The 72,089-nt window shown below is 42.0% G+C and overlaps 1 protein-coding gene across 3 annotated transcripts; it reads right to left on the reverse strand.

The window, feature by feature from the left end:
- Positions 1 to 14,832: 14,832 nt before the first annotated feature.
- On the reverse strand, positions 14,833 to 28,147 carry vgll2a (vestigial-like family member 2a). Of its 3 annotated transcripts, none has more exons than XM_073057407.1 (4): positions 27,850 to 28,147; positions 26,923 to 27,211; positions 23,669 to 24,142; positions 14,833 to 15,987 (listed from the first exon to the last, which is right to left on the reverse strand). In XM_073057407.1, the coding sequence occupies exons 1-4, from the start codon at positions 27,928 to 27,930 to the stop codon at positions 15,947 to 15,949; spliced, it is 885 nt and encodes a 294-aa protein (XP_072913508.1). In that variant the 5' UTR covers positions 27,931 to 28,147; the 3' UTR covers positions 14,833 to 15,946. The 3 variants fall into 3 exon arrangements, with proteins under 3 accessions (XP_072913508.1, XP_072913507.1, XP_072913509.1); XM_073057406.1 differs by having other exon boundaries at positions 14,833 to 16,132; XM_073057408.1 differs by having other exon boundaries at positions 14,833 to 15,700; positions 27,850 to 28,118.
- Positions 28,148 to 72,089: the final 43,942 nt, after the last annotated feature.

Below are 72,089 nucleotides of genomic sequence, written 5' to 3' on the forward strand. Positions count from 1 at the left end.
ACCTTATAGACTGGAGCCCTTAGAGTGGGAGATTTGAGTTACAACTCTGAGGACCAAGCTTATGAGAAACTGGTAAGTTGAAGGTAAATTCCTGAGCAGACTGAGGTCCTTTAACATTTGTCGGACGATGCTGAGGATGTCCTACGAGGCTGTGGTGGCCAGTGCTATCATGTTTACTGTTGTATGCTGGGGCAGCAGGCTGAGGGTAGCAGACACCAACAGAATCAACAAACTCATTCGTAAAGCCAGTGATGTTGTGGGGGTGGAACTGGACTCTCTAACGGTGGTGTCTGAAAAGAGGATGCTGTCCAAGTTGCATGCCATCTTGGACAATGACTCCCATCCACTCCATAATGTACTGGTTAGGCACAGGAGTATGTTCAGCCAGAGACTCATTCCACTGAGATGTAACACTGAGCATCATAGGAAATCATTCCTACCTGTGGCCATCAAACTTTACAGCTCCTTCCTCGGAGTGTCAGACACCCTGAGCCAATAGGCTGGTCCTGGACTTATTTCCACTTGGCATGATTAACTTATTATTATTTAATTATTTATGGTTTTATATTGTTATATTTCTACACTATTCTTGGTTGGTGCAGCTGTAACGAAACCCAATTTCCCTCGGGATCAATAAAGTCTGTCTGTCTGTCTGTCTGTATACCTGCTGCCATCAGATAGAAGGTACAAGCACGTCAGGACTCACACCATCAAGTTCATGAACAGTGACTATCCCTCAACCATCAGGCTCTTCAACAAAAAAGGATAAATATTCCTATCTATTGAGATGCTGTCACAGCTGATGATCTCTTTTGGATTCTTAAGGACTCTGTATCTGGGGAATGGGGCTGAGGAGGGGCAAAAAGGATCAGCCATGATTAAATGGTGGGGCAGACTCGACGGGCCAAATGGCCTAATTCTCTTCCTGTTTCTTATGGTCTATGATTTGCTGAGTATGCCCGCAGGAAAATGTATCTCAGCGTTGCATATCATGACGTATATGTGCTCTGATAATAAACTTTGACTAGGATGAAGTGGGTCAAGCGTTTTTCTATTTCCCTGCATCGATGCTGCCTGACCGGCTGAGTTCATCCAGCATTCTGTTTTGGGTTTCTCACAGAGTGAGTGTGGGATTTTGAAACTCAGAGTGCCGGAATCATGCAGAAGAGGGTGGCCTGGATTTTGGGAAGGAGGAATATCAGCTTGCTGCAAATGAGGTGTAGATTCAGAGGTTCTAGCTGTGAGCAGGGGAGCAGATCAAAGTTTATATGAGTTTGGAATTTCCTGACACTCTTTTCAGGATCCTGAGGTGGTGCTGCTCTTTCTGGCTGATAAGCATTGATTTATAAAGCATGTTATATAAATGGCTCACTAAATCATTTATGGTTAAAACCAGACTGATCAATAAGATACAGACCAACAGCTTCAAGAGGACCACAATCTTGGCATGGTTTAGAAGTCTGCGTGCCTCAGTGATCCAGAGTGCCAAGTTGGCTGAGAACTAGTTTTGCTTTGGTTCTTGGTAGGGTTACCCATGCCAAACTGTTCAAAGGTTAGAGGCCAGACTGTGAGTGGTTCACTCGTCCTCCATATTCGAGGCCTCAGCTCAGGGCTAACCACCCAGACTAGTGAAACAAAATTGTCATGGAAACAGCAATAGAGAATCCTTCTACATCTGAGTGTGATGGTCTCCACCTGGAACTGGCATGGCTGACAGGAGTGAGAACCGAGTTACTCCACTGGTGAAGGAAGCCCTGAACTCTGCCAGAGCTGGAGGGCCTTCACTGCTGCCCTAAACACCAGTGGCATAATGGGCAGGGGAGAGAGATTTATTAAAGTGTATGAACAAGAATCCACCTCCCATGAAGACAAGGTCAAGAAAATCTACAGGTATTAGAAATCCAAAGCAACAAACACAAAATGCTGGAGGAACTCAGCAGGTCAGGCAGCATCTATGGAAATGGATAAACAGCCGATGTTTCAGACCAATACCCTTCATCAAGGCTAGAAAAACAAGTCAGAACAAGAAGGTGAGGAGAGGGGGGGAAGAAGCATAAGGGGTCAGGTGATAGATAAAAGCTTGAGTGTGGGAGGGGGTGAAGTAAAGAGCTGGGAAATTGGTGAAAGAGATAAAGGACTAGAGGAGGGGGAATCTGATAGGAGAGGGTAGAAGATCATGGAAGAAAGGGACGGAGGAGGAGCAGCAGAGGGAGGGGATGGGTAGATAAGGAGATAAAGTGAGAGAGGGAATGGGGAATGGTGAAAGGGTAGAAGGTAATTATTGAAGTTTGAGAAATTGATGTTCATGCCATCAGGTTGGAGGCAACCTGGATGGAATATAAGGTGTTGATCCGCCACCCTGAATGTGGCCTCAACATGGCAGTAGAGGAGGCCATAGATTGACACGTCGGAATAGGAAAGGGAAGTGGAATTGAAATGGGCGGCTACCTGTAGATCCGCTTTTTCTGGCGTAGGGAGCATAGGTGTTCAGCGAAGTGGTCTCCCAATCTATGTCGGGTCTCACTGATATTCAGGGAGCCACAAAGCAACATCCGATACAGTAGATGACCCCAACAGACTCACAGGTAAAGTGTCACTTCCTCCCCGGAAACACTGTTTGGGGCTCTGATTGGTAGTGAGGGAAGAGGTGTAGGGGCAGGTGTAGCACTTGTTCTGCTTGTAAGTGCCAGGAGGGAGATCAGTGGGGAGGAATGAGTTGCGTAGGGAGTGATACCCGCGGAAAGGGGAAAGGAGAGGGGGAGGGAAAAATGTGCTTGATGATGGGATCCCATTGAAGATAGTGGAAGTTACAGAGAATTATGTCCAACAGGATCCCACCGCTCGCCACCTCTGTCTCCTGGAATCCTCTCAGACACAGCAGGGCACTGTCCAAACTGCAAATCACAGCTCCAACAGTTCCAGAGTCACATCCAAGATGAAAAAAGAATGTAAAAGGCATAAAGGAAGTGAAATATATGGTTTATTGATCTATCCAGGTTGACTAAAGGAGCATTATGCACAGGCACCATCTTGAATGGATGATCAATAATGAAGAAGGTGGAGAAACTGATGACAGCAGAGCCAGTGAGGAGAGGTGAGGAGTGGTGAGGAGAGGTGAGGAGTAGTGAGGAGAGGTGAGCAGTAGGTGTGATCTAAAAGAAAAAGATCAGCTTTATTTCTCACATGTATATTGAAAGATTGAAGAATACAGTGAAATGTGTCATTTGCATCAACTACACCGTCCGAATATGTACTGGGACAACCTGCATATGTTGCCATGTTTCTGGCGGCATCATAGCGTGCCCATACGAACCCTGACCCATACATCTTTGGAATGTGGTAGGAAACTGGAGCACCTGGAGGAAACCCACACAGCCACAGGAAGTCCACTGAAACTCCTTACAGACAGTGGCGGGAATTAGCACCTTGATCACTGATCATGGCGTTGTGATAGCATTACGCTAACCACTACACAACTGCACCACCTGCTTGTGGGCTGCAATGACTGATGGGAGGTAACTGATGCTCAATGTTCTCTCCACCTCAGTCCTCTCCTTAGATCGCAGGAACACAGGAGATTCTGCAGATGCTGGAAATCCAGAGCAATACACACACACACACACAATGCTGGAGCAACCTAGCAAGTCCAGTAGTATCTATGGGAATGAATAAACTGTTCAGGCCGAGAGCCTTCTTCATTTGTAATGTGCTGTGTTGTATGATGTAGGGGATCACGGTCTTTCCTTGATCATGATTGTTCTTAGCAAATTTTTCTAAGGAAGTGGGCTGCCATTATCTTCTTCTGGGCAGTGTCTTTACAAGATGGGTGACCTCAGCCATTATCAATGCTCTTCAGAGATTGTCTGCCTGGTGTCAGTGGTCGCATAACCAGGACTTGTGATATGCACCAGCTGGTCACACGACCATCCACCACCTGCTCCCATGGCTTCACGTGACCCTGACTGGGGGACTCAGGTGCTGCACTTTGCCCAAGGGTGACCTGCAGGCTAGTGGAGGATGGAGCGCCTTGCACCTCCTTTGGTAGAGACACACCTCCACCCCGCCACTCAACCCTTCCTCAGGACTGTATATTTACTACCTTCTACATAAAATGGAACAAGAGGAGAGAAAATACAATAAAAGCACAGAAATTAAAGACAACAGAGTAACAAAAGAAAATGAAAGTAGAAAGAGCAGTAGAAGAAGAGAAATAAGGAAAGTGTTACAGAAACATTAGGGAAACTCTCTCCTACATGCTACAACTTAATGTGCGCATCCATTTTCATTTTCTTTAGACATCTCCATTACAATGAATTTTGGAAAACAGTGATAAATATTTTGAAATAAAGGATTTAGCCAGAAATCCACACATTAGTTTTGATATTTGCATACGTACTATTACTTTTGTTTGAGGCCTAGTGTTCAGTGATTGGCGGACCCTGGATTCAATGGTGAGGATTGAGGCCTGACAGTTGAATGGGAAGTCTGAAAGTTGAGGCCTTTTGACTGGAGCCCCAGGTCTGCAGATTTCTACAAATCCACTGGGGAAGTCGTAGCCCGATGTCCATGAGCCCAAATCTGAACCAGAGTCCGATGGTCTCTGGAGGCCGAAGAAGATGGCCTGCCCTGAGGTTAGAGGAGCGGGGCTTGTCCCTCTGTTGCTGTTTTTTGTTGTTTCATTCTGTTCTTGTGTTGTTCTGATCAGCACTGTGGGTCTGCTATATTGTCACTGGAATGTATGGCCACACTTGCAGGCTGCCACCAGCACACCCTCGTGTGTGATGGTTGTTAACACAAATGACGCATTTCATTGCACAGTATGTTTTGATGTACGTGTGATAAGTAAGTGTGATTCTTCAATCTTTACTACTGATATTTGATATAACCATAGCTTATTATAGAATCTATGGGGCACTATCACGATCACAGATTAACGTGTGATGCTCAGCATGTGTGGAATCTGAACTGTTTGCTCCCGGGTCCCATAGATACCAACATGGCTGCTTAGGGGGGGCTGCTGACTGCATGCTGAATAAGCAGATCTATTCTGTTAAAAAAAATATATAACATTTCCTTTACTTGCTCAAGGTTTATTTAATAATCTGAGGCTTTATTAGGCACTGGTGAGTCCTGAGCAGTTTTGGGCCCCTTATCTAAGAAACGATGTGCTGACATTGGAGAGGGTTCAAAGGTGGTTCAAGAAAACAATGCCAGGATTGAAAGAAAGGTTTATCATATGAGGAGTGTTTCATGGCTCTGGGTCTGTACTCACTGGAATTCAGAAAAATGAAGGGGATCTCATTGAAACAGATTGAATATTGAAAGTCCTCAGTAGAGCAGATGTAGATTGGATGTTTCCTATGGTAGGGGAGTCTAAGACCAGAGGACACAGCCTCAGAATAGAGGAACATCAATTTAAAGCAGAGATGAAGAGGAATTTTTTACCATCAGAGTGGTGAATCTGTGGAATTTGTTGCCACAGGCACTGGGTATATTTAAGGCAGAGGTTGGTAGATTCTTGAGTAGTCAGGGCATGAAGAAATACAGGGAGAAGACAGGAGGTTGGGGCTGAGAGGGAAATGGATCAGTCACAGGACAGACTTGATGGACCAAATGGCCTAATTCTGCTCCTACATCTTATGGTCTTCGCTATATTTAATTATTTTTCTTTTTGAAAGGAGCACCTGATGTCAATCACTCGTAGAGGGAAATTAAATAGTGACAAGTCTCTGTAAAAATCAATTGTTATTAAAATGATGTCAAACTGGTGAAATGCAAGCACTATAAGAATTCCTGCAAATGCTGGTTATCTGAAACAGAAGCTGAAGATGTAGGTCGGCCAATGCTTTTGAAGTGAAATTGCGATACTTATAAGATCTGCGCTTTACTAGCTAGAAGAATTCTTTGCTCAACCATTGCGGATTTGGAATGGCAACAATACAACTGAGTCAGTTGTAAAGCTATTTGCAAAGGTGCTTATGAATGAATCACATTACTATGGGGCATCATAAACAGGTTAGCTGCCACAGAAGAGATGAATGAAACTGCTGGATTTAGCAGGGAAGCTTATATCTTTGTAATTACTTTTTACAGGTGCAAGCATTTATTTTTATCCATAGACTTTTAAGGATGAATTCAACAATCTCTTAAGTGTCATGGTAGGATTTGAGCCTAAGCTCACAGGTTTATTGGCCAAATCATCAGCATTATTACTGAGATTACCTAATCACTTACAACTGTATCACTTTTCAGGGACAGGATGAAAGAAAAGTAGACATTGCAGAAAATTAAAAAACAAAGAGAGAAGATTTCAAAAAGGGAGAGGAAACCAACAAAACATCAATTGTAGAATAGAGTGGGAGAAGGTGGAAGTGTGTTAATGAGTTAATTGGTTTGCAAGAACTTAAATGAAAACAGTTTCTACAAAATATTAACAATGGTTCAGCAGTAAGGTGTGATTATTTTAACTATTTATAATTGTTTAACTCTTCATCTTATGTTCTTAATATTTATTGATTATTTATTTATGTTATTGTTTCTGCTTTTTTGCATTTGCACAGTTTGTTGTCTTCTGCACTCTGGTTGAAAGCCCTAGTCTGTGGCCATTCATTGATTCTGTTATAGTTACTATTCCATGGGCTTGTTGAGTGTGCCCACAAGAAAATAAATCTCAGTATTGTAGATGGTGACGTAGATGTACTTCGATAATAAATCTACTTTGCACTTTGACATGGTACTTTATTTTTCAACTTGTTTTACAAGTTGTGCGTAAAAGCTAGGGGGATAAATTATGATAAACCTTCATAAAATTAGAGTTCTATGTTCAATTCATATCACTGCACTTGAGCAAACATGCTAAGGCATTTGAATAATTTACACGAATAATTCCAAAGGATTCTCTAGCTTGGTTTGGAAAGGCTGGTTAGTCCGTGATTGTATGCAGTAGGACAGAGATTTCTAAGAAGAAGTGAGGTGGAGGTGCCTAAAATAGAGAGAATTTGAAAGACGAGAAACTGCACCCCAACAGTGTGGGATTTGGTACTGGGTGCTTACGGCTGAATGGATTCTGTGTGATTCTATAATAAGATGTGATAGGTGAAAGCACAAAAGCACAAGTAATTGATCTATGTACATAAACACAGCAGTAAAGGAAACAGCAGGTTGCAGCAAATATGAAATAAACAAGGAAAATATGAACAAAATATGGGACATTCTTCAATGATCAAATCAAATCAAGTTTAATCATCATTCAAACCATACATCGATACAGCTGAACAAGAAAGGACAGACAATCATAAGACCAGAAGACATTAAGCCATGTGGCCCATTGAATCTGTTCCATCATTCCACCGTGGCTGATTTACTATCCCTCTCAATCCAACTATCCTGCTGTTAGATTTGTACCTGAGAAAGAGGGAACTGATAATACCAGCTTGTAAGCCATGAGAGAAATCTAGGTGGTCACCATTTTAGTGTGATTAGGGTCAAGTGGGAGGCTGGGTGGAGATACATTTCTACAAAATGAAGTGTAAGGTGCTCCTTTCCTCCTCCAGTCTGTAGATCACCCTTGGGCAAGGTGTAGCTCCTGCTTAGCCCTTCTGATCAGGGTCATGTGAAGCCATGGGAGCAGATGGTGGATGGCCGTATGAGCAGCTGGCGCATATTACAAGCCCTGGTTATGCAATCATTGACATTAGGCAGACAATCTCTGAAGAATATGGATAATGACTGAGGTCACTTGTCTTGTAAAGACACTGCCCAGAAGAAGGCAACGTCAAACCAGTTCTGTAGAAAAATTTGTCAAGAATAATCATGGTGTTGAGACGAAGATCACCTATGCCATACGACACAGCACGTAATGATGATGATGATGAGGGTCAAACGGACAGGGAAAAGATTGAAGATAGTATTTTCTCTAGTCCTAATCTCAATTCTGAGGAAATCCACCATTTTTTTTTTTAGCTTTTTAAACTATAAAACAAACTTCATAAAAACATATAACAAAAATCTGCATGGTCTTTATGTCAATGCTTTCAAATATTCCTGGTGTTATCCAGTCTATAAATTCGTAGCATCATTAAGTTATGTATGCAACACCAATGCCTCTCTTTGAGCCATACACCCTCTATTATCTGTAGTGTTGCTACACTGAATCCAGCTCCTCAGTACCTCGTCATGGCATAACCTTACATTAACCTTACTGGTTTAAGGTGCTGGCGAGTATGAACAGAGGAGATGTCAGAGGTAAGTTTTTTACCCAGAGAGTGATGAGTGTATGGAATGGGCTGCAGGCAACGATGGTGGAGGCGGATACGATAGGGTCTTTTAAGAGACTTTTGGATAGGAGCTTAGAAAAACTGAGCGCTATAGGTAAGCCTAGTAATTTCTAAGGTTGGGACATGTTTGGCACAACTTTGTGGGCTGAAGGGCCTGTATTGTGCTGTAGGTTTTCCATGTTTCTATGTTTCTATTACTGTCCTTCTCTTCAAGGCCTTATGGTTGCTTCAGCATGTATCCTGTCGTCTAGAATACTCTAGTTGTTCACATTCAGTTACAGATAGTCTGTTGTACTGGAAGACCACAATGTTTCAAAGAAGTTTGTAAAATTCTGAGAGGAGTGGATAGGTTAGATGGTCAGAGTTTTTTTCCTAGTATAGGAATGTCAAATATTAGAGGGTATGGCTTTAGGTTGAGGGGAGGATGTTTAAAGATGTATGGGGTAAGTTTTTTTTTAATGCAGAGTGTGGTTGTTGCTGGAAACATGGTACCAGGGATGTGGATACCATAGTGGTGTTTAAGAGACACTTAGGCAGGCATATGGAATGGACGGATGGGGATCACATGCACACGGATAGGTCCAGTGTAATTTGGCATCATTGGCACAGACATCTTGGGCTAAAGCTCCTGTTCCTGTGCTTTACTGTTTTATCCTCTAGACCAAAGTGCCTCTTTTATGGAGTAGATGATTTCCCAGCAACACCAGGTATCTGCCTCAGTATCCATCCCTGAGAGCAACCTGTAGACCAGGGAATCCTCTATAATGCAGCTACTTGGGCTGAACCTTGACAAAAGATCCTTTTATCCTCTTCCGGACGTTTGTGCAAACTCATGATCCATAAAGAGCATGATTACCTTATCCTCATCGTAGCCATCTCAAGGGCCCCCATTATTCTTTTGCATTTGATACATAGAACATTCTTTTCTTGTTTTTCTCATCTCAAGTTCTCTCCTACTCTCTTTAGTCTTGGCAATATTCTGCTTCATACTCATCACCCTTAAAATTTATCTCATATTGTGACATTGCTGATTGGAAAGCTCCAAAACCCGGGTCTCTGTATATCCTGCGGCAACTGGATCCTTGACCTCCTCACTGAAAGATCACAATCTGTGCGGATTGGAAACAACATCTCCACCTCGTTGAAAATCAACATAGGCACACCTCAGGGATGTGTGCTTAGCCCACTGCTCTACTCTCTCTACACAATTTCAGATGGTGACAAAAGGGGGCGTACAGGAGTGAGATACAGTATATCAGCTAGTTGAGTGGTGTCACAACAAAAACCTTGTACTCAATGTCAGTCAGACCCAGGAACCGATTGCGGACTTCAGAAATGGTAAGGCCAGGGATAATAGAGGGATCAGAAGTGGAAACAGTGAACAATTTCCTGGGTGTCAATATCTCTCCTAGGCTCAACATATCACTGAATTTACAAAGAAGACGGCAGCCGTTATATCTCAGGAGTTTGAAGAGATTTGGTATGTCACCAAAGACACTCGCAAATTTCTACAGATGTACTGTGGACAGCATTCTCACTGGACGCATCACCATCTGGTATGGGGGTGGGGGCCTACTGCACAGGATCGAAATAAGCTGCAGAGATTTGTAAACTTAGTCAGCTCCATCATGGGCAGTAGTGTCTGTATATCCAGGACATCTTCAAGGACTGATGTCTCAAAAAGTCGGCATCCATCATTAAGGACTCCAATCACCCACAACATGCTCTGTCCGCGTTGCTACAATCAGGAAGGTGGTACAGGAGCCTGAAGGCACACAGTCAACAACCAACAATTCTGGAACAGTTTATTACCATCAGCCATCCAATTTCTGAATGGACAGTGAACCCATGAACACTACCTCACTAATTTTGCTTAATTTTATTTTTGCACTACTTATTTAATTTAACTAATTTATATATATATAATATATAGTAATTTGTTTTTTTCCTGTTATTATGTATTGCAATATACCGCTGCCACAAAGACAACAAATTTCATGACATATGCTGATGATATTAAACCTGATTATGATTTTGTGAAGTAATGCTATTATGTTATAACACTGTGAACTTTCAAGGAGGAAAGGAACAGGAAATATACACTTTGAAAATATGCCCTTAGTTGGTTGGGGTTATTTTATGTTACTGACCATTGGCTCCAATTCTACAATCAGTGGCAGTATAATAGGGTTACCACTGACTTTAAGAAAAAGATGTCCACAAATATTTAACAAACTCTGTGATGTGAACTTTTACTTTCCAATGCTGGTTGCTGACAGCTATTGGCCATAGATAATTTAAGTAAAATCATAAACTTGAATGTATTGTCACTTCAAAGTACTTCTTTGTACTTAAGATCATATAACCATTCCAATATGAGGTCAATCTGGAATAAAATATACCTATTGCATACAATGAACTCCACCACAGATGGTCCGAAGCCTGGCGGTGAAAGGCTGTGAAACCCCAATCCATAAAAACCCAGAGCTACAGAAACTCCAGTGGAAACTCTAAAAACCTCAGCCCTGGAAGAGACGTATGAAGCGGGGTGTGAAAGTAGAAACTGCACGGCTGATCAAACCTCCCACCCATCTACTTCCCAAGAGATCCAAGAAACACTGGGCCAAACCGTGTCTTGAAACGGTATAAGTGAAAAGGGGGACACGAAAATGTATAAATTGGCTTATTATTGTCACATGTACTGAGGTACCGTGAAAACCATTTGCATCCTGGCCAATCAGATCAATTGATTAAACAGTGCCTTGAGGTAGTAGCAGACAGAGCAATAACAGGGTTCATGTAACGTGTTACAGTACAGAGAAAGTGCATCGCAGGTAGACAGTAAGGTGAAAGGTCACAAAATGGTAGATTGTGAGGTCAAGAGTTCTTCATAGTAGGGAAGTAATAGTCTTGCAACAGCAGAGAAGGCCTGGCCTTGAGCCTGGTGGTATGTACTTTCAGATATTTGCATCTTCTGCTGGATGGGAGAGTAGAAAGAATGTCCAGCGTGGGTGGGGTCTTTAATTACGCTGCATGTTTATGGGAGTTCATGGGCTGCAGGCCACTTTCCATGATGCACTGAGCTGTGTCCCCAGCTCTCTGCGGGTACCGGTGATCACAGGCAGAGCATTTGCCATACCAAGCCAAGATACCTATGGACTGGATGTTATCTATGGTACATTGATAAAAATTAGTGAGGACCGAGACATCGTTGTGGTTGGCCACAACAGGCTATTGTGATGTTCACCCCTAGGAACTTGAAGCTCCCTAGTCTCTCAACCTCAGCACCATTGATGTAAGTGGAATCATGAGCATCATCCCCCTTCCTGCTCTCTTTTTCCTGAAATCTGAGCGTTGAAATCAAAAGTCAATGTTCCAGCCAATGAGGAAAAACATATTAAAGAATATTGAAGGTGGAACAACCCATTGAATTGGATGGAAATTCAGTCCAAAGATGAATTTTAGTCCAAAGACATTATAAAATTGTCAGGATGTGACTATACATTGAATTGACTGTCATTCTACCTTTTGGTTGCTGCCTAATATTGGTGACACTGTGCTCGACTGAATTAGACAGTGAAGGTCTAGACTGTGAGCCTGCATTTAATTAACCCGTGCTGGCTTCTTGTTGCTGCCATTGGGAAGGAGGTACAGGAGCCTTAGGTCCCACACCACCAGGTTCAGGAATAGTTACTACTCTTCAACCATCAGGCTCCTGAACCAGTATGGATAACTTCACTCACCTCAACACTAAACCGATTCCACAACCTATGGACTCACTTTCAAGGATGCTACCGCTCACTTTCTCCGTATTATGCATTTACTTACTTATTACATCATTTATTACTCGTTTATTTTTTGTATTTGTATAGTTTGTCAGTTTTTGGGTGTAGTTTTTCACTTTGTACTTCTGTTTTCACAGTGAATGCCCACAAGAAAACGAAATGGTAGTATTTGGTGATATATAAGGTCTTGGATAATAAATTTACTTTGAGCTTTGAATTTTGAAATGATTTTTAATCCACGTGATGAGAAGTAGTTCATCGGACTGATTGGAGTGCAGGAAGTGATGTGATCCAGAGGTAGCAATAACTATCTGAATGCTCCTTGTCACTAACTCGCATTTGTATGACCACTCAGCAGGTGACTAATAAGCAATGATTTCCTTGATTCACAGCACCTCTTCGGCGAATATACCAAAATATCTACACTGGCGAAAAGTAGCTCCTTAAACGTACGGGTGGAAATTGAGCGAGTTAATGAGCAGTGGAAGCATATGTTAGAATCTATCATATTTAGAATTTCAAAATGATTTTTATAATTTGCTGCATAGTAATTCGGAGCTTTCTACAGTTTCTGCAGGTGTACCGCGGGGAGCAGGCTGACTGCAGCACCATCTCGCGTGGAAGGACCTCCGTACAGGATCGGAGAAGCTGCTGGGGGCTGTAAACTCAGCCAGCCTCCCTCGTGGGCACCGCCCCCCCCTCCCAGCATCGAGGACATCTTCAAAAAGTGATGACCCAAAAGGCAGCATCCATCATTAAGGACCCCCCACAACCAGGATATTTCCCTTTTGGTACGGTGTGTGTTTGAAGTGACTCACCGTTTTAGGAAGAGCAAAGCTTCTTCCCCTCTGCCATCGGGTTTCTGGACGGTGCATGACCCCATGAACACATCCTCACGTGTATATATCTATTATATTGTAATTTATAGTATATTTTATGCACTAAAACGACAGATTTCACAACGTATGTCAGTGATAATTAAACTGATTCTGACTCTGTTTTGTTTCCCCGTGTTTCACCAGTGCTGGAGTGAGTCTTCAGCTCACCCGATGAATGTGCAGTATTCCTATGCGGGTAGTTCACTGTTATGAAAATAACTGAGCATCTTCACGGTCGGCGATATATGAAACCACAAAAGTTAACGAGGAATCTGTCTCAAAACTTCAGCCTAAACCAACTTTACTGATCGGTTCTATTTCAACTGGAAACTACACCCTGTGTCCCGTTGTCTCCGAATCACGTCAGCCACTACTATAATCGGGAGCTCTTTTTTTTAATATAGATTTCGCGGGAGCTCATCATGCGATGCGATCTATTCGGACTAGGTTGCCTGCACTGTTTGAAATGATCACATGCCGTTGAAAGCGGGATCTGAGGGCCCCGTGGCTTTACAAGAGGTCATTTCTTGAGGTAACTGTGCTGTTTCGGTCCCAAGCCCTTTTCCCTTTTTTGGTTACGAGGGTTGTGTGGTGGAATTGACTCCGAGTGACGGTCACACTCAGGCCCCAATTAGCACCCAATAATTTATTGGCGTCCACTTTCAGATTATGCGTTAACTTTACAAATATTCCAACCATGGAAACATAAGCTTGCGAGCGTTCCCTCTCGAATATCAGGCACCTTGGAACCGATTCATCTGACAGGCTGTACGTCAACCCCGAGCAGGGCTGTGTTATCTCAACAGTCAGATCGGATTCAAATCGATTCAGAAAATGCTGCATTTACACTGATTTGTCGGCATGTTGTCCGCCGCAAACGCTGATTTAGGATTTGCACAATTAACTAGTCCGGCGTCCGCTATTATTGTCAAGTGAGCTATTAACACAACATACCGTTCATTCCATCTTTACGCTCTCCAAGATGATGCGTTCTCTCAGGAAGTCATTAGCTTATTAGTTTGAAAATGCGACTGGATTAATGTGGCCAATGTTGTCACTGTTGGGTTCCAAGTTGTTGGATTTACACGACACGAAATTTAAAGCTAAATGTGGAAAATAACTGTTGGGGAGATTTTTATTTGTTCTACTGTCCCAGTAAGATTTTATTTTACTCTGCCAGATACTTGGGACAAGGAAATATGATAAAACGAGTAATAGGAAAACGATATATTGTGACTGTTCTCTGCGGTTCGTGATTTTCCGGACATGAAATTGGCGGAAAATCGCAGGCAGCTGCAAATAGGAAATACCACATTTCACCCCACTCCTCTTACTGCGGACTGTCGGCCCTTTCAGACCAAGTACGTTGGCCTTGTCTTTCAGGTTTCAGTCTTCCCCTTTCCCTTGCGTTGCACACCAGATCGGGAAGTATGATGTAGCCACTGATCCGTGAGGTGGGAAGAGCATTTGCAGAAGATCTCACTTACCTGTTATATTGACTGCAGCTACTGTGTTAATAACTATGAGAAGGGATTGGCGTGTCGGGGTGAGGGGAGGGGGTTTGGATGCCAGGCCGCTCTCGACATTGTAGAAATCCGTGCCGAGCCTGGCGGGGCGGTGGGAAGCCCCATTCCAAATATAATCGTAATTGTGTACGGTTTCGGGAAGAGCGAGGTTGGGAAATGATCACCATCGAGTACCCCACCCCCTTCAGAGAGCGTTTTGTATAAAAATTCTACACTCATCTCCCAAGCAAACAGTTATTGCGGTTAAGAGGAAACATCCACAATACAGGAGTTGCCAGTTGTGTAAAAGGCAAAAACATACATTATATCGTGCACGATATTGGATGCTGAACACTATCAATTTGAATTTAGGTGGACAATCCAGCTCTCAATTTCACCTTCACAAGTTTAATGGATGAATAAACGGAAATAAAGTTAACAAATATTCACACTTATTAACTCGCGTTGCCTTGCTAAAATAGTAAAATTTTATACAATCTATTTTTACAGAGTTTTTTAAAACTACTTTATTTCGCGAATGACTAGACATATTCACTCACTGTTATAGTTACAAATCAATCTCGGAAATGGTTAAAATAGCAACGATAACAAAGAAAAAGAACCTTTACCGACTCATAGAATTAAAACGTTTCAATTAACCGGACTTCATCGGTCGGACAATTATGCTTGCGTAACCTGAAAATTGCTCCCCCCCATTCCCTCTCACTTTTCACCGCGTGATGTGGAGTCCATCCATTTCCATTGCTTCATTCAGCCTCGGAGATCGGGTCGTCAGAAGCTCCCACTCGTCAGTTTTTAGGCGCAAAAAACGCCGCCCAGCACCCGGCCAGCGCGGCGGCCTCTCTGAGAGCCCGATAGTTTTCACAGTTGTCCCAACAGCTGTTGCATTGTAGAGCTGGTGGCTGCGGCAAAGGCCACGCTATATTCGACCTCATTATGACTCTCCAGTTTTGGGGAGTTTTAATCGTTAGGCAGATTCGCGAGAGAAACAATTGGAATGCTTATCCGGACTATCCGCATTCTGTTTCTCCCCCCCCATTTAATGATTCGTTTTCCTTTTGTGGTCCTGTTACCATCTCAGCTCGTTGTTCTTTTTTTTAAAAAAACCGAGCTTGTTGGGTCTATTCGAAGTAATCTGTTATGAAATACCCAACTGCGGATTCTTTGAAATCCCAATCGGCCCATTCAACACACCCTCGATTCGAGTAGAATTTGATTCAGATACCTCGGTGTTCCTTTAAAAGAATGAGCACATTTCCGAAAATGTGTTAAAATCCAAGACATTTCAAACCAACTTCCTCTCGTAAAGTCCTCCCGCAGGGGAGCGTGCAATCTAGCAAAGGATACAGTCACATTTTTTTTTTTAGCTTCTATGGGCTGGCTGATCAACTGCGGAGTTTGAAACATTACTTTATTTTTCCAAAAACAGTTTTTTTTTGTGTGTTATGTTTGATTGAAGCGTTTTGTTGTGTAATAAACACTCAGTTTAACAGGGATCCACCACAAAGGGAGTAGCGGCGAGCTGAAACCGAGATCAAAATCTGTTACACACTGTACACAGAGGAAGAGAAATGTTTCAGGTAGAAATTACAGGGCAGCCAAACGAGGTAGCTGATGAGTGCTCTAAAACCAGTAAAGATCCTTGTTTTTTTCCTGGTGCGGCAGACCTGAGAAAGTAAAAAAAAACAAAGGCGAAAAAAAAGATAGGACATGTAAGCAGAACAGGGATAGAAAGCGGAGCTCTGAAAGTCAGGACAAATAAGAGATAGAAGATCCAGCTAAAAGCACAGAGAAATATAGGAAAACCAGGCCAGTTCACAAATGATCGAGAAAAACAGCAACACCACCTCGGCGCTGTCTCTTGTACTAACATTCCTTTGGTACTTCAAAAAAATATATAGACCTCAAGACAAAGGAGCGGAATTAGGCTATTCGGCCCATCGAGTCCACTCCACCATTCGATCACGGTTGACTTATTTTCCATCTCAACCCTACCTTCTCTTCCTAACCCACGGTAGCGCAGCGGCTAGCGCGATGCTATTACATGCTCGGGGCGTTCTGGAGTTCGGAGTTCAATTCCGGCGCCGCCTGTAAGGAGTTTGTACGTTTTCCCCGCCAACCGCTTGGGTTTCCTGCGGGTGCTCCGGTATCCCCCCCACGGTCCTGACCTACCGATTAGCAATTGGTCGTTGTGATGAGGCTAGGAGTTCTTGGGTCTGAAGCCCCTGTTCTGCGCTGAACCTTTAAATCGGGAGTTCCCAACCTTTCAATGCCACGCACCCCCACCGTTAACCGAGGGATCCCCTGCTCGAAATAAACAAGAATAACCTTTGACGCCCTTAGTAATCATGCCTTTGATTATACTTGTATGCTCTGTCTCATGCGTCCTGTATTTACTTTGTCCATTCACCGTTTTCCTGTCTGTAGCCACTGTTTTAATTTGAACAGATTTCCCAATGTTTAGCTTGCGATTTCCTTATCCCCGTGCCCAGCCCAGCCGCCGTTTTCGTTTTATACAGCTACTGTTTCACTTGTACTTTAGCGGTTAAATTATATATACCGGAATATACCAGAAAAGCTGAGAACTAGCTCCGAATTCATCTGCTGCCGTTCACTGTTAAACGTCACTCAGTTATCCAAATCTTTTCAAATTTAAATGTTATATAACAGCCAATCACATTAAAATAGTTCTGAAGTAAAGAGCAGACATAAGTTCCAATATTGCCAAACTCATTCCTACTGTTCATATTAATGTAACACACATTACGAACAATCTCTACACAATTATGTCTGGGCATTTCATTCATCTGTTTTTCAGACAATGCACTATCTTTCTACAACATATTTCTTGCTGTAAACCTCGCTTAAAAATCCTAACGCGACTACATTCGACTGATAACCTTCACTTCCTGAATAATTTTTCTTAATACATGAATGAAAAACCTAATGTTCAGCTGTGGTTAGTGACCGTCGGCAATAAATGTTCCTAAATAAGTTATGTGTGAAAAGGTGAACATATTCTGATTGATATAAATCGGCGCTGCTGAAATGACCCGACTTATCACTAACGTCGATGCATGTAAATCCGGTCATTGACTGCATCTGAGTTCTCATTCAATCTCTACATTCCTTTAATGCCGCGAACTGAAACATTTTGTTCAGCATTTGGATCTGATGTTGGTGGATTTGATATGTCTGAGATGAAAATCATTTACTGATTCCTGATATTGTCACCATGAATACGTATTATTAAAGGGATTGCACGGTTCACGCCACTAAATAAAATCTTTCGCAAGTTTAGAATTATTTAGCCGCTTTCAATAAACGATCGATTTCCCCGTTGCTACCAATGTGAACAGGCTACGTAGGTTCCAAAACGCCGAATTTTAAACGGTGTTTCGCCGCAAATGCATTATACACACCCCTATATATTCTGTTTTATTTTAAAAACAAATCTTTGTCTCTTAAACGATTCGATGTCAGTAATAAGTAGGATAATTTCAGCAGCACCGACTGATATTAATGGAATATTTCCACCCTTGCTTTGCACGTAACTCAATTAGGAACATTCATTGCGAGACAATAGCTAGTTATATCTGGATTGCTCACTCCGAAAACTGCATATTATGTATAAATAATTGATGTACAGAAGATGTTATTTATTGGACTCCATTTGTAACTCTATTGTGCTTCACATTTTTATGATGAAATAAGTCTAAAGCTTCAGGATAATCGTTTCCCCACTCTAAGTACCGAAAATGCTGAGGCGCGTTAACAAAGGAAAGTAGCGGGACATATGAAAATATATTTGTAACAGCCCTACATAACTTTCGAATCCAATTAGTGCAGAGAGTTGATATATTGTTTATTTGAATCCTGTCCAAACCAATAGGATAAAAATCTCCTTGCTATGTCAACTGTAAAGTCCTACATGAAATAACTCTAATAAGAGCTCATACCACAATTCCCACACAGCTCAATGGCACACAGCTGTTCATAATGTGGCACAAAATCACACGCAGAGGCCAGAGGGGCAGTCAGAGACACTCTTATGAATGTGTCATCAGGAAGTACTGAGAAAGTGGGGCGTCTAACCTCGCCTTCTGCTAATTCGGGAGTGCTTAAAACCGAGCATGCCTCCTATCAGCAACATCGCTCACAGACAGAAGGAATTTTTAACAAAACTGAAAATCACTATAAAATAAACCCATTTCAAAACAATAGTGTGCCCATGAAGTTTAGGCCTACATTTAATCAGTGAAACATGACCAGGTGATATAAATCTTCAAAGGCAAGGCTATGGTTTAATATTGTCTTAGCAAAAATGCATTGACTAAGCCCAGATGTGAAGATGTGTGCATCATAATGAAACTAGCAGATGCCATCTTGAAGGTATATATATATATCAAAGTTACAAAAGTGAGACCATCTTTAGTATGGTTGAACAAGATTCTGACCTGGTGTGAATCAAAAACACCTTTATAAACTAATACTTTTAATGTTTTTATAAGATGAATATCGCTGTTATTCTTCCCAAAAAATTTAAGAATTACCTCAAGCTGAGCAAAAATCCTGATATGCCTCCAACCCCACATGCACAGATCTCTGTCAACTGGGAGATGTATAAGACACCTAGGGCCTGCTGCTGTGGTGTAACAGAACTTTCACGAAGTATAATATGTGATGCAAATACATTGCAACAAATTTTTCACATTAAGGCCTTGCATTTGGCAATGGGAATTGTGCTAGAGAGTTAATTCCTATTCTTATATTATCATAGGATATGGGTTCATCTTGGGTGCTCTCTGTGCTGTGTATTCTTTGCTGGAACTGCAGATGAGAAGTTTGAGTCAGGGCCAAAATTCCTGGTATATGCTTGCAGCACACAAGGCTAAAGCTAGATTTAGTGCCAATGCAGCCTCAGAACAAGAGGACAATCAAATGCACACAGCTCCCAAATATTTGGCAATATTACAAAATATTTCTTTTCTACAAGTTTACAATTAGCCCAATGCAATACATTTCAGTTATAACTTGTTATGTAAGAAATTACAAACTTTTTGGCTAAGATAATCAAATGGTTATATGAAGTCAGTGAAATCACATCCCTTTGATTAGCTGAATCATTTGTGATTAGTTTCATTAATTGATGATTAGAATTAAACTCATAATTGGATAATTACCCCCTTGTTCATGATTCATTGTTTTTTCTGAAACAATATGATAGAAATCAACCAAGTTTTGAAATCTGGACACATTAGCTCTCAAGGATACATAATTTATCCTTCACTCATAAGCATTCTACTATAAATCTACACTTTCATTAGCAGGATTTCCATATTATAGTGTTTTTTTTTCTTTTGTTAATTAATACCAGCATTATAAAGCTTAGCACTTTTTATTATGATGCCATGTGCTGTTCTTTATAAAGGGGAAGAAAAGTAGAAACCATGATTTATTATACAATAACATGACCCGTATGTTGTTCTTGACACAATCCATGCTGACCTACAATTAACATATTAAAAGGGAAATATGAAAATTTCATAATATTTTCCTGTATCTCCCCTGTAGTATAAATACTTTGCAATGCTTTGCTATAATTAATTCCGTGAAGACTTATAGTGCAATCTCTGATTATTGTGGCTCAAATCTAAACAGCATATTAAGCATCATGAGTTTTCAATAATTGATAATTAATTCCATGGATCTATGTAATAGCATGACTTTATTAAAACACTTTTTTTTGGATGGCCACAATTGTTTGAAATGCTAAATGGACTACATTTTTTTTCTCCACAGACTCATTGAAAACCATACTGTAAGATTATTAACCAACATTAATTTTAATGTCCTGTTACTCAAGCAATATTTCTTTATACCTTTTTGCTTCAGATCCTGAAAGGTCTATTTATTCTGTTGCTTTTATTTCATATTTACATTGGGTAGAATATTTCTCTACTTTTAATATTACAGATTTTTTTTCAGGTTATGTCAATCAACACTTGTTAATATGAGACCATAATAAAACTAAATCTTTGTAGGATCTACTGAACATGAACAGTTTTGGTTGCATCACAGATTGAGAATATCCTGTAATGTGTTCGCAGTATTTTACTTTGTAAACTTAGTATGCATTCAAATGCTATAGGTTCAAATTGATAACAATGAGCCAGTGTCAAAATGTGGAATACACTGGAGTTCAGACTGTAAAATTGTAAGACAAAAGAGCAAAATTAGGCCATTAAACCTATCGAGTCTGCTCCACTATTCAATCTTGGCTGATTGTACAGTACACTACAATTTTGTACTGTACCTTGCAATATTTGATTAATGCACTGTACATTGTTTATCTGATGTGTACTTCTTTTGTAGATTTTATCCTTACTTTCCTAAGTTGTGTGTTATATATGTGTTATGTATACTACTGTACTTTACAAACTAGTCTGGAGAAATGTTGTCTCATTTGGTGGTATTCATGTATGTAGTTAAATGACAATAAAATTAACTTGACTATTTATTATTCCTTCTCAATCCCATTCTCCCATCTTTTCCCAGGGACACCCTCACAATCAGCCTCTTTCTTAAATATACTTAGTGGTTTAGACTCCACAGTTGTGGGTGGCAATGAGTTCCACAGATTCACCACCATCTGGTTAAAGAAGTTCTTCCTTATTTCTGTTCTAAAGGCATGCCCTTTTATTCTGAAGCTGCACCTACTGGTCCATTACAGGAAACATCCACTCCAGACCTTTCATCATTTGGTAGGTTCCACCCTTTCAAGACCTATTGAATGCTATTGCATCTAATCTCTCACCCCTGCACTCAACGTTGACCCAGGGGTGTCCATGAGTTCGGAGCTGGTTGGCTGGATACACTATGTGTATCTATGTATGCCACCGACTTCCACTGAAAAAGTAGCTGAAAGTATTTTGAAACATTAATTAACACAGTCCTTTAATTTATATACTTTACTTGCATTTAAGATATTACACCCTTTTCTTTGTAATTTTTAATAATTATGCACATTTATTGCCGTTTCTGAGCATTCCTAATCACCAAAAATATTTAGAAACAGTAAAGATCTTTGACAGCATGATGTGTTAGGAGGTCAAAAAAGATGGTCATTAACAGTTTGGGAGACTCATAGGAGGCTAATCTGTTATTCTGTGGAGTTATGTCAATGATACCTGGAGGACATTAGGAGGTGTGAGGCTGCCAAGATATGTGGTCCCATGATAAACTTGAAGCACGGGCCAGGTCCAGGGAAATCCAGCCCATTAGCTAATATGTGGCTTTAGCTACAGGGTTGCCAGATTTTAATCCAGCAATGTCAAAGGAATGTAGACACACTTTCAAGACAGATCGTGTATGAATTAGAAGTGAACTTGCAGATGGTGGGATTCCCAAATGCTTGTTATTTTTGTACACCACCACACTTCTGACCATGTGGAAATGCAATGTGAGAATAGGACCTAAGGTCCATTCGTCCCTCCTGGCACTTATCTCTGCAAGTGACCGAAGTGCTACACCTGCCCATTCACCTCCTACCTTGCCTCCAGTCAGGGCCCCAAACAGTCTTTACAGGTGGGGCAATGCTTCATCTGTGAATCTATTATGTCCGATGTTCCTGATGGGAACTCCTCTACATTGGGGGATCCCACCATGTTGGGGGATTGCATCATATAGCACCTCCACTCTGCCCACCTAAAGGGGAACTTCCCAGTGGCTAAGCATTTTAATTCTGATTCCCAATGCCGTTCCAACATGTTGGTCTCTTGTGCCATGAAGAGGCCACCCTCAGGGTGGAGGAGTAATGCTTTATATTCCATATGAGTAGTCTCCAACCTGATGGCTTGAATATCAATTTCTCCTTCCAGTTAAAAAATAATTCCCTCCTTCTCTCCTCTTCTTGTATTCCCTACTCTGGCCTCTTACCTCTTCTCATCTGCCTATCACCTCCCCCTGAGTCACCTCCTCCTTCATTTTCTCCTATGGTTCACTCTCCTCTCCTATCAGACTCCTTCTTCTCCAGCCCTTTACCTCTCCTACCCACCTGGCTTCACCTACCACCTTCTAGCTATCCTCCCTCCACCTCTCCCAACCTTTTCATTCTGGCATCTTCCCCCTGCCCTTCCAGTCCTGTGGAAAGGTCTTGGCTGGAAACGTTGACTATTTTTTCATTTTCATAGTTGCTGCCTGACCTGCTGAGTTCCTCCAGCATTTTGTTTTTTTTTAAACTCCCTATAGAATACTTGGTCTCTGTGTGCATATTATTTATGAAATAGATTCAATGATCATTCTAGTTAATGGTAGTCCCCAGGAATTTAATGCTGAGGGGATGCTAGGCTTTTGTTCACCTGCAGGTTTCCGAGATCTTGCTGCATGAAATACAATGTGCGAAAATGTGTTGTTTTACGGTGGTAAACTTAACATCTAGGACTATTTCTACCTCCACCTCACCAACTGATTTCTAGAAAGGGCCTCTTTGCAGGCTCCCACACTAGGGCACTGAAGGCAGTCCTCACACTCCTATCTCTTTAGACCTGAGGCATTCATTATGTTTGCAATCCTATCGAGAACCCTTTTGGCTTGTATAGTTCAAATCTGAAATGACTACAAACAGAACAATTTCACGATGTTTCCAAAAGCTATTAATTTCTTTTATGCTTTAACAGCATTAAAGATAAAGATTAGCTTTATAAAGATTAGATTTATTGGTCCTTCAAACATATAGTGAAATACAGCATTTTGCAACAGCAACCAACACAGTGCAAGGGACTGTGCTGGCGCCACACTTCAGCCGACCAATGTAGCATGTCCAAAACTCACTAGCACTAACTTGATGTCTTTTGGAATGTGGGAGGAAACCAGGGCACCCAGAGGAAATGCAAGTGGTCACAGAGAGAACGTACAAACTCCATACAGACAGCAGTGGGAACAGAACCCTGATCGGTGGCCACTCGTGCTGAAAAGCAATTGCACTAACCACTATGCTGCTGAGCTGCCCCATGGTAAAAATATAAAGAATATCAACTTCATTCTGTCTTTTACAGGTGACACTTCCAAGAATCAACCCCCCCCACCCTCCCCACCGCTCTTTTAACAGATTATTTCAATACCCAGCAGAAAACAATCACTTTCAGCTGATGGACCCTTTTCTGGTTTATCACCTCTGCATTCGCTTCTCTCAAAGTATTTACCTGCATCCACATTGATGTTGAGGGTTTGGCTCATGTCAGTGGAGGGACCCGTGAAGGCCCCCGTGGTCCATGCAGAGGTCGTGTCACTCTTTGCCAGGTCACATTGGGGTGTAGGGACAGCGGGAAGCCTGTGCGGCCTCACCGAAGGCACTAATAGTGAACTGTAGCGTGGGTCAAAAGGGGCACCGACCGCATATACGTCATGCATGCTAGGCCGTGTGTAGACAGAACTCTGTGTACTGACGGCGCATCCCAATGAGTAGTGATGGTGGTGCCAGGGCTCGGGGGCTCCTTGATGCAGATGTGTGTGCAAAGAGGCACTCGAGTATGGGTCGGCTCCAAAAGGCAGCTCAGAGGGGGCTCCTGCTAGGGCATTACCTAGACTGCTACTTAAGCTCGCTGACATAGAGGGCTGGTAAGTGCTGTTCCAGAAGGAAGGAGGAAAACCTCTCTGGTTCATTGGGAAGGTGCCCTCTGCAAAGCAAGAGAACATGGGGAAACTGCTGTTAATTTTCAGTAACAATGATTCCAATCAATATTTGTAAAAACACAAATCAAGCTTTTCTCATTAGAAACAAAATTATATATGAAGGATCAACATTTTTTGCCATATACATTCATACTGTACAAGGGGTGATTGATAAGTTTGTGGCCTAAGGTAGAAGAAGTCAATCTTGGAAAACCTAGCACATTTATTTTTCAACATAGTCCCCTCCTACATTTACACACTTAGTCCAGCGGTCATAGAGCATACAGAACTTGGACCTCCAGAAAGTGTCCACAGATGGATGATTGATAAACTCGTGACCTACAGTAGAAGGAGATGAGTTATTAACTTCAAACTTTCTACATAATCACTCAAAGAGCTGACCTGCAAGTGCATGTAACGAGAGCTGTATAACTCATCTCCTTCTACCTTAGGCCACAAACTTATCAATCATGCATGCTGTGGGGACTTTCTGGAGGTCCAAGATCCGTATGCTCCACAACTGCTGGACTCAGTTATAAATGTAGGAGGGGTCTGTGGTGAAAAATAAAAGTGCCAGGTTTTCTAAAATTGACTCCTTAGGCCATGAACATATCAATCACCCCTCATATGTATTAGGAATTTTGCTGGGGTGCATTAGTCAGGACACAACATGTTACAAAAAACAGCAACTTTCAACAATCATAAAAGTAAAGAATTATATAAAATAGAGTTAAAATTAAAGTACAGATATGTAATAAATAATATATCATGTATTTATGATATACAGTAAATAATATAATTGCAAACAGTATATTACAAATAATGTATACATTATATTTCCAATGGGGGTGTGTGGCATGGTAACATACATGGCACAACACTTTACAGTACCAGCAACCTGGGTTCAATTCCTGCCACTCTGTGCAAGGAGTTTGTATGTACTCTGCATGACCGTATGGATTTTCTCTCACTGGTAGGTGAGATTTGATTTTCACTCAAAGACTTACTGGTAGGTAGGTTAATTGGGCATTGTAAGTTGTCCTGTGAGTAGGCTAGGATTAAATCAGGGGATTGCTAGGTGATGTGGCTTGACGGGTCAGAAGGGCCTACTTCATGTTATATCTCAATAAATAAATTAAAAATAATAACATAATATAATAATAATAATTACATTGTAAGACATCCCACACCATGTCCCAGATACGGAATTGTTATTTTCAATTTGGTATTTTTATAATACACTAGCTTTTTCTCACAATGAGTGAGAATAGATCTTATGCATGGTCGTCAGAATTCTTTTTATTTTCTATTTCACGCATTTAAATGAAATAGAAGCTACTACAGCATTGGTACCAGAGGAAACGGGAACGTTTATAGCAACGTACCAGAGAAGGACCCAAGCTAAACAGCACCTGAGAATATTTGTTGCATTCTCCAAATATCCAGCAAGAAGTAATATTTAAATTTGTCCCACTTTGTTTTTAAAAGTTTTCAAGTAAAGGCAATTGACAAACAACTGAAATGATTTTAATTAAAACACAATTTAGTCTTTCTGAAGGAACTTTGCGATGTTTTGAATCAATCGCAGTTACATATCGCAGTCACCTTATGTGCGGACAGTCCTCCGCCTAGCATCACTTTATGGACATACAATCAATCTATGTATATAAACTATCAGGTATTTATATTTATTGTGTTTTTATTTCTGTATTCTTTATCGTGTTCTACTTATTTGGTGCTGCATTGGATCCGGAGTAACAATTATCTAGTTCCCCTTTATCCGCGTGTCCTGGAAATGACATTAAATTACACAGAATATGCTACCACTACTAATGGCGGTGATATCAACGTATCATTTAAGCTTCAAATAATTTGACCGGATTCATTTAAAAATTGTAATGCACTGGAAGGAAAGACATTCAGAAAGGAACTTTGAGAAAGGGCAAGCTTACGAAACAGGACGGATTTATGGTATATTTTAGGTGTCAAAATTGGTATGTTAAGGTTATTTACGGTTATCGAAATGGCAAGTAGTTTCTGGCCACTGTTACAATGAACTCAGATTTAGCCGGCGAACTTTGATATCGATGTGGTTTGAAAGCGAATCTCAGAACGCGACAGAATAAAGCGGCACTGTCATTATTTATCTGAATTCAATAACGACAGTATTTTATAACGTCGAGATCTATATCAGCGCTGAGGGCATATTTCAGTCTGCAATCTTCGCTCAATCTCTGAAGAATTTGTTGAACTGTAATTTAAGGGGCGGGTAAAGAAACAAATTTCTACTTGCAGACAGATCGGATGGCGGAAGTGAATGAGAAAGTAGACACTGTGTTAGTAGATTTCAGGTCACAGTTAACTACTTGAAGCACGAGGAAACAACGTCGTCACTGTTTGAATGCACCTGAACGAAGGTGAGCTGCGGACATCTGGAGAAGCGGTACCTGTCCCGCCAACCATTGTACCTGTTCCGTAACAACACTATTACCGGGATATGAGGGCATCAGCTCTAATACACGATTAGTTTAAGGATGTAACAGATGATGCTCCCGCTAACATACAAAACCAAGCTTACACTCGACTTGATTCGTACTCATATTAAAGCGCTTAACTCTAAAGCATAGATGTCCAAATTGACATGATTTCGTGCAAAGGTACCACACTAGGTGCAAGGATTTCAATAATGTCACGAAGTGGGGTTATTGGCGTGCGCATTTAAACCTATGTCTGGTTGTTATAATATCATTTTACTGGCAGCTAACAACGTGAACACCGAACCCACCTCTCCAAGAACTGGAACTTCCCCGGGCGGATTTGGAGCCACCGCTGGCCGTAGTGTAACTGCTGGGCTGGCTCAGTGCCCGAGAGAAATGTTCATCAACAACACTGCTAATGTCACCCTGAAAGTACGTGAAGATCACGCAGCGGGAGCTGAGGTACTCCGCGTCGGGCGGGCGCTCTTTCTCGCTGCCCGGGTCTTCCTCTTTGATCGCAGAGCCGTGCACAGAAAACGTCCCGCTGATGTTCGCACTATCCGCCGCCTCCTGCATTTTCGAGTAGAAGGCTAATTTCTGGAAAAGAGGGAAAGTCGAGATCACAACCACCAGCTGAAGCAACTGTTCTGCAGCTCGACAGGATCTGTAGCGAGCTCTCGGGGCGCCCAGGGGACTGTAAGGGTCTTATAGATTGAAGCCTATAAATAAAATGATAACTTATACGGTCCTCAATGACTTGTGATTGCCTAGGGTCACGCGATTTCTTTCAATTCTACGCATAATAGAACCGTATTCAGGAGCGCAAGGCACAATAAATGTGACTATCCGCGGCAATTCTTGATGGTTTCATCCAGCGCTGAATATCTGCAAATCACACACTCTTTCAGGGCAGCTGCATGTTACTGTGCCACGCAGGGGGACACCGCCGTTTTGAACGCAGAATAAGGTGGTTAAATGAGATGGACATTGGCTGTCCGAGGTGGAGGTAAAATGGGAGATTCTGTTAGCTATCAGACTGCAAACTGGAACACACGGAGAGTTGGATATTAGGACTGTGTAGTACCGGAGGACAGTCCCACACAGTATTTATAACTCCTAATAATATACTTCGAGTGATTACCCCCAACTTTTAGTGAAGTTATATTGAACTTTTAATGAACAGCCCCAACTTTGAATGCAGAAAAGTAGATTGATTATTGCACAACCAAGCATACCTGATGATGGTAAGGCGAGTACGCTGCTGCAAAATAAGGCTGAGGACCATACACTTGATACATAACATCCAGACAGCTCATGGCGAAGGCTGGAGTCCGCACCAGGGATAAGACGTTGGAGACTACGGGCTCATGGGCGATCGTGTCCAGTGTGCGCGAACATCGCTGCCATGGACGCAAAGCTAAATTCTGCCGCGTAGCGCCCAAGCCCCTCCTGCCTCGTCCACCCTGTCCGACCCGACTAAGTACAAAAAGCAACACCAGACATTTAAATGGGACGCGGTGCGGCGCGACGTCAGTGAACGTCTCCCTAACGCGGCCCCTCTCGATTTACCAGCGCCCCAACCGGCTTGAAGAAACGACGAAGGGCGCGATTGTGAACAAGCAGACAACTCCAAGCATGTCTCCGGTAGACCTCGCAGCGCCGTCTTTGTGAACAGCGGATTCCCCACGAAACCATGACAGGCGGGTCATGTTAACTTTTCTTTCAGCATTTCAGTCAAATTCAAGATGTCACGGGGGACTTTGGTTAACCGTGCAACATCCAATTGTGAATATCTATCCACGTCAAGCCTCCCAATTAGTGCTCCACGTCGCATTTCAAGTTCATCTCCTCCCTGGCCAGCCCCCTGCGTCTGAAGATGAGATCTTTCTACTTCATTCCCGCGGATTCCGGAAAAGAAAAACATACGGAATACCGGAAACAGTGAGCAGTTCGGGCAGCATGTGAAAGAAGAGAAGACACCTTAAAGTTTGCGGTCTGAGACCGTTCTTCAGAACTGGGAAAGAGAGAAGACAAGGTAGCCTTTGTGGCCCAGATTTCTTCAAGGTGCTTGATGGAGATAGCAGATGGCAGAGTCGTGCATTCCCTTTACATGTGCTTTTATACCAGTCTGCCATGTGCTCCTGACACTGGCCTCAAGGTTTTCAGTGTCAACCCAACTGTTCGCTCAATCACTTGAGTTGTCCTGGGCAACTAGTTTCCTAAGAGTTGGTGAAGATGTTCAGAGAACTTTCGGGCACATCCTTGTATCATTTCACCTATTCACCTGGTAATCACTTGTTGTGACGTTGCTTGTAAAGATGCCCGTTTTGGGAGTCTAGATCGGGGAGGTCGATAACACAGCCTGCCTGTCAGAGTTAATGTAGGGTTTCAATGTTGCGGTTCTGCCCTGCGAAAGGACACATACATTGGCTTATTTATCATGGAGGTAAATTTGGAAGAAGTTGTGGGGACAGTTTTGGAGGTATCATTCCATTGCCAAGGAAATCAAATCATTAGAAAGAAGTAACGTACGGTCAGAAGGTGTGGAATCAATATGAATAGGCAAAGGTAAAAATACCTTGATGGGAGTTGTGTACAGACCCCCAAGCAGTAGTAAAGTTGTAGCCTACAAATTACAATGGGAAATAGAAAACGTATGTCAAAAGGCATACAATAGTCAGGGGGCACTTGAATATGCAGGTAGATTGTGAAAATTAGGTTGGTGCTGGATTCAAGGAGGGAGAAATTCTAGAGCGGTAAAAGATGGCTTTTTGGAGCAGTTTATGGTTGAGTCCACGAGGGATCAGCTATTCTGGATTTGGTGTTGTGCAATGAACCGGAATTGATTAGAGATCTTAAGGTGAAAGAACCTTTAGGAGCAGGTGATCATAAAATGATTGGATTCACCCTGAAAGATGAGAAAGAGAAGTTAAAGTCAGATGGATCAGTGTTACAGAGGAGTACTGGGAATTACAGAGGCACAAGAGAGGAGGGGGGTGACCGCAGGGAAGCAATGGCTGGAATTTCAGGAAACATTTTGGAAGGCACAGGATAAAGACTGTACATGACAAAGAGGAAAAAAATATTCTAAAGAAAGTATGATACAACTATGGCTAACAAGAGAAGTCAAAACCAACATAAAAGCCAAAAGAGGACGTATAATTGAACAAAAAATAGTGGTAAGTTAGAGGATTGGAAAGCTTTTTAAAACCAACATAAGGTAACTAAAAAGTTATCAGGAAGGTAAAGATGCAATACAAAAGTGAGCTACCCAATGATATTAAAGAGGGTACCAAACGTTTCTTCCAATATGTAAGGTGTAAAAGGGAGGCAAGAATGGATATCAAACAGCTAGAAAATGATGCTGGAGAGGTAGTAATGGGGGAACAACAAAATGGCAGATGAATTGAATAAGCATTTTGTGCCAATTTTCACTGTGGAATACTCCAGCAGTATAGTGGAAGTTCCAGGTGTCAGGGGTCATGAAATGTGTGAAGTTACCATTACTATGGAGAAGATTCTTGCGGAAACGGAAAGATCTGAAGGTAGATAAGTCACCTGGACCAGATGGTCTACACCCCCAGGGTTCTGAAAGAGGTGTCTGAAGCGTTCGTGGAGGGATTAGCAATGATCTTTCAAGAATCACTAGATTGTAGAATGTTTCTGAAAGACTAGAAAATTGCAAATGTCACTTCAAGAAGTGAAGCAGAACAAAGGAAACTATAGGCCAGTTCGTCTGACCTTGGTATTTGGGAAAACATTGCAGTCAATGTTTAAGGATGAGGTCTCAAGGTACTTGGAGGGACATGATAAAATAGGCCATAGTCAGCATGGTTTTTTCAAGGAAAATTCTGGTCTGACAAATCTGTTGGAATTCTTTGAAGAAAGGACAAGCAGGATAGACAAAGGATAATGTTTTTGCACCATTCTCTGTCACACGATTGGAACCATAGAACCATAGAACATTACAGCACAGAAACAGGCCTTTTGGCCCTTCTTAGCTGTGTCGAACCATTTTTCTGCCTAGTCCCACTGACCTGCACCTGGCCCATATCCCTCCATACACCTCTCACCCATGTACCTGTCCAAGTTTTTCTTAGATGTTAAAAGTGAGCCTGCATTCACCATTTCACCTGGCAGGTCATTCCACACTCCCACCACTCTCTGTGTGAAGAAGCCCCTCCCCCAATGTTTCCTTTAAACTTTTCCCCCTTCACCCTTAACCCATGTCCTCAGGATTTTTTCTCCCCTAACCTCAGTGGAAAAAGCCTTGCATTCACTCTATCTATACCCATCATAATTTTATATACCTCTATCAAGTCTCCCCTCATTCTTCTACACTCCAGGGAATAAAGTCCTAAACTATTCAACCTTTCTCAGTAGCTCAGTTTCTCAAGTCCCAGCAACATCCTTGTAAATCTTCTCTGCACTTTTTCAACCTTATTAATATCCTTCCTGTAACTTGGTGACCAAAACTGCACACAATACTCCAAATTCAGCCTCACCAATGCCTTATACAACCTCACCATAACATTCCAACTCTTTTACTCAATACTTTGATTTATAAAGGCCAATGTACCAAAAGTTCTCTTTGCTACTCTATCTACCTGTGACGCCACTTATAGGGAAATTTGTATCTGTATTCCTAGATCCCTCTGTTCTACTGCACTCTTCACTGCTCTACCATTTACCTTGTGTGTTCTACCTTGGTTTTTCCTTCCAAAATGCAATACCTCACACTTGTCTGTATTAAACTCCATCTGCCATTTTTCAGCCTATTTTTCCAGCTGGTCCAGATCCCTCTGCAAGCTTTGAAAACCTTCCTCACTGTCCGATACACCTCCAATCTTTGTATCTTCAGCAAATTTGCTGATCTAATTTACCACATTATCATCCAGTTCATTGATATAGATGACAAGTAACAATGGACCCAGCACTGATCCCTGCGGCACACCACTAGTCACAGGCCTCCACTCAGAGAAGCAATTCTCCACTACCATTCTCTGACTTCTCCCATTGAGCCAATGTCTAATCCAATGTCTACAATGTCTTGTAAAATGACTTGAGGTTTTCCTTAATCCTGTCTGCCAAGGCCTTTTCATGGCCCCTTCTGGCTCTTCTAATTTCATTCTTAAGCTCCTTCCTGCTAGCCTTATAATCTTCTAGATCTCTATCATTACCTAGTTTATTGAACCTTTCGAAAGCTTTTATTTTCTTCTTGACTAGATTTTCAACAACCTTTACACACCACAGTTCCTGTACCCTACCATCCTTTCCCTGTCTCATTAGAACGTACCTATCCAGAATGCCACATAAATATCCCCTGAACATTTGCCACATTTTTGCTGTACATTTCCCTGAGAACATCTGTTCTCAATTTATGCTTCCAATTTCCTGCCTGATAGCTACATATTTCCCCTTACTCTGATTAAGCATTTTCCTAACTTGTCTGTTCCTATCCCTCTCCGATGCTATGGTAAAGGAGATAGCATTGTGATCACTATCTCCAAAATGCTCTCCCACTGAGAGACCTGACACCTGGCCAGGTTCATTTCCCAATACCTGATCAAGTACAGCCTCTCCTCTTGTACGCCTATCTACATATTGTGTCAAGAAACCTTCTTGAACACACCTAAGAAACTCTACCCCATCTAAACCCCTCACTCTAGGGCAGGGGTTCCCAACCTGGGGTGCCTGCACCCCCAGTGGGTGCGAGATGGAATTTCAGGGGGTGCGACAAAGAGTGGCTTGAGTCCTTGAGTGATGAGTCACGAGTCAGCACTCAGCCAGCTGTCAGTGATGCCTTGAGAAGTGGTAGTAATGTTTGTCCCAAGCACACTCCAGTCTCCCGCTGCCCGAGTCGAGAGAGACGTAAACTCACTCCAGTCTCCCGCTGCCCGAGTCGAGAGAGACGTAAACTCACTCCAGTCTCCCGCTGCCCGAGTCGAGAGAGACGTAAACTCACTCCAGTCTCCCGCTGCCCGAGTCAGCATTGTGGATTCTCATCAGTGTTACCTGGGAGTTACACCTCAGAGTATTTGCATTAACAAGCAGGTGTACAGGTACACCTGATAAAGTGTCCACTGAGTGTGTGCTTATTTTTGTGAACAGGTTTGCAGAAGACATTTAGCAAATGTTAATTGTAAAATCTCTGTTTGTATCTGCCTCAGTGAATGGAGCTGGACATGGAGAATGCCTTGCTGTTTTATTACCATTGGCATATTGCCTTTTTAACTTCCCATTCATTGGGGAACATGGGCTAGAATGGATTATATGCTGTGGATTGGAGCTAAGGGCACAAATGTCAAAGACAGAGTCATAGTTGCGGAGTTCTTTCAAGAAGCATCCCTTCAGTACCATACCTGCCTTGCTGTCCTTGACAAGTTCTTTGTTCCCACTGGCATGGACCCTGAGTTGTTGAAGCATCAATAGACTTGAGAGCACTGAAGAACCTACACTTGTTTTTGGAGAGTTGCCAAAGTCCTGGCAGCATTTCCACTAACAGCCATTGTTTAATCCATTGATTTTTATTGGTCCTTAGCCATTGAGTTGTTTCTTTTTGGTTGGGCACAGTGAAGTATGAATTCAAGAATACTTTTTGAGTTAATTAACTTTTAGATATCCTTATCATTCTGATTGACCCAGCCGTGATGATTTTCAGCTCAGAAGTCAAGAGGCTTTGAAAGGTGCCATAAAACCATAAGACACAGGAGGAGAATTAGGCCATTTGGCCCATCGATTCTGCTTCACCATTCTTTTTTTTATCTCCTCCTCAACTCCATTTCCCAGCCTTCTCCCCATAACCTTTGATGCCCTGTCCAATCAAGAACCTATCAATCTCTGCCCTAAATACACCCTATGATCTGGCCTCCACAGCTGCGCGTGGCAACAAATTCCACAAATTCACCACCCTCTGGCTAAAGAAATGTCTGCACATCTCTGTTTTGAATGGACACCCCCCATATCCTGAGGCTGTGCCCTCTTGTCCTAGACTCTCCCACTATGGGAAACACCCTTTCCACATCTGCTCTGTCTGGGCCTTTCAACATTTGAAAAGTTTCAATGAGATCCCCCCCTCATCCTTCTAAATTCCAGTGAGTACAACCTAGAGCCATCAAACTTTCCTTGTATGATAACCCTTTCGCTCCTGGAATCATCCATGTGAACCTCCTCTGAACCCTCTCCAATGCCAGCACATCTCTTCTAAGATGAGGAGTCCAAAACTATACTCGAGGTGAGACTTAACCAGTGCCTTATAAAGCCACAGCATCACAATCCAGTACTGGCATTGTGACTTCTGTTGCTTCGGGGCTCACCAGGTTGTCTGAGAAACAATGCCTCTGCAGGATGCTTGAATCTTCCAATTTTTTTGCAGCTGCTCCTTTTGTTTATAAAGGCAGGATGATGAAGACAACAGAATAGATTGCAAGTCCAGAAGTCACTGCCTTGGCATGGGTGATATGGACTTCCTTATTTGGACAATGATGTAACACCACAGGTTGCCAGTGCCTGATGACAGTTTCCTGCTAGGATTAATTGATTTGTCCATCTGGTGTATGGTTGGTTTGAGAAGGCTGTGGTCCATATATTTTACTAGGAGGATCACGTCATTGAAGTTCTCTTTGTCTCCCAACCATACATTGCCAGATTATTTTGCTTCCAATCCTCACATTGGGCAATGGAAGAGGAACCACTCTGAAGCTTCTGGCATGCAAGCCAGAGCACTTGCAAGTGTGGTTATAAGTTTGAGTATAGTGTACTAGAGTTCAGATTGAAATATAATGCAAGTTAGCATGATAAAAGTTGGATTTTATCATTCTTCATGACCTTTTGACTGTGAATTCAGACAATATTAAGGATCACTCATGTCTGGACTGAAGACTAAAATGTTGTTTAGGGTGGTGGTGAATACTGGTTGCTCGGGTAACAAACATATCAAAATAGACGCCATCTACAAACCACCAAGAGACAAAGAAGTGCAAGCAAAAGGAACTCGAAGGTCAACTGAAGGGACAGCCAATCAGGATTGAGGCAGGCGAATGGGGGGGGGGCACTATATAATTGTGAGCACTCCTAGAAAGAAACACCAACATCTGCACACTGAGAATATCACCTTGACGGGTGATGAAATGTCTGCAAGCTAATTGCCAAGCTTGGCAAACACAGCAACATCAGAGTAAATTGATGTAGGATAAGACAGCAAAACTGGATTAGGTTTGCCACTGAAATAAAATCCAGTCCTTGGGCACTGTTGTTGATCTTAACAGCGCCCGAAAATTTAGAACAAATCTTTAAATGATGAAGGCAGCAGTGCTTCTGAGCATGAATCAGAATCAGGTCTGTGATGACTGACGCTAGTCATGAAATTTGTTGTTTTGAAACACAACAAACTACTGTAAGTTACAGTACAAAAGTGTGAAAAAGGAATAGTGATGTAGTGTTGATAGGTTAACAGAAATCTGATGGCTGAGGGGTAAGACTGTTCCCAAAACATTTAGTGTGGGTCTTCAGGCTTCTGCACAGAGAAAAGGGCATGTCTTGAATGGTGAGCATCCTTAATGATGGATCCTTAATGGGCGTCCAAAGTAATGGGGAGGAGGCCAGAGAATGAGGTTGAGAGGGATAATAAATCAGCCATGTTGGAATGGTGGACCAGACTCGATGGACAAATGGCCTAATTGTGCTCCTACAGTGTCTAAGACTTGCACTATGGGAGGGGTTTGGGAGAAGTAGCAGAGGAAGAGAGTCAGGGGTGGGTGCAGGCACCCCCTCCCAACCCTGAGACAACAGGTAAAGCCATTTGATTCCAAAAAAATGGGTTTATTGATCATTACAGAATCTCTCTCTTGTGCTTCCTGATTTCTCCCCCTTCCCCTTTTCCCAACTATGATTCATCCCTCCCTGCCCCCTTTTCCCACTCTCAGTCCACAATAGAGACCCATATCAGAATCAGGTTCATTATCACTCACACATGTCATGAAATTTGCAGCAGTACAGTGAAGTACATAAACTTATAACAGTGTTGTGCAAAAGTCTTAGGTAACCGAATTATTAACATATGCCAAAGATTTTTGCGCAGTACTATCTGTCTTATGGTCTTATCATCTTATATTCCATCAGCTGCATGGCCGGTGATAGAAGCTGCTTAACTGACTGCAAATCCATCACTTGCTTTGTCAAAAATGTCACCAGCAAAGCTCATGGTGCATGCATAAAGATAACATTGTTGTGAGTTTGAGAGCTATAGGGATATTAAAATAATAACCTCATACTATCTTTAAACTTTCTTCCACCAGGTAGTTAATTTGGTGAACCGTTCTAGTTAGCCTCCCTACCCCCTCTGTCACTGCACAGTAATACTTTAAACAGCTTTGTATATGCCGCTTACACTGTAAATACATGCTGACACTTATATATTGATGCATATTTTATACCATATCCATACTTTAACCTAATTTTATTTTTATACTATTCTCTACAGTTGTTGAATATTATTTTATTTTGCTGCACATTGCACCTTGATCGGCACACCACAGAAACAAACCTAGCATATATCCTTGAAAGTTAATTCTTGATGCAGAGCATACAGTTTAATGAAGAAATATAAAGTGTTAGGGGTGGTTAGTAAATCAGGCAGCATCTGTGGAGAAAGGAACCAAATTAAAATTTTGGGTGTTATCTCTTGGTAATCTTGCTTGACTATTCAATATGAGTTGTGATGAAAGGACATTGGCCTGGAACTTTGTTTTCCTCCAATCCCCCACCCTCTCCTCAGCCCAGCCCCAGAGATGCTGCTTGAACTGTTGAGCAGCTCCAGTACTTTCTGCTCCAATTTCAGATTGTCAGCCTATCTGCAGTTTTTGCTTTAATGCTACAGATTATTGTTGCCTTCAGTTCAAATGGTCCAATTTAATATTGGAGAATGTATACATTATACAACCTGAAATTCTTACTCTTCACAGACATCCATGCAACAAGAAACCCCAAAGAATGACTGATAGAAACATCAGAGTTCCAAAGCCCCTCTCCCCTTCCCAGGCAGAAGCAGCAGCATCAACTCTTCCCCCCACATAGACCAGAAGCACTGACACCCCCAACTCCCCACTGTGCAAGCAGTAGCAAAAGCTCCCAAAGAATCAACAGTTGAAAGGATATTAAATTTAAGGTTACCAAAAATTGCTTTCTTGTATTTTGTTGTGTGTTTTGGATTAAAATCTGTAGCTTCAATGAAGGAAATGATCCTCAGTAATGCCCTGATCACTCAGGGTCTGACATGGATGCATGTAGCAACATCAGGGTGATATTTTGCTGCATAAAACTATACACCACACTCTTCTTGCTTCAATGGACCAAGGTGCCATTTTGGCAATCGAAGTTTATGACGAAACAAACAGGAGACACAAAAGACTGCAGATGTTGGAATCTAGAGCAACACTCAATCTACTGGAGAAACCCAATGGGTCAGCAGCATCAGTGGGAGGAAAAGATTGTCAACATTTCAGGTCAAAATCTGACATCAGAACTGAGAGTGGAGAGATTAGCAGCATAGAGAAGAAGGCATTGATGCTGACAATGTGGAAGGAGTCAATGAGGTATAGACATTATGTGCTGCTGCACTTACAACTGAGGATGTTCTGGAGCCAATGAAGCAACAGAGGTAGAGCTGGAAGCTGAGAGTCAAACACGAGGAAATCTGCAGATGCTGGAAATTCAAGCAACACACACAAAATGCTGGTGGGACGCAGCTGAGAGTCAGGTGTTTTTAGGAAATAAGTGTGCGAATATTGGATTCCTTCTCTGAAGTAGAAGTGGCTTTTGCAATTTACACAAATAACTGTCCTGAATTGGAACATTGTATGTGTGCGCCCATAGTACTGAGCAAAGCATTCACTATCATCAGGTGCTGAATGAAGAAATCTGGAGAGAATGGGAAGTCTTCTCTTGGCAATTTCCTTAGATCATGAACATTTGCATCCACTAAACCAATGCCATTCTCATTAATGCAATCTGCAAAGCCCACCAGTGCCCAACTCACCCACTTCTCTCTCTGTCTGCTCCCCCACTTAAAACAGCACTCGCTTGTCCATCTTTCTTGTATGGACATGTTTAAAATTGCTCTGTCTTTGCCTTCTGAATGCAATGTTTTATTTAACAAAATCAACATTTAATTTTGATGTTAGCTTGCACCTGCTTCAGCTTACTAAAATCTTAGTGCAAGATGCCAAACTGAATTTTCTCCATAGAAATAATATAAAGTTATTATCTTCCTGATGAATTTTGGCATAAAAAATCTTCCTTTAGTAATGTAAAGGAATTATACATTCCTTTAGAATGCAACTCTGATTTTAAACCTTCGCTGCCTTGCGGCCAAACCCATGATCCCCTGGGATCGACGGCTGCCTACTAACAATGTAATCCTTTTGTTAACACGGGGAGATCTGTATTATCTAGATGGTGACAGGCTGTAGTTCTTTATTCCTTTCTCTTTATTTTTCTGTAAATGCCTGCAAGAAGATGAATCTCCAAGTAGTCTATGATAACATATAGTATTATGATAATAAAATTACTTTGTAGAAATCTGAAAATGCAAAGTGCTGTATATGATTTGCATAATATTGAAATAGAGGTTCATTCGTTATATGCTGTGTTGTATGATGTAGGTGATCATGGTCTTTCCATGATCATTATTGTTCTTAGCAAATTTTTCTACAGAAGTGGTTTGCCATTGCCTTCTTCTGGACAGTGTCTTTATAAGATGGGTGACCCCAGCCATTATCAATACTCTTCAGAGACTGTCTACCTGGCTTCAGTGTCTGCATAACCAGGACTTGTGATATGCACCGGCTACTCATACGACCATCCACCACCTGCTCCCATGGCTTCATGTGACACTGATCGGGGGACTAAGCAGGTATTACACCTTGCCCAAAGGTGATCAGCAGGCTAGCAGAAGGAAACAGTGCCTTACACCTCCTTTAGTAGAGATTATCTCCACCCCATCATCCCAATATACAGGTATACCATGTAATTAGGAAAAGTAACAGAAATTATTACTTATTGCCAGGTAAACACAGAGGATGGGAGGTTATGCTACTGATTGCTGACACCATTGGCTTACAGCATTAATTCTTGTATTTAAGAAAGAATATTCATCAGGCACTTCTCTGTATTTCCTTTAAACTTTCCACCTCTCACATTAAGCCTTATTTATGGTTTTATATTGCTATATTTCTACACTATTCTTGGTTGGTGCAACTGTAATGAAACCCAATTTCCCTCGGGATCAATAAAGTATGTCTGTCTGTCTGTCTATTTATGTTATTATTATTGGACATTTCTACATTTTTATTTATTCTTTTTTTGTTTTTTTTCCCCCAGAATATCTCTAGTAAGACTATGCCTGTCCAAATGCTCATACCTTCTGTCCTTAAGAATCCTCTCTATTCACCATTGTTGTAAACCTCACTGGTCTATAAATCCCAGGATTATCCTTATTAACTTTCTTAAACGATGGAACAACATTTACCATCCTTCAATTCTCTGATACCATACCCATGCCCAGGGAAGAATCAAAGGTCAGTGTCAACACGCCAGCAATCTCTTTGCTTCCCATTGTAACAGGGGTTGTTGCCCATCCATCCTCGGGCACTTATCTATCCCAATGTTTTTCAGAAGTTCCAATCTCAGTCTTAGGCTCAACATGCTCCAGCACTTTAGCCTCTCATTCATCAAGTTCCCTTGCCTTGGTGAACACTGAAACCAAGTATTCATTGAGGATCTCTCCTACTTCCAGGCATGTTTCACCCTTTATTGTTGAGCAGTCTTACCCTCACTCATCACCTTCTTGTTCTTCGTGTACTCGTAGAACGCATTGGTGTTTTCCTTAATTCTATTCTCCAAGCCTTGTCATGTCCCCTTCTAGCTCTTCTCTTCCTTTATATTGTTAATATGCTTCAGTATATCATTGTTCCCTCCCCTAACTCAATAGATTCCTTGTCCTTCTCCATGGTAAATATAGACAATGTATTCCTCTTAGATCTGGCTTCACACAGAGCTCACCATAATGATCCTTATTGGGATCTAATCTCTCTACCAACCCTTTTGCTCCTAATGTACTTATAGAGTCTTTCAGGATTCACCTTTATCATGTCTGCTAGTGATATTTCATGGCCCCTTTTGCTCTTCTAACTTCCTTCTTAAGAGTGTTCCTATATCCCTTATATACTTCAAGGGACTCACCTGATCATAGATGCCTTTGCCTGACTTGTAGAAACATAGGAAACCTACAGTACAATACAGGCCCTTCAGCCCACAATGCTGTGCCAAACACGTACTTACTTAGAAATTACCTCAGGTTACCCATAGCCCTCTATTTTTCTCAGCTCCATATACCCTACCGTATCCGCCTCCATCACCATCGCCGGCAGCCTATTCCATGCACTCACCACTCTCTGCCTAAACAACTTACCCCTGACATCTCCTCTGTACCTACTTCCAAGCACTTGAAAACTGTGCCCTCTCGTGGTAGCTATAAAAATAATTTATACTTGGTAAAAATAATAATATTGGCTTCTTATTTCCACAGGTACCAAGGTGCAGTGAAGAGCTTGTCTTGCGTACTGTTTACATAAGACTATAAGATATAGGAGCAGAAGAAGGCCATTCAGCCCATTGAGTCTTCTCCGCCATTCAACCATGGGCTGATCCAATTCTTCCAGTCATCCACACTCACCTGCCTTCACCCCATACCCTTTGATGCCCTGGCTAATCAAGAACCTATCTATCTCTGCCTTCAACACACCCAATAACTTGGCCTCCTCAGCATGGCAATAAATTCCACAGATTTACCACCATCTGACTAAAGTAATTTCTCTGTATCTCTTTTCTAAATGGACATCCTTCAATCCTGAAGTCATGCCCTCTTGTCCTGGACTCCCCTACCATGGGAAATAACTTTTCCATATCTAATCTGTTTGGGCTTTTAACATTTGGAATGTTTCTATCGTCCCCACTCATTCTCCTGAACTTCAGGGAATACAGCCCAAGAGCTGACAGACCTTCCTCATATGGTAACCCTGCCATTCCTGGAATCATTCTAGTGGATCTTCTCTGAACCCTCTCCAATGCCAGTATATCCTTTCTAAAATAAGGAGATCAAAACTGCACACAATAGTCTATGTCTGGTCTCACGAGTGCCTTATAGAGCCTCAACATCACATCCCTGCTCTTATATTCTATACCTCTAGAAATGAATGCCAACATTGCATTCACCTTCTTCATGACTGACTCAACCTGGAGGTTAATCTTTAGGGTATCCTGCAGAAGGATTCCCAAGTCCCTTTGCATCGCTACATTTTGAATTCACTTTCATCTAAATATTAGTCTGCCAGTTTATTTCTTCCAGCAAAGTGGATGACCATAAACTTTCATTTACCATAAACTATCTAAGTCTCTCTGCAGGCTCTCTGTTTCCTCAAAACTACCTGCTCCTCCACCTATCTTTGTATCATCAGTAAACTTAGCTACAAATCCCATAGTCCAAACCATTGACATACATCGTAAAAAGCTGTGGTCCCTGTGGAACTCCACTGGTAACCGGCAGCCAGCCCTTTGTTCCACTCTCTGTTTTCAGCCAATCAGCCAATGCTCCACCCATGCCGGTAACTTCCCTGTAATTCCATCGGTTCTTACCTTGCTAAGCAACCTCGTGTGCGGCACCTTGTCAAAGGCCTGAAAATCCACCCTCAGACCATTACGCTTCCTGAGCACCTTCTCAGTCGTAATTTTCATTGCACATACTTCACTTCCTTGACACTCTTGAATGTCTGGTATACTGCAGACGTCTTCCACTGTGAAGACTGATGCAAAATATACATTTAGTTCCTCTGCCATCTCTGCATCTCTCATTACAATATCTCCAGCATCATTTTCTATTGGTCCTATATCTACTCTCAACTCTCTTTTACCCTTTATATACTTAAACAATTTTTTAGAACCTTCTTTGATATTAGTCACCAGCTTCCTTTCATAATTCATCTTTTCCTTCCTAATGACCTTCTTAGCTTCCTTCTGCAAGTTTTTAAAAGCTTCCCAATCCTCCATCTTCCCACTAGCTTTGGTTCTGACTTCACTTGTCAGCCATGATAGTGTCCTTCTTCCATTCAAAAAATTCTTCTTATTTAGAATATATCAGTCTTACACTTTCCTCATTTTTCACAGAAACCCCAGCCATTGCTGCTCTGCTGTCCTTCCTGCTAGTGTCTCTTTCCAGTCAACCTTGGCCAGTTCCCCTCTCATGCCATTGTAATTTGCTTTATTTCCCTGAAATACCAACACGTTGGAGTTTAGTTTCTCCTTCTTAAATTTCAATGTGAACTTGATCATATTGTGATCACTAAGGGTTCGTTAACTTTAAGCTCTCTTATCACCTCCAGATCATTGCATAACACCCAATCCAGCACAGCCGATCCCCTAGTGGGCTCAACAACAAGCTGTTCTAAAAAGCCACCCCTTAGACAGTCTACAAATTCTCTCTCTTGAGGTCCAGTACTGAGCTGGTTTTCCCAATCCACTTTCATGTTAAAATCCCCAAGGATTATCATGACATTGCCCTTCTGACACACCTTTTCTATCTCCTGCTGCTGTTTGGAGGCCTATATACAACTGCCATGAGGGTCCTTTTACCTTTGCCATTTCTTAACTCAACCCATAGAGACTCTACACCTTCCGATCCTACGTCATCCCTTTCTAATGATTTAATATTATTTCTTATACACAGGGTCACACCACCTGCTCTGCCTACCAACCTGTCTTTCCGATACACTGCATATCACTGGACGCTCAGCTCCCAATGGCAGCCATCCTTTAGCCAAGTTTCAGAGATGGCCACAACGTCATAATCTGTAGCTGAATTTCAAAATCGTCCATTTTATTTCTTATGCTGCACACATTCGAATATAACATTTTCAATCCAGTATTTACTGCTTTCTATTTTAACTGCACCACACCTCAATTGCCCTGTAACTCATCCCACTGACTGCGATCATGCCTCTTCTCCTGCCTGTTCTATCTATCATCTTTGTTGCACGCTACCTTTAATTTATTTCTGTTTTCCCCTTCCTCAGCTCTATTACTCCAGTTCCCACCCCCCCCCCTGCCAAATTAGTTTAAACCCTCCCAAACAGCTCTATTAAACCTGCCTGCTAGGATATTGGACCCCTTTGGGTTCAGGTGTAACCCATCTTTTCTGTACAGGTTGTATCTCCCCCAGAAGAGGCCCCAATGATCCAGGAATCTGAAGCCCTACCCCCTACACCAGTCTCTCAGCCATACATTAATAGGCCTGATCATGCTATTCTTGAGCTCGTTAGCACGTGGCACAGGCAGCAATCCTGACGTTACTACCCTGGAGGTGCTGCTTTTCAGCTTCCTACCCAACTCACTGAATTCTCTTTTCAGGACTCCCTGTCAGGCCATCTTTCTCCCATGTCATTGGTACCAACACGCACCAGGACTTTTGGCTGTTCACCCTCTCCCTTCAGAATACTTTGCACCCGATCTGAGACGTCCCGTACCCTGGCACCTGGGAGGCAACTCACCATGAGGGTACCTCTATCAGGCTGCCAGAACCTCCTGTCTGTTTCCCTCACTATTGAATCTCTATGACTTCCGCATTCCTCACCTTCTTCTCTCCCTTCTGCACCACAGAACCAGGCTCAGTACCAGACACCTGATCGCCATGGTCATCCTCTGTCAGGTCACCCCCCTCAACAGTGTCCAAAACAAGATAACGATTACTGAGAGGGATGGTTACAGGGGTTCTCTCTACTGTCTGAGCTCTTCCCATCTCTTCCCTTCCCTTCCCTGACAGTCATCCACTTATCTAACTCCTGCAGTCTCAGGGTGACTAACTCCTTGTAGCTCCTCTCTATCTCCCGCTCACTTTCCCTAATAAGCTGTAAACCATCAAGTGCAGCTCCAGATCCCTAACACGGTCTTTCAGTGCACCTGGCACAGATGTGGTCATCTGCGAGACTGGAGTATTCTCAGGATTCCCATATCTGACACCCAGAGCACTGTACTAACCCTACAGACTTGTTCTCTATTCCTCCAAAAGAAAATGCTAGGAGAAAACGAAATCCACTTACCCACATACCTTGCTGAAGCCCGAATGAGCTAAAGCCCTACCTCTCTGTCTCAGACCACTCCGTCAATGACCGCTTCGCTCGGCAGTGTCTCTCTTTTTTGCCTGGACCTTCCCTGCTCTCCAACTCATGATTGGTGTGCCGGTTATAGCCAAGCTCCCGTGAAGCTTTCTCCTTTCAAATTTCACTCCCAGACACAGATCGATCCATTACAACAGAGCATTGAGATAGTACGTCAAACAACGACAGAGTGCAGAGTAAGTGTAACAGCTACAGAGAAGGTGCTGTGCAGGTAGATAATAAAGATGCAAGACCATAACAAAGTAGAATGAGAGGTCAAGAGTCCATCTTATTGTACTAGGGAATCATTCAATAGTTCTAACAGCAGGGTAGAAGCTATCCTTGAGCCTAGTGGTATATGCTTTCAGGCTTTTGTAGCTTCTGCCCAATGGGAGAGGGGAGAAGTGAATTTCTGGAATGATTGGCTGCTTTACTGAAGGAGCAAGAGGTATAGACAGAGTCCACAGAGGGCAGCTGGTTTCGGTGATGTGCTCACCTGTGTCCAGAACTCTCTGCAGCCATGAGCAGATCAGTTGCTGTATAAATGTGATGCATCCAAATAGAATATCTTCTACAGTGTCTCAGTAAAAGTTGGCGAGACTCAATGGACACAAACCAACTTTCTTCAGCTTCCTGAGGAAGAAGAGGCATTGATAAGTTTTCTTAGTTATAGTGTCTACATGGTTGGACCAGGGCAGGCTATGGACTTAAACCTCTCAACCCTCTTAACCTCAACACTGTTGATGTATACAGGATCATGTGCACTAGCCACTTCAACGATCAGCTCTTTTGTTTTGCTGTCTTGGAGGGAAAGGATGACATGACACCAAGTTACTGGGTTCTCCACTCATTGCTGTAATTGTCGTTATTTCAGATACAGCCCACTGTGCGGTAAGTATCACCCGCAAACTTGTAGATGGAATTGGAACAGGATCTGCCTATGCAATGAAGCTTTGATATACATGTGATAAATAAACCTGCATCTGAAGCTGTGTTCACAGGGAGTCGAGTAGGGGTTGAGGATGCAACTTTGTGAAGCCCAAGTGTTGAAGCAGTGACATCAGCGCCAGACTCTAGAGTGAAGGTTCCTGAGTTCAAATCCAGTCGGGCCATTCCCAGATACCCTTTCCATCTGTGCCGGGTTGAGTGTTGAGTTCACAACTCGGCCTCATAAAAAAATCACTGCGCTGTGAAAAGGATGTGGGGGACCACTCACAGAATCTTTTCTCCAAGAGGACGACTTGAAAAAATAAATGGTTGCCGAGGCTCTGGCAGAGTATGGCACACAAAAAAAAGTGTTGAGGATAATTGTGGCTGAGGGATTGCTGCCTTTTCTTACTGATCTCAGTCTGTTGGTCAGGATGTAAAGGATCTAGTTGCAGAGGGAGGTGTTCACTCCCAGGTTTTGGAGTTAAAATGTTGAGTTTGCTTGGCATTATAGTATTGGAACTGTCGTCAATAATCAATAGTCTAATGCAGGTATCCTCACTGTGCAGATGCTCAAAAATGAGTGTAGAACTACAGAGATGGTGTTTTCCATAGATCTGTTTTGTTGGCAGGTGAATGTGGTAGCAGGTTTACAGGGAGAAGGCAGGAGATTGAGACTGAGTGGGAAATGGATCAGCCATGATGAAATAGCAGAGCAGACTTGATGGGCCAAATGGCCTAATTCTTCTCCTATATCTTATGGTCATATGATCCTAATTGCAGTGGGTCGAAGTTGTCTGGGAGGCTGGAGTTAATTTGTACCATGACCAGCCTCTTGAAGCACTTCATGATGGTAAATGTCAGAGCCACAGGGTGGGAATCGTTAAAGCACATTGCCTTGTCAGACTACCTACCCTATCTTTGCCGCACATAATTTTGTGTACTTCATTCAGGTTACTCTTTAGCCTTCAAAGCTCTGGAGAAACTGAACACAAGGGTTTCTACAGAAGCTGAAATCCAGAGCAACACATCCACAAAATGCTGGAGGAGCTCAGCAGGTCAGGCAGCTTCCGTGGAAATTAATAAACAGTTGATGTTTTGGGCACAGATCCTCCATCAGGCCAATACAATACAAGTTTGTATTTCCTTTCCTTATCGCTAAATATACGCAAATGCAGGCAACATCCTGGTGAACATCTTGTGTATCCACTCCATATCCTTCAAGTCATGTGGTGATCAGAATTGCACACAATACTCCCCATTTGGCCTAACTAAAGATGAAGCAACTGAAACAGCATATCCTTGTTCATTTTTTTTAACGCACATTCTACACACCCCAGCTCCCGACGAGACATTGGATTGTGCATAATCGGCATCTGGCAAGATCCATTAAAAAGTTAGATTTAAGCCAATCCGTGAGTGGGCCAGTGTTAGAGTGGGCCAGGTGAGGCTGTGTCTTCAGCAAACAGAGGCATAGGCCTTAGGTAGATTTTTTCCATGATTTATTCCTTATTTCTTCCTTATCGCACATTTAGGGCAGTGAGCATGCCAGGCAGGATAGTGGAATGCTCTTCTTGGATGTGGGAAGGTGGGGAGACCTCCAGTGTCCCTGACGACTACAACCACAGGAAGTGCGTCAAGCTGCAGCTTTGGACATACCACGTTGAGGAGTTTGACCTGGAACTGGATGAACTCCGGATCATTCGGGAGGCTGAGGGCTTGATAGACAGGACATACAGAAAGTTAGTTATACCCAAGCAAACACAGGGTAACTGGATGACTGTCAGGAGGGGGAAAAGGGAATAGACAGCCAGTGCAGAGTATCACTGTAGTCATTCCCCTCAACAACAGGCTTGATATTACTGCTTTGGTGACTGTTGGGAGAAATGACTTCCAGAGGAAAGCCACAGCTGTCATGTCTCTGGGACTGAGTCCCGCCTGTGGTTCAGAAGGGAAAGGCGGAGGAGAAGAGGCAAGCTGTAGTAATAGGGGATTCATTGGTTAGGGGAACAGAAAGGAGTTTCTGTGGACTAGAACAAGATTCCCAGTTAGTATGTTGCCTCCCGGGTGCCAGGGTCAGAGACAACCTGGATCGAGTCCATAGCATTCTTAAGTGGGAGGGTGAACAGTCAGAGGCGGTGGCCCACGTTGAGCAGGAGGGATGACAAGGTCCTGCAAAGTGAGTTCAGGGAGTTGGGTCCAATCACAAACAAGAGGGAATCTGCAGATGCTGGAAGCCCACGCAACACGCAAAATGCTGTAGGAACTCACTACTGTATGTACCTGTCTAATGTATCCGGTGCTCCCGCTGTGGCCTCCTGTGTATTGATGAGATGGTGCTTAGATTGGAAGATTGCTTTTCCGAGTACCGTCCACCAGAAAAAATGGGTTCTCCCAGTTGCCACCCGTTTTAATTCCATGGAATGGAATGTATTAAAGGGGCAGGGGTGGCATTACTAATCAGTGAAAATGTCATGGCAGTTCTCAGATAGGACAGACTGGAGAGCTCATCTAGTGAGGCTTTAAAACTGATGAAAAAGAAAAGTATGATGTGTATTGGGATTATATTACAGACAACCTGATAGTCTGTGGGATTTAGAGCAGCAAATTTTTAGAGAGACTGTAGCAAGAAATACAAGGTTGTGATAGTAGGTGATTTTAACCTTGCACACAATGGCTCTCACACTGTAAAAGGACTAGATGGGAAAGAGTTTGTGAAATGTGCTCAGAAAAGTTTTCTTAATCAGTGAATTGAATTGAATTGACTTTATTACTTACATCCTTCATATACACAAGTAAAAATCTTTACGTTACGTCTCTGTCTAATGTACAATGTGTAATTATAGTAATTTATAATAAATATCATGTACAACAGGATAGTCATATATAACATAGAAATACCATTGTGTCAGCATGAATTAATCAGTCTGATGGTCTGGTGGAAGAAGCTGTCCCAGAGTCTGCTGGTCCTGGCTTTTATGCTGCGGTACCGTTTCCCAAAAGGTAGCAGCTGAATCAGTTTGTGGTTGGGGTGACTCGGGTCCCCACACACACATGTCTTTGTAAATGTCCTGAACAGTGGGAAGTTCACATCTACTGATGCACTGGGCTGTCCACACCACTCTCTGTGGAGTACTTCAGTTGAGGGAAGTACAGTTGCCAATGATGCATCCAGTCAGGATGCTCTCAATCATGCCCCTGTAGGAAGTTCTTAGAATATGGGGGGGGCATACCAGACTTCTTCAACTGTCTGAGGTGAAAGAGGTTCTGTTGTGCATTTTTCACCATACAGCCGGTATGTACAGACCACGTGAGATCCTCGGTGATGTTTATGCCGAGGAACTTAAAGCTGTTCACCCTCTCGACCCCACATCCATTGATGTCAATAGGGGTCAGCTTGTCTCCATTCCTCCTGAATTCCACAATCAGCTCCTTTGTTTTTGCGACGTTGAGGGAGAGGTTGTTTTCTTGACACCACTGTGTCAGGGTGATGACTTCCTCTCTGTAGGCTGCCTCATTATTATTAGAGATGAGACCAATCAGTGTAGCATCGTCAGCAAATTTAATTAGCAGATTGGAACTGTGGGTGGTGACACGGTCATGGGTATACAGAGAGTAAAGTAGGGGGGTTAGTACACAGCCCTGAGGGGCACCTGTGTTAAGGGCCAGAGGGGCAGAGGTGAGGGAGCCCACTCTTACCACCTAGAAGTCCCAATGAGAGAGTGTTCGATACTTTTTCTGCTGTTAGGGAATGAGACAGGGCAGGTGACAGAGTGTGAGTGGGGGAACACTTTGCATCTGGTGATCATAATGCCATTAGTTTCAAAGTGAATCTGGAAAAAGATAGGGCTGGTCTGTGGGTTGAGATTCCAACTTGGAGAGAGGCCAATTTGGATGGTATCAGAAAGGATCTGGCAAGTGTGGATTGGGACTGGCTGTTTTCTGGCAAAAGTGTACTTGGTAAGTGGGAGGTCTTCAAAAGTGAAATTTTGAGAGTACAAAGCTTGTATGTGCCTGTCAGAATAAAGGACAAGGATAACAGATTGTAAACACAAAATACTCTGCAGATGCTGGGGTCAAAAGGAGGTGCGTAGCAGGTATAGGCAAGTAGGAACAAATGAGGTATTTGAGGATTTAAGAACTGCAAGAGAATACTTAAGAAAGAAATCAGGAGGGCTAAAAAAAAAGTCATTATCTTGCTCTAGCAGAAAAGGTGAATGAGAATCCCAGGGGATCCTACAGATCTATTAAGAGCAAAAGGATAGCAAGGGACAAAAATGGTCCTTTGGAAGATCAGAATGGTAATTTATGCATGGAGCTGAAAGACGTGGGAGAGATCTTAAATGGATTTTTTAAGAACACAAAAATCTACAGCATGTTACAGGCCTTTCGGCCCACAATGTTGTGCTAACCATGTAACCTTCTCTGGATACTGACTAGAATTACCCTAGCGCATAGCCCTCTATTTTTCTAAGCTCCATGTACCTATCCAAGAGTCTCTTAAAAGACCCTATTGTATCTGCTTCTACCACCTTCACTGGCAGTACATTCCCCACACCCACCACTCTGTGTGAAAAACTTACCTCTGACATTCCCTTTGTACCTACTTCTAAGCACCTTAAATCTATGCCCCCTCGTGTTAGCCATTTCAGCCCTGGGAAAAGCCTCTGGCTATCCACACGATCAATGCCTTTCATCATCTTGTACACCTCTATCAGGTCACCTCTCATCCTCCGTTGCTCCAAGGAGAAAAGGCCAAGTTCACTCAACCTATTCTCATAAGGCATGCTCCCCAATCCAGGCAACGTCCTTGTAAATCTCCTCTGCACTCCCTCTATAGTATCCACATCCTTCCTGTAGTGAGGTGTCCAGAACTGAACACAGTACTCCAACTGGGGTCTGATCAAGGTCTTGAATAGCTGTAACATTATCTCATGGCTCTTGAACTCAATCCCACAGCTGATAAATGCCAATACACCATACGCCGTTTTAACAACACTGTCAACCTGTGCAGCAGCTTCGAGTGTCCTGTGGACATGGACTCCAAGATTTCTCTGATCCTCCACACTGCCAAGAGTCTTACCATTAATACTATATTCTGCCTTCAGATTTAACCTACCAAAATGAACTACTTCACACTTTTCTGGGTTGAATTTCATCTGCCACTTCTCAGCCCAGTTCTGCATCCTATTGATGTCCCACTGAAACCTCCGACAACCCTCCAGACTATCCACAACACCCCCAACCTTTGTGACATCAGCAAATTTACTAACACACCTTCTACTTCTTCATCCAGGTCATTTATAAAAGTCACAAAGAGGAGGAGTCCCAAAACAGATCCCTGAGGCACATTGCTGGTCGCTGAACTCCATGCGGAATATGAAGCATCGAGAACCACCCTTTGCCTTCTGTGGCAAACCAATTCTGGATCCACAAATCAAGTTCACCTTGGATCCCATGCCTCCTTACTTTGCATGGGGAACCTTATCAAATACCTTACTGAAATCCATATATACTGCTCTACCTTCAATGTGTTTTGTTACATCCTCAAAGAATTCAATCAGGCTCGTAAAGCATGACCTGCCCTTGACAAAGCCATGCCAACTATCCCTAATCAGATTATGTCTCTTCAAATACTCATAAATCCTGCCTCTCAGGAACTTCTCCAACAACTTGCCCACCACTGAAGTAAGATTCACCAGTCTATAATTTCCTGGGTTATCTCTACTCATTTTCTTGAACAAGGGAAAACCATTTGCAGCCCTTCAACCCCCTGGTACTTCTCCCGTCCCTTTTGATGATGTGAAGATCATTGCCAGAGGCACAGCAATCTCCTCCCTCTGTATTTACTCAGGAGATGTACACAGAGTATATAGAAGTGAGGCAAAGCAACAGCAAGGACATGGACCCTATACAGACTACAGAGGAGGAGGTGGTTGTTGTCCTGAGGCAAATTAGAGTGGATCTGGATGATAATGCGGTAAGCTGGATCAGCAAATTTGCAGATGACACCAAGACTGGTCTAAAAAAAAGTAGAGGGAACTTAATGTATACAGGTATGAGGTGGTAGACTTCAGTAAGACCATCCAGGGTAGGTCTTATACAGTGAACGGTAGGGCAGTGAGGAGTGTGGTAGAACAAAGGGATCTGGTTAATACAGGTACATAATTCACTGAAAGTGGCATCATGGGTAGATAGAATCATAAAGAAAGCTTTTGGCATCTTGTCCTTCATAAATCAATGTATTGAGTACAGAAGATGGGATGTTATGTTGAAGTTGTACAAGATGTTGGTGAGGCCTTATTTGGAGTAGTGTGTGCCATTTTGCTTGTCTACCTACAGGAAAGATGTGAACAAGATTGAAAGAGTGCAAAGATGTTGCTTGCACTTGAGGACCCAAGATATAGTGGAATGTTGGATAGGTTAGATCTTTATTCTCTAGAATGTAGAAGGTTGAGGGGAGATTTGATAGAGGTATACAAACTAATGAAGGGTATAGATAGGGTAAATGCCAACAATCTTTTTCCACTGAGGTTGGGTGAGGCTATAACTAGAGGTCATGGGCTAAGGGTGAAAAGTGAAATGTTGAAGGGGAATCTCTTTATACAGAGGGTGGTGAGAGTGCGGAACGAGCTGCCAGCACAAGTGGTTTGATTTCAACATTTAAGAGAAATTTGGATATGTACGTGAATGGATGAGAGGAACATGGAGGGTTATGGTCTTGTTGCAGGTCAATGGAAATAGGCAGATTATTAGTTTGACATGGGCTAGAATGGCCAAAATGCCTGTTTCGGTGCTGCAGTGAACTTTGACTCTTGCCATTTGAGATTACGTGGTTTGGGTGGTATTTGTGGAGTTATGGGGAGCGGACGGGAAAGTGGAGTGAAACCGTAAGTGCAACAATGATCAGCAATGCTGAAGCTGGCTTGAGGGATCCCATGTCTCACTTTTTCTCCCATTGTATTCTTGTCCTCTTATTAAACTCTTGAAAAAGATCATGATTGTAGCTTATTTTGGTTTGAACCAAATGAAATTAATACTAGTGCAGAAAAAGGTGGGCAATGGCAGACTCTAAGTTCTATATATAGCAATTTGTAAAGAAAAAAAAACATGTCACACATATTCCATGGATGCTTTTGAAATAAAATGGAGGCTGTAGATGCAACCCTGTGTATATTCAGCAAAATGTATCTTAGCTGATAACAATGCAATATACTGTCTATCTATACACACAAAATGCTGGCGGAGCTCAGCAAGCCAGGCAATATCTATGGAGATCAATAACAGTCGACATTTTGTGTTAAGACCCTTCATCAGCACTCGAAATGCAGTGGAGGAAGCCAGAATAAGAAGGTGGGTGGGGTGGGGTGGGACAGGGGTACAAGCTAGAAGCCATATGAGTGGGGAGGGGGATGAAGAAAGATGCTGGAAGCTGATATGTGGTAAAGGAGAAGTCTTACAGGAGAGGAGAGTGGCCTATGGGAGAAAGGGAAGAGGGGAGGGATACCAGGGAGAGGTGATAAGCAGGTGAGGGGAAGAAAAGAGATGAGATGCAGGTTAGTGTGGGGAATTGAAGAAAAGGGAAGGGGGAACTGAGGAAGAAGGAAGAGGGAATTGAAGAAGAGGGAAGAGGGAATTGAAGAAGAGGGAAGGGGGAATTGAAGAAGAGGGAATGATTGCATTTCTTACATTAATGGCTAGAAGATCTATTTTGTTGAATTGGAAAGAAATTAATCCCCCTACCATATTTTATTGGTTTTCTCAAACTATGTTATGTATAAATTTGGAAAAAATTACAAGTGTCATATATGACCCTTTTATTAAATTTGAAAAGACTTGGAGGCCATTTATTCAATATTTTCACATGATGTAATTTGACCCTGTTCCAATCCTATTTGTTTTTCCGGTTTTGATTATATATATATTGAGAGGATTGGAGTTGGGGACACTGATGATTCTTGTCTTTTTATAGATACTATAAACAGCCCATTTTTTTTCCTTTTTTCCTTTTTTTTATTAGTTAGTGGTTAGTTTGTTAGATTAGTTTTTCTTGGGGTAATAATATTTTTTTTTCTCTTTTTCTCTTTTCTGTTTTTTTCAACATGATATACCTAGTTTTTTTTTTGTTTCGTTTATATAATGTTTGTATCATTCATGATTTGGGAAGACTTAACTATATTGTACTTATTGCTTGTGTAACCTTTAATGTTCATTTTAATTTTGTGATTTTGTAATCCCAATGACTATGTATTAATCTTATCATGTTGATATTAATAAAAAGATTGAAAAAGAAAGAAAGAAGAGGGAGGGGGAATTGAAGAAGAGGGAAGGGGGAAATTAACAGAAATTATAGCAATCGATGTTCATCCCATCAAGTTGAGGTGTTGCTCCTCCACCCTGAGAATAGCCCCCCCACCCGCCTGCCTTCACTTATCACTCTCTAATTTGTACTCCTTCCCCTTCCACTACTTTCTTATTCTAGCTTCTTCCCCCTTCCTTTCCGGTCCCGATGGCGGGTCTCCGTCGGAAACATTGACTGTTTATTCTTTTTCACAGATACTGCTTAACCTGCCGAGTTCTTCCAGCGTTTGGTGTGTCTTTGTTCTGGATTTGCAGCATCTGCAGAATCTCTTGTGTTTTGTTATACAGTTCAACCAATTAGGTAAAGCGACAGATACAGGACATTGGAAATGCTGAACACCATAAAATGTGAAGCAAAGTTAGCTCTCTTTCCCTTTCCAGAGAAGCTGCCTGATCTTAGAATTTTTTGCTATTCTGCAGTAGTTTTTGATTTTATTTTTCTAATATTCTAATCAGTTTACACCTTGAACACCGTATCCTACATTTCCAAAATGTGTGGGCTAGTAGGCCAATTTCTCATAAGAAGCAGCTGGATCTCGGGAGGAGACATTGTGAAGAGCGAAAACTTGGGCTGAAGCGCCTATTTCTGTGCAGTATCTCTCCTTGACTCCACGGGCGTGAGGTCTTACCTTAAAGACGTACTGACAATCATCAGGTCGTAATTTTCGGTGGAATGGAGGTGATTATCCGTCGTGTCCGACAACCTCCTGTGAGGAAAAGTTTTTAAAAAGTGGAAAAGCCATTGCACTGGGGCAATTCCATTCTCTTGACTTTACACGTCCAATGGTACGAACAAGAGTCAAAAAACTGGGCCTTCCGTGGTTGCAGTGGATGACCATGACGTCTACTGTGCCCGCCAGCTCTCCACGGAGGTTTGCAGTACCTCCCTCCCGGCCAGTGCATCTCGCTCGATCTCACCCGTCCAGTCCGCCGGAGCTGACTCCGCATACTAGGCAGGCATGCCCCTATCTCACCGGGGGTATGAGGCCACCAGCTGCCCTCACCTGGATTAGTAAACACAAGGTACACTGCAGATGCCGTGGTTTGAACGTGTTGATCTCACCTGGATTAGCTCGACTGTCGGAGTTGAGCACAGCAACTCCTTGCAGAACGAAGCCGCATTTGAACTCCGAATTCCAAAGCCTAGAGAATAGTGTCAGGCTAATCGCCACACGACGTCCAGTTGGAAGGGGATAACAAATTTAAATAAATGAATATTTTGTATGCAGTGACTATTTTATATATAACCACTGGAATATAATACATTTAGACGTGCTTGCTTTCTATACACTGTCGTTCTTTCCAAGAACAGAGTCTATAATGAATAGGTTTGAGTTCAATAACCATATATAACATATAACCATATAACAATTACAACACGGAAACAGGCCATCTCGGCCCTTCTAGTCCGTGCCGAAAGCTTACTCTCACCTAGTTCCAGTGGCCCACACTCAGCCCATAACCCTCCATTCCTTTCCTGTCCATATACCTATCCAATTTTACTTTAAATGGCAATACTGAACCTGCCTCTACCACTTCTACTGGAAGCTCATTCCACACAGCTACCACTCTCTGAGTAAAGAAGTTCCCCCTCGTGTTAGCCCTAAACTTTTGCCCCTTAACTCTCAACTCATGTCCTCTTGTTTGAATCTCCCCTACTCTCAATGGAAAAAGCCTATCCACGTCAACTCTATCCCCCTCATAATTTTAAATACCCCTATCAAGTCCCCCCTCAACCTTCTACGCTCCAAAGAATAAAGACCTAACTTGTTCAACCTTTCCCTGTAACTTAGGTGCTGAAACCCAGGTAACATTCTAGTAATCCTCCTCTGTAATAAGGTAGAACTGACTTGCGGGCAGAGATTTCAGGTTTGTGTACACTCACCACGGGGGTCTCTCAATGAGTGAAAAGACGCAGCAAAACGCAAGGCCACCTGCCGTCCATCCCCGGGTTTCGCTTCAACTGACAGCGGCAGATAATTCTCTAGTTTATTGGAAACACTCATTAGGTGTCACCTTCGTAAGGTAGAAGAAAATACAACTTCGTTTGAATTAGGAGACAGATTACATCAGGACCAGAATCAGCTGGACATTTTTATTGCCATTATCCACCGAGTGAAAGCATTTTTTTTATGACGCAGGTCACTCATCAACCGGTTTAAGACTCTCCCGATCTAGATAGATAGATAGATAGATAGATAGATACTTTATTCATCCCCATGGGGAAATTCAACTTTTTTTTCCAATGTCCCATGCACTTGTAGCAAAACTAATTACATACAATACTTAACTCAGTAAAAAAAATATGATATGTATCTAAATCACCATCTCAAAAAGCATTTATAATAGCTTTTAAAAAGTTCTTAAGTCCTGGCGGTAGAATTGTAAAGCCTAATGGCATTGGGGAGTATTGACCTCTTCATCCTGTCTGAGGAGCATTGCATCGATAGTAACCTGTTGCTGAAACTGCTTCTCTGTCTCTGGATGGTGCTATGTAGAGGATGTTCAGAGTTATCCATAATTGACCGTAGCCTACTCAGCGCCCTTCGCTCAGCTACCGATGTTAAACTCTTCAGTACTTTGCCCACGACAGAGCCCGCCTTCCTTACCAGCTTATTAAGACGTGAGGCGTCCCTCTTCTTAATGCTTCCTCCCCAACACGCCACGTGGGTTTGAAGGGCTTCTCTTTTTGGAACGGCTTGTGGGTAATGGATAAACCATATCGGCTACAAAACCTGCTGATCTTAACACATATTGTACATACTTCCAATTTACAGCAGAAACTAGTGAAGGAAATGACTTTATATAGAACAACGTCCGTGCTATAATGGAGTGTATCAGAAATATTACACACATTGGATGGGAAATCTATATTTACCCAAGGTGACTAAGTATGGAAATCGTAGCAAATGATAATTAAGTTTTGTTTCTGAATAGATAGCTAAAGACGGACAATCTGCAGAATTAAACTTAAACAGAATTATTGTTCGTTAAATTTGTTTAGTAGTGTAGTTAATCCTTCGGCAATTTCGTTTTGTTACTAATTCATCATTTTAAAATGCTTGTGTGAAGCGTACATATCAATATATTTTCAACGGGTTTTAACACGCAACCGTGGAGTTGCGAACTTTAAATACAGGTAGCTAAGTTAATGGATGTAATATTAATTTCTCAACATCTTAGAGCACAAGATATAGAAGTAGAATTAAACGATTTGGCTCATCGAGTCTGCTCCACCATTTCATCATGGCTGATCAATTTCCCTCTCAGCCCCGATCTCCTTCCCGTCGTCTCCTCATACCTTTCGTGCCCTGACCAATCAAGAATCTATCAACCTCTGCCTTAAGTATGCCCAGTAACTTCGCCACCACAGACGCAACGAATTCCACAGATTCACCATCTTCTCGACAATGTGCAGCCAATGGTCCAATATAATTTCGATTAATAATTTTGTAGTATTATCAGTTAACGAGCGGACTTCCGCTTTCTAACTGCGCAATTAAAGAGAATTCAAAGGTGTAAGAACTTGCAGGCTATACATCGGAAGCGATGATTTCAGTTTTGAGTATTTCAGATTGTGACTTGTACGCTGTTCGCTCAGCGAGAGTTGTGTGTGAAAGACTAGGTTCCCCAGTGAAAAGGTGAAACTGTTAATGTATTGAATAGTCTGTCATCCAAGTTGAAGATTTTCCTTCCCGGACGTCCCGAAATGCTATAAAGCAAGCGTTCTTCTCTTGAATTGTGGTTAAGGTCGTTATAGAACATAGAACATAGAAAACCTACAGCACAATACAGGCCCTTCGGCCCACAAAGTTGTGCTGAGCATGTCCCTACCTCAGAAATTACTAGGCTTACCCATACCCCTCTATTTTACTAAGCTCCATGTACCTATCTAAAAGTCTCTTAAAAGATCCTATTGTATCCACCTCTACGACCGTTGTCGGTAGCCCATTCCACGCACTCACCACTCTCTGCGTAAAAAAACTTACCCCTGACAACTCCTCTGTACCTACTCCCCAGCACCTTAAATCTGTGTCCTCTTGTGGCAACCATTTCAGCCCCAGGGAAAAAGCCTCTGACTACCCACATGATCAATGCCTCTCATCATCTTGTACATGTCTATCAGGTCACCCCTCATCCTCCTTCACTCAACCTATTCTCATAAGGCATGCTCCCCAATCCCGGCAACATCCTTGTAAATCTCCTCTGCACCCTTTCTATGGTTTCCACATCCTTCCTGTAGTGAGGTGACCAGAACTGAGCACAGTACTCCAAGTGGGGTCTGACCAGGGTCCTATATAGCTGCAACATTACCTCTCGGTTCCTAAATTCAATTCCACGATTGATGAAGGCCAATACACCATCTGCCTTCTTAACCACAGAGCCAACCTGTGCAGCTGCTTTGAGCGTCGTATAGACTTCTGACCCCAAGATCCTTCTGATCCTCCACACTGCCAAGAGTCTTACCATTTATACTATATTCTGCCATCACATTTGAACTACCAAAATGAACCACCTCACACTTATCTGGGTTGAACTCCATCTGCCACTTCTCAGCTCAGTTTTGCATCCTATCAATGTCCCGCTGTAACCTCTGACAGCCCTCCATACTATCCACAACACCTCTCATCTGCAAACTTACTAACCTATCCCTCCACTTCTTCATCTAGGTCATTTATAAAAATCACGGAGTAAGGGTCCCAGAACAGATCCCTGAGGCACTCCATTGGTGACCGACCTCCATGCAGAATATGACCCGTCTACAACCACTCTTTGCCTTCTGTGGGCAAGCCAGTTCTGGATCCACAAAGCAACATCCCCTTGGATCCCATGCCTCCTTACTTTCTCAATAAGCCTTGCATGGGGTACCTTATCAAATACCTTGCTGAAATCCATATACACTACATCTACTGGTCTTCCTTCATCAATCTGTTTAGTCACATCCTCAAAAAATTCAATCAGGCTCGTAAGGCACAACCTACCCTTGACAAAGCCATGCTGACTACTCCTAATCATATTATACCTCTCCAAATGTTATGACAGAAATATTGCAGATAATTTATACAGAACAATCTTTCACGCAGGCAAAGTAAGAGAAGGCGATAGTTAGTGAATGCTTTTTTATATTCACTGGCCACAGGAGTGGAAGCCGGTGTAGCCCTCCTGCTGCTGTAGCCAATCCACTTCATGGTTCGATGTGCTTCCGCTTTCAGAGATGTTCTCCTGCACACCATTATATAATGCGTGGTTATTTGAGTTACAGTTGCTTTTCTGTCAGCTTGAACCAGTTATGCCATTCTCTTCTGACCTCTCTCATTAAAAACACACACACACTCACACACACAAAATGCTAGAGGAACTTAGGAAGCATCTATGGTAAAGAATTAATGTCAATGTTTCAGGCTGAGACCCTTCATCAGGAGTGATGGATGATTTTCATTGCCAAGGTGTTTTCACTTACATAACAGCCGCTCACTGTTTTTTTTTGTTTTTCGCATCATTCTCTGCAAACTCTACAGATGATTATACATGAAAATCCTGGTGTTGAGCAGTTTCTGACATACTCAAACCACCACGATTGGCACCAACAATCATTCCATGTTCAAAGTCACTTAATCACATTTCTTCCCCAAACTGTATATTAACCCTCTGCAACACACACAAAATGTTGGAGGAACTCACCAGGCCAGGCAGCATCTATGGAAAAGAGTAAAGTCCATGTTTCTGATCGAGACCACACATATACCACAGCAGAACTGTAAAAATTTCAGAGTGTTTTAGGTGACATGCCAAATCTCCTCAAACTCCAAATGAAATATAGCAGCTGTTCTGCCTTCTTTGTTGCTGCATCGATACGTTGGTTCACGTTAGATGTGAATCACTGAACCCATGAACACTACCTCACTACTTTTTATTTCCTTTTTTGCTCTATTTATTTAATTTAACTATTGAAATACATACTTGTTCTTTCATTTCTATTATTATGTGTTGCATTGAACTGCTGCCTCAAAGTCAACAAATTTCATGACATTTGCCAATGATATTAGACCTGATTTTGATTCTGAAGTTATTACCACCCCTGTAATCATACTTGTTTATTTATCTTGGATATTTTATCAAAAACCATTTAAATTCCCTGTGTAAATCTATAACACTACCTTTAACAAAACCCTTTGTTGCCTCAGAAAGGATCTCAGTACAGACAGATGAATACAATTTAGCATTCCCAAATTAGAATGGCTGTGTTTAATTACACCTGCTTCCTAAAGTGTGAATTAATTTTGTCCTTAACAGTAGTTTCAGTGTTGGGTTGATAGGCCTATAGTTAACAAGTTATTCCCTCCTCTTTCTTCAAGCAGTCCGCCAGTCTGGTGCTACTTTCATATTTAAGGAGGTTTGAAAGATTCCCATTGTGTCTCGACTCTGTCAGCCTTCAGTAACTAAGATGTGGTCTACCTGGACCAGGCAGCTTGCTAACTGAAAATGATGCTGACCAAGTTAGCACATCTTCTTATTCTAACCTAAACCTTATGTTCTTCACCTCAACTTCATCATGTGCTTCTTTTGTTTATTAAAAAACAGAAACTAAATTCACTTTATAAATTCAATTCAAGTTGCCATTGAGCTATCCATGAATACTCATGACCACACCCAAACAAAACAGTGTTATTCTGGGCCCAAGGTACAGAACACAGCACAAAGCACTCAGCATGCACAAGAAAGCAGGCACATAAAGGTATCAGTAAGATACAGCCATGCAATAAAGTCCATACTTTTATAAACACAGGATATTCACTTTAGAACTTCTTTCTCATTAAGATATATTTTAATTTTCCTCAGTACATCCATAAGATTTTAAAACACCTTTTACTCTTTGTGTTTGTGTTCTTTTTAATATTTCTGACTAATCTTTTCCCTTTCTCCCTTTTACTCTTTTTGTATTCTTTCCAACTTTCCTGTGCACTGATGTATTTTTTTACCTTGTCATAAACCATTTTGATTTTATTTTAAAATTTTATTTCTCATTCAATTTCAGAATTTATTATACTTAGCCTAGAATGGTATCAAAGCGTCAGGGCCTTGGTTGGAGAGCAAGAATCGACCCAAGGTTTGGACAAATTAAGTGCTAGGCTAGAGAGAAAATGTCAGAGTGTCGGGGCTGGAGGCAAGGAATGAACCTGTTCTGCTCTTGGCTCTGTGAGGTTTACTCATCTCTGTGCTGAACCGAAGCTGTGGTCTGCTCCTGAATTGGCAACAGTAATGGCTGGCTTTGCGTCTGTGGACTCACTTTTGTGAACTTCAGTTCTGAATGCTAATTGCTTACATTTATTGTTTGCACAATTTGTTTTTTTTCTCTGCATAGAGCGTGTTTGATGGTCTTTTTAAATGTGTTCTATTGGTTTTTGTTGTTTTGTGGTTTCCAGTAAGGAGACAAATCTTAAGATTGTATGAAGTATGCTTACTTTGATAATAAATGTGCTTTGAACTTTTGGTCCTCTCTTACTTTACACACTCCATTTGTCCACTTTATTCTCTAGAACTAGGACGATTACTATTTCCTTTCCTTTCAGCCTTGAAATACATTGATTAAAGGGATTTTGCTTTAAATTTTAATCATTTTAGTTTTTTCCCCAGTTTACTATTTTGCAATGACACACTATTACTGCTTAATAATTGTTTCTCTGAATTGTCCTGTAATCATCCTTCTCTATCCCCTTCTCTTGAATGTCTTTAGTAAATGCCTGACAATGTAACACTCATTTACTGTTCCTTAAATCTTCATTAATTTTGTACATCATTGTTCATCCTCCCTTCCCCAACTCCCAAAACTATCCTAGATTAATACTCCCACAGGAACAGCTTTCATTTCTATGATCAGCCTTAATGAAATAAAACATCCCAATACACTTGACCAGAGTAAATATTACAACATATATTTAAGGTATTGATAACACTGGACAAGAAAGATTTTGCTTCCTGAACACTATTGGGTGAATCTTATGGATTTTGGGTTGCTGAATGAAAATCAACATGACTTTTCCCTATTACACACATTTAAAAAACATCACCTATATTTATTATTTCAATTCACATTTCAAGTCAATTAAAATATTTCTCACAATCTAAGCTGAAAAGTTTTCTATCTTGTCTTGGCTGCATGACGGGACAGGTTTTAGAAAGGCTATGAATTTCTGTGAAGGATTTCAATATATGAGACAGATGTTTCCCAGAATAATTGATGCCAAGAATAAGGAAGGCATTTTTGTTGGTCAACAATTAAACAGGTCATCAATGACAGGCAATTCAAAGAATTTCTAGTGGGACTGGAGAAAATTGCATGGAAAGCATTCAAGGAAGCAGTAGAAAAATGCTTTAGCAACTACAGAACACTAAACCATGCACAGCTGGTTGATAACATGCTTCAAGCACACAAAACCATGAAGTGCAATATGTCACTAAAGATTAATTTTCTGCATTCCCATTTAGACTTCTTCCCTGCAGATCTTGGTGCTGTCAGTGACAAGCATGGTGCAAGTTTTCATCAGGACATTGTGGTCATGGAAAATCTGGAATTCATCAATGCTGGCTGATTATTGATGGACACTTAAGTGAGAAGCCTCAGATACTGAGTACAAATGAATGTAAACAAAACATATTTAGCTTAGTTGAACTATTGCAAAGTTTCAGCACTGTTATGCAATTAGGTGCATAATATTCAATAAAATCAATTTCTCATTTCTTTAAATTCCTACATGATGCAAATAGTCTGAAATTATATTTCTGTTCAGCTTTCTGTGGTCTATCATAAATAAAAATAATTCTGAGGAAGCAACACTTTCAAACAAATTGTTGTACAGTGTAATGAATGAGAGAAAGTAATATTAAAATACTAAGTTATAGCTGTGGAGTGACCTAAGCAGAGAAGAAGAGAGAGACAGGGAAGTCTTAAGAGGAAATACCTCTAATTAGGGCCTTGTGGTAATCAAATCGAGTCCAGAGTTGGAGGAGTATTGGAGGTTATTTGAGTTTTCAGAGATCACAGATGTAGAGGAAGGATGAAGCTGTAAAGGGATTTGAAGAAGGTGGGCCTACCTTCTCTTAGAGATTATTATTTTGCAGCACAGTTGAGAGCTGTGATATGTTGGTGCAACCCATCATATGACACTCAATGGAAGAACATTGAGGAGCGGGTACTTCCCATCCCCATACAAGCAATTTTGGCTGATAACAACCTGCAAACGTACATAAATACTATTGATAACCCATGGGTGAAATTGACTCTTAAAATATGGAAAGCTACTATAAAAGAATATAATCTAGAGGGAGATATTGCAATTCTTAAATGGTGTGCATATGACTCGGATTTTACACCAAATAAGTTGGATGCTAGATTTAAGGACTGGACAGCTAAAGGAATAACAGTTCTTTGCAACATAATGAAAGAAGGAACACTGTTCAGTTTTGAAATGCTTAAAGAGAAACACTTATTAGAAAAACAAGATTTTTATTGGTATTTACAGATGTGACAATATGTTAATATGATGCTTAAAATGTAACCAAGGCAAGTACATGCTTGATAGAACTTTTTAGAAAAGCATATAATTCAGATAATGTTAGTAGAATCATTTCAAGCATGTATAAGGGGTTGTCAAATTTTAAAACACATTCGACTTCATACATTAAAACAAAATGGGAGAAGGAAGGAGGGATAATTATATCTGAGGAAGAATGGACAACAATATGGAGATATCAATGGAAGTGTACCAATTCACAGAAATGGAGGGAGTTTGGATGGAAAAACTTGATAAGATATTTTATTACACCCTCTCAGAAATCCCATTATGATGGTAACCTCCCTGTTTGCTGGAGAAATTGTGGAAATCAAAATGCAAATCATTATCATATTTTTTGGGACTGCCCTGTTATCAAAAACTATTGGAGGGGGATACACAATGCCCTACAAGACATCTTTAAATGTGAAATACCCTTAGAGAGTAAAACCATATATTTTGGATATATACTTCAAGAATGGTTGAAAATAGATAAATATTTAATGAATATAGTGTTGGTGGCTGGTAAAAAGACTCTTACTAAGAAATGGTTATCACTGGAGAACCCAACTTTAAATACATGGATGGAAATTACAATGGACATTTACAAAATGGAGAAGATAACAGCATCTGTTAATCATAAGCTGGAACAATTTGATTCATACTGGGAAAAATGGTTTAACTACATAATGCCTCATAGGCCTGATTTGATTCTCACAAATCAATGAATCTGTTGTAAAAAAATAGGTCACTCCCTACTTGTACATAGTTCTTTCCTTTTGCTTGTTTTTTCTTTCCACTCTTTTCTATAAGTGTATACCTCAGATAAATACTTTGTGGAGATTTGTGATATATATGATTACAATGTCTGAAATACATCTTATGGAAATGTCTGTTTGATGATGAACTTCAATAAAAAAATAAATTAAAGAAGAAGGTGATGAAAGTAGTCAAATCAGAATGTTGTTTGACTGGGAGCCACTGTATGTTAACTCATCAGAATCAGATTAAATATCACCAGCAAATGTCATGAAATTTGTTGCCTTTGTGACAGCAGTACATTCCAATACATAATAATAGAGATAAAATGTCAATATACGAGGGGTGATTAATAAGTTCGTGGCCTAAGGTAGAAGGAGTCAATTTTAGAAAACCTAGCAAATTTATTTTTCCTACATTTACACACTTAGTCCAGTGGTTGTGGAGCATACGGATCCCTTCTTTGTAGAAGTCGGTGTCTTGGACCTCCAGAAGTGGCCCACAGCATGGGGTGATTGATAAGTTCATGGCCTGAGTTAGAAGGAGATGAGTTATTAACATCAAATTTTCTGCATTTTCACTCAAAGAGTTGAACTGCACGTGCATGTAACGAGAGCTGTATAACTCATCTGCTTCTACCTTAGGCCACAAACTTATCAATTACCCCTGCTGTGGACCACCTGGAGGTCCAAGACGCTCTAGTTACATGCACGTGCAGTTCAACTCTTTGAGTGATAATGCAGAAAGTTTGAACAATAACTCGTCTCCTACCTTAGGCCACGAACTTATCAATCACCCCTAGTATATGTGAACATACACACACACATATATAATGCCCTGGTTGGTATTTTTACTGTTATGCTGCATGTATTTCATTTTGGCAGTTCTGTAAGGCAGCAGTGTTTTCATGCTTGTTTGGGGCTTTTGTTCGAGGTGAGATGAAGAGAGAAGACATTGGGGAGAACCAGTCGTAGCGTACGATCCGGTGGGAGACCTGTTTTTACGAGATGGATTGTGAGTGACGTTCGGAAGGTGGTGTGCACTTTTATGTTGACCGAGGGCCCGGTGTGTGAGTTGCAGAGAAGTTCAAGATGAGCTCCAACTTGTGCACATTTGACTGTTTCATTATAATGGGTCCTTTTCTTTTTTTGTTCTTTTCTTTACTAACCCTTTAGTCAAATTAAAAATCATAAAAATAATTTTTTTAATCGTATGCGGTGTACTGTCTTTTATTTCATGGCACTAATTTGTAACAGGGTAGTAAATTACACAGCATCCAAGTAAACAGGGATTTGGGGTGGTCGTGTGCCCCAATCTCATGAGTTTGGCGGGGCCAGGGGTTGTCTTCCTAGATATATACAGCCGAGGAAACCAGGGAGTTTCATATATATATATGTATAAAATTGTATATAAACTAGTTAAATAAGTAGAGCAAAAATAAAAAAAAGTAGAGAGGTGGTGTTCATGGGCTCAATGTCCATCAGCATTCATACGGCAGAGGGGAAGAAGATGTTCTTGAATCATTGAGTGTGTGCTTTCAGGCTCCCTGATGTTAGCAATGAGAACAAGGCCTGACCTGGGTGATGGGGGTCCTTAATGATGGATTCTGCCTTTCTGAGGCATCATTCCTTGAAGATGCCTTGCATACTACTGAGGCCAGTGCCCATGAAGGAGCTGACTAAATTTACAACTCTCTGCAGCTTATCCCAATCCAGTGCAGTAGCAGCCCCTCCTCCCATGCTGGACAGTGACACAGCCAGTTAGAATGCTCTCCATGATACATGTGTAGAAACTTATTGGTGTCTTTGGAACATACTGAATCTCTTCAAACTAATGAAATATTGCTGCTGCAGTGCCTTCTTTGTGGCTGCATCATTATGCTGGGTCCAGGATAGACGGGTATAAGAAGGACCTACTGCAAATTAATATGTGTGAAGCTGAATTTTTAGATGATCTTGTTTACAGAGAATGGAATGAGAGACCAATTTGGATGCAGTTAACCTGTCCCTAGCCCAAAGGGACTTGAATATATCTCTTAGATTCAGGCAGGGTCAGAATGGAAAGTAAGCCATAGAGGCATAGAGCACAGAAACAGATCCTTCAGCTCATCGGGTTCATGTCAAATTATTAATCTGCTTAGTCACAGTGACCTCCACCCGGGCCACAGGCCTCCATACTCCTCCCATCTATGGACCTATCCAAAACTTCTCTTAATGGTGAAATCAAATCCACATTCACCACTTGTGCAGAGAGCCCGCTCCCTGTGTTAACCCATAACTGCCCAGCACCTTTGTTATTCCACTCACTACTGAGGTAGAGTTGCGGATTTTGGTGTTCTTAATGTTCAGCGGTATGTTTTGATTATAGAAAAGATGAACAGGATAAGAAATTTCACTCACAAGCAAGAGAAAATCTGCAGATGCTGGAAATCCGAGCAAAACGCTGGAGGAACTCAGCAGATCAGGCAGCATCTATGGAAAAGAGTACAGTCGACGTTTGTGCCTCCCTTCACTTTTCCCCATCTCCTTTCCCCTCACTCTCCTTATCTCTTTGCCCGCCCATCGCCTCTCTCTACTGGTCCTCCCCTCTTTTCTTTCTTTGATGGCCTCTGTCCTCTTCTATCAGACTCCCACTTCTCCAGCCCTGAATCTTTTTCACTAATCAAATTCCCAGCGCTATATTTCACCCCTCCCCCTTCAGGTTTCGTCTACCACCTTGTGTTTCTCTCTCCCCTCCTCCCACCTTTTAAATCTACTCCTCAGTTTTTTTTCTCCAGAACCGCTGACCCAAAATGTTGACTGTCCTGAGCAACACACACAAAATGTTAGTGGAACTTAGCAGGTCAGGTAGCATCTATGGAGGAGAATGAACAGTTGAAATTTCAGGTTAAGACCCTTAATTTTACTGCACTAAGTAAAATATGTCTTGATTGCAGAATAATATGATTTATCCACAAATCTATCTTAGTTACTGTAGGCTCCTTAAGGTTCACATAATGGGGGTGGGGGTTGGAATAATCTCCCAATAGCATGCATCTTACAACCAAGGCCAGTTCCTGGCCTTCACATGTAGCTTTGCTACTAAGCCCAGCGAAACCATTTCTACTGATGGGAGAAGGTGCAAAGGCAGGTTACTGACACCTTAAAACCAATTGCTTTGGACAGATGGGGTTTGTCAGCTATGGTCGGCAGCTCACCTAGGAGAAGAAAAAGTAACCTTTGCTGCCTTGTGGCTGTATTCGCTCATGGGGAAGGGTTCTGGAATAAACCTTGAGGAGAAATCTGGAGCAGGAATACCTAAGGCAGTCCTACATTGAGGTCAAAGCTGACTGGCGGCTCCTCCAACACCACTGGTGCCAAACTTTACTGGTCCCTGGATTTATCAGCTGTGTGAGAAGGAGCGCCTGTTACACGGGCAACAGCTTGCCCTTCATATCATGCTGCCCTGGCTTGTATATCGTGACAGACACGTAAACAGCTAGGGCACAGCATCCATGGTTGATGCAAGCAACGGAGGTCCTCAACTTAGTTAGTGGAATTACAACAATGGGTGTATGCTAAATAAAAGTACAGAAGGGATAAGCCAAGCAGCCAGTGGTGAGAGTAGAAGCAACAGGCTTTGGCTCAAAGGAGGCTTTGGCTAGGAAGAGGCGACTGTTAAGGTTTCCTTTTTGGTTATTTCCCCCTCTCTTACTGTACCATCCAAATGGCTGTGGTGTGCTCTTCGTGCTGGGTGTTGGAGAACTCCTGAGATCACATCCACAACATCTGGGTGAAGTGCATCGAGCTGCAGCTCCTTGAAGACCGTGTCAGGGATCTGGAGCAGCAGCTCGATGACCTTCGGCTTGAATGGGAGAGCGAGGAGATCATTGATCAAAGTTACAGGGGCATAATCAACCCAAAGTCGCAGGAGGCGAGCAGCTGGGTGACCGTCAGGAGAAATGGAAATAGGCAGTTAGAGCAGAGCACCCCCGTGGCCATTCCCCTCAAAAACAAGTATACTGCTTTGGATACTTCTGTGGGGGATGACCTCCCAGGAGAATGCCACGGCAACCGGGTTACAGGCACTGAACGAGGGTCCGTGGTGCAGAAGGGAAAGAGAGAGAAGAAGGGAGTGGTAGTGATAGGGGACTCAGTAGTGAGGGGAACAGACAGGAGATCCTGTGGATGTGAACGGGACACCCGGATGGTATGTTACCTCCCAGGTGCCAGGGTCAGGAATGTCTCAGATCGCATCCACAACATTTTGGAGAGGGAGGGAGAGCAGCCAGATGTCTTGGTACATATTGGTACCAGTGACATAGGAAGGAAAAACAAAGAGGTCCTGATAAGAGAATTTAGAGAGTTTGGTAGAAAGATGAGAAGCAGGACCTCCCATGTAGTAATTTCTGGATTGCTGCCTGTGCCACACGCTAGTGAGGGTAGAAACAGGATGATTTGGCTGAAAAATGCGTGGCTGAGAAGCTGGTGCGGGGGCAGGGCTTCAGGTTCTTGGATAATTGGGATCTCTTCTGGGGGAAGGTGAGACCTGTTCAGAATGATGGGTTGGACCTGAACCCAAGAGGGACCAATACTCTTGTGAGCAAGTTTGTTAGAGCTGTTGGGGAGGGTTTAAACTAACTTGGCGGGTGGGGGTGTAGGGTGGGAACTGGAGTGAAGGGACTCAGGATAGGACGGATGGTAAAAAAGTAAAGATAGTGTGCAGTCAGATTATCAGGAAGGGCAGGCAGGTGATGGGATTAGTTGCAGCCAACAGGCTGAGTATCAAATCATTAGGGATGCAGAATCAGAAAGGAGAGCAAATATGGTACTCAAAGGTGCTGTATCTAAATGCATGTAGTATTAGAAAAAAGGTGGATGATCTTGTTGCAATATTACAGATTGCCAGGTATGATGTTGTGGCCATCACTGAACTGTGGCTGAAGGATGGTTGTAGTTGGGAGCTGAATTTTCAAGGTTACATGTTATTTTGAAGAGATAGGAAGGTAGGCAGAGGGGGTTGTCTAGTAAAGAATGGCATCAAGTTAGTAGAAAGATGTGACATAGGATTGGAAGATGTTGAAACCTTGTGGGTTGAATTAAGAAACTGCAAAGGTAAAAGGATGTTAATGGCAGTTATATACAGGCCTCCCAACAGTGGCTGGGAGGTGGACCACAGGTTACAACAGGAAATTGAAAAGGCGTGTTAAAAGGGCAATATTATGGTAATCATGGGAAATTTTAACACGTTGGTCTATTGGGAAACTCAGGTTGGTAACGGATCTCAAGAGAGTGAGTTTGTTGAATGCCTAAGAGATAGCTTTTTAGAGCAGTTTGCTGTTGAGCCTACTAAGGGATCAGTTATACTGGATTGGGTGTTATGTAATGAACTGGAGGCGATTAGGAAGTTTAACGTAAGAGAACACTTAGGAACCAGTGATCACAATATGATAGAGTTTAACTTGAAATTTTATTGGGGGAAAATAAAGTCTGACGTGGCAGTGTTTCAGTGGAGTAAGGGAAACTACAGTGGTATGAGAGAGGAGTTGGCCAAAGTAAACTGGGAGGAGCTGTTGGCAGGGATGTCAGCAGAGCAGCAGTGGCGTGCATTTCCGGGAAAAATGAGGAAGGTGCAGGACATGTGTATTCCAAAAATAAAGAAATAATCAAATGGTAAAACAGTACAACTGTGGCTGACAAGGGAAGTCAAAGCAATTGTAAAAACAAAAGAGAGGACATACAACAAAGCAAAAATTAGTGGGAGGATGGAAGATTGGGAAGTTTTTAAAAACTTACAGAGAGCAACTAAAAAAATCATCAGAAGGGAAAAGATGAAATATGAAAGCAAGCTAGCAAATAATATCAAAGTGGATTGTAAAAGTTTTTTTCAAATATGTTAAAAAATAAAAGAGAAATGAGAGTGGACATAGGACCGCTAGAAAATGAGGCAGGAGAAATAATAACGGGGGTCAAGCAGATGGCAGATGAACTAAATGAGTATTTTGCATCAGTCTTCACTGTGGAAGACACTAGCAGTGTGCCAGGTGTTGTAGTGTGTGAAGGAAGAGAAGTGGGTGCAGTTACTGTTACAAGAGAGAAAGTGCTCAAAAAGCTGAAAGACCTAAAGGTACAAGTCACCCGGATCAGAGGAACTGCACCCCGGGGTTCTGAAAGAGGTAGCGTTAGAGATTGTGGTGGCATTAGTAATGATCTTTCAAAAATCATTGAACTCTGGCATGGTGCCAACGTACTGGAAAATTCCAAATGTTACTGCACCCTTTAGGGAGGAAGGCAGCAGAAAGGAAATTATAGACCAGTTAGCCTGACCTCAAGTGGTTGGGAAGATGTTAGAGTCAATTGTTAAGGATGAGGTGATGGAGTACTTGGTGACACAGGACAAGATAGTGCAAAGTCAGCATGGTTTCCTTCAGGGAAAATCCTGCCTGATTAATTTGTTGGAATTCTTTGAGGAGATTACAAGTAGGATAGATAAAGGGGATGCAGTGGATGTTGTATATTTGGATTTTCAGAAGGCCTTTTACAAAGTGCCATGCATGAGGCTGCTTATGAAGTTGAGAGCCCATGGTATTACAGGAAAGTTACTAAAATGGTTAGAGCATTGGCTGATGGGTAGGAGGCAGTGAATGGGAATAAAATCATCCTTTTCTGGTTAGCTGCCAGTGACTAGTGGTGTTTTGCAGTGGCCATTGTTCGGATCAGTTCTTTTTATGTTGTATATAAATGTTTTAGATAATGAATAGATGGCTTTGTTGCCAAGTTTGCAGAAGATATGAAAATTGGTGAAGGGGCAGGTAATGTTGAGGAAACAGGTAGGATGCAGAAGGACTTAGACAGATTAGGAGAATGGTCAAGAAAATGGCAAATGAAATACAATGTTGGAAAATACATGGCCATGCACTTTGGAAGTAGAAATAAATTAGTGGACTATTTTCTATATGGGGAGAAAATCCAGGAATCTGAGATGCAGAGGGACTTGGGAGTCCTTGTGCAGAACACCCTGAAGGTTAACTTGCAGGTTGACTCAGCAGTGAGGAAGGCAAATGCAATGTTAGCTTTCATTTCAAGAGGTCTAGTATAGAAGAGCAAGGATATGATGCTGAGGCTTTATAAGGCACTGGTGAGGCCTCACTTTGAGTATTGTGAACCATTTTGGGCCCCTCATCTTAGAAAAGATGTGCTGGCATTGGAGAGGGTCCAGAGGAGGTTGAAAAGGATGATTCCAAGAATGGAAGGGTTATCATACGAGGAACGTTTGATGGCTCTGGGTCTGTACTCACTGGAATTCAGAAGGATGAGGGGGGATCTTATTGAAACCTTTTGAATGTTGAAAGGCCTAGACAGAGCAGATATGGAAAGGATGTTTCCCATGGTGGGAGAGTCTAGGACAAAAGGGCACAGCCTCAGGATAGAGGGGCAGCCTTTCAAAACAGAGGTGCAGAGAAATTATTTTAGCCAGAGAGTGGTGAATTTGTGGAATTTATTACCACAAGCAACTGTGGAGGCCAGGTTATTGTATGTATTTAAGGCAGAGCTTGACAGGTTCTTGATTGGACACGGCATCAAAGGTTACAGGGAGAAGGCTTGGGTTGGAACTGAGAAGGGGGAAAAGGATCAGCCGTGATTGAATGGCAGAGCAGACTTGATGGGTCAAATGCCCTAAATCTGCTCCTATGTGATATGGTCTTATGCTCTTATTTTAACTTACAGTTTTTATTACGATGTGTTGCAATGTACTGCTGCTGTAAAACAACAAATTTCACAACATATGCCAGTGATACGTTGTGATCCTGATTCTGAATATTGCAATTGGCCGTGCATCCAGCACTTCCACTGGCAGCTGGTTCCATGCTTATGCCATGATCTGAGTAAAGAAGTTGCCCCTCAGGTTCTCCTTAAATATTTCACATTTCATCCTTAACCTATGACCTTTAGTTCTAGTCTCACCAAACCTTAGAGGAAAAGCCTACTTGCATTAACCCTATCTATACCCCTCATAATTTTGTAATACGCTGATTAACCCTTCATACTGCAGAACATGCCTTAATCCTAAATACCAAAGATGACTGTACTATTTTTCCTTTGGTAAGTATCTACTAGCATGGAAAGCAGGGTTAGTTTCAAAATTCCCTTTATAGTTTATTGGGCCTCTGCTTGCATAAGATTGACCATTCACATTAGGGATATGAAGAGTTCAGGGATCCTTTATCTTCACTAAGTACTCTGTGGTGCCCTAGATTATAGACAAACTCAGCCAAGGATGATCCGAAACCTGGCTTTGAAAGGAGAAAGTTTGGATATGAGGCTTTCATATCCCATCCTGTAAAAACTCAGAGCTACAGAAACACCAACAGAAGCTCCAAAGACCTCAGCACTAAGAGAGGAAGGATCTTCTCATAAAAGGCGGATGTATATGTGTGTTGAAAGCAAAACCACGAGGCCGCTTAACCTTCTATCGGCCCAGGACAGAGGATCCTGGTGAGCTGCTGTTAATGGTCTATGGGTGATGGAAAAGAGGAGGAGGAGAAGAAGAATGTAATAATAATAATAATAATAATAACAGTAATAATAGGCAGGACTCTTGATAATTTCGTTTGTTGCCTTTCAATACATCTGCAAATTGGTGGACCTGGGGCAAATTCATTACCTCCAGTTTTGGTCAGATAATATTTGGCTC

This window comes from Hemitrygon akajei, chromosome 9 (assembly GCF_048418815.1).
Source record: "Hemitrygon akajei chromosome 9, sHemAka1.3, whole genome shotgun sequence".
Taxonomy (NCBI): Eukaryota; Metazoa; Chordata; class Chondrichthyes; order Myliobatiformes; family Dasyatidae; genus Hemitrygon; species Hemitrygon akajei.

Excerpts from the sequence above, each read along its gene's own strand:
- vgll2a (XM_073057408.1), bottom strand. The coding sequence starts at position 27,930 with ATGAGCTGTCTGGATGTTATGTATCAAGTGTATGGTCCTCAGCCTTAT. Across the intron at positions 24,143-26,922 it reads AAGTTCCAGTTCTTGGAGAG|AGGGCACCTTCCCAATGAAC; the intron begins GTGGGTTCGGTG and ends CTTGCTTTGCAG. Across the intron at positions 15,701-23,668 it reads CAACATCAATGTGGATGCAG|GAACACCGAGGTATCTGAAT; the intron begins GTAAATACTTTG and ends ATTCTTTTAAAG.